Source organism: Hyperolius riggenbachi, chromosome 12, assembly GCF_040937935.1.
Source record: "Hyperolius riggenbachi isolate aHypRig1 chromosome 12, aHypRig1.pri, whole genome shotgun sequence".
Taxonomy (NCBI): domain Eukaryota; kingdom Metazoa; phylum Chordata; class Amphibia; order Anura; family Hyperoliidae; genus Hyperolius; species Hyperolius riggenbachi.
This window is the reverse complement of record NC_090657.1, coordinates 52,633,189-52,705,277: the sequence shown is the minus strand read 5'-3', so window position 1 is coordinate 52,705,277 and position 72,089 is coordinate 52,633,189. Positions and strand designations below refer to the sequence as shown.

The 72,089-nt window shown below is 47.2% G+C and overlaps 1 protein-coding gene across 2 annotated transcripts; it reads right to left on the bottom strand.

Moving 5' to 3' along the window:
* Window positions 1-25,468: 25,468 nt before the first annotated feature.
* Window positions 25,469-71,271, bottom strand: XYLT2 (xylosyltransferase 2). Of its 2 annotated transcripts, none has more exons than XM_068263978.1 (11): window positions 70,977-71,271; window positions 62,682-63,096; window positions 59,686-59,861; window positions 58,050-58,252; window positions 56,716-56,796; window positions 51,568-51,784; window positions 47,339-47,515; window positions 44,791-45,053; window positions 34,022-34,202; window positions 32,049-32,382; window positions 25,469-26,776 (listed from the first exon to the last, which is right to left on the bottom strand). In XM_068263978.1, exons 1-11 carry the CDS (start codon window positions 71,109-71,111, stop codon window positions 26,454-26,456), a joined length of 2,505 nt encoding a protein of 834 aa, XP_068120079.1. In that variant the 5' UTR covers window positions 71,112-71,271; the 3' UTR covers window positions 25,469-26,453. The 2 variants fall into 2 exon arrangements, with proteins under 2 accessions (XP_068120079.1, XP_068120080.1); XM_068263979.1 differs by having other exon boundaries at window positions 62,682-62,910.
* Window positions 71,272-72,089: the final 818 nt, after the last annotated feature.

Below are 72,089 nucleotides of genomic sequence, written 5' to 3'. Positions count from 1 at the left end.
TAGATAGGTGCTGCAGTATAGGTTAGATAGGTAGGTGCTGCAGTATAGGTTAGGTAGGTAACTGTTGCAGTATAGATTAGGTAGGTAAGTGACTGCAGTATAGCTTAGATAGGTAGGTCCCCGCAGTATAGGTTAGGTAGGTAGGTGCTGCAGTATAGATTAGGTAGGTAGGTGCTGCAGTATAGATTAGGTAGGTAAGTGACTGCAGTATAGCTTAGATAGGTAGGTTCCCGCAGTATAGGTTAGGTAGGTAGGTGCTGCAGTATAGGTTAGGTAGGTAGGTGCTGCAGTATAGATTAGGTAGGTAAGTGAGTGCAGTTTCGCTTAGATAGGTAAGTGACTGCAGTATAGCTTAGATAGGTAGGTTCCCACAGTATAGGTTAGGTAGGTAGGTGCTGCAGTATAGGTTAGGTAGGTAAGTGACTGCAGTATAGCTTAGATAAGTAGGTTCCCGCAGTATAGGGTAGGTAGGTAGGTAGGTAGGTAGGTGCTGCAGTATAGATTAGGTAGGTAAGTGACTGCAGTATAGCTTAGATAGGTAGGTTCCCGCAGTATAGGTTAGGTAGGTAGGTGCTGCAGTATAGGTTAGGTAGGTAGGTGCTGCAGTATAGATTAGGTAGGTAGGTGCTGCATTATAGGTTAGGTAGGTAAGTGACTGCAGTATAGCTTAGATAGGTGGATTCCCGCAGTATAGGTAGGTAGGTAGGTGCTGCACACCATGGGAATGAACAGGAAGTCAAGTGATCGCAGTACATGGCGCAGAGTCATCGGGGATCTTAAAGATTCAATCCGCTGTGAAGGTCAGTATCGCGGGCCTGCACTCACGTCACGAGATTGCGGAAACGACGCTCAAAAAATCGCTGGTCTGGAAAATCGCACGGTGATTACAGGCCTTAATTGTATGTTAATGGACAAGTTGCCTGACCAAATGTACTTAATTCGCATTACCAAGTTGTCAGGCTCAGCTGTGCATATGGATGTGTGCTTGGGTTTGCGCACCAGGTTGTGGTCTCATACTAGGCGACCTCACGGCTGCGCTTTCTGTCATGAGCAGAGTTGTGGCGGTGGGGCTAGATGTTGGGTCATCTCACCTTCTCTGGTAAGGTCCTCACTCTCCTATTGGGTGCACTGTGCCTCCTGCGTTGGATATGATGTTCACCAGCATTTTCGGTCTTGTCCTTATTACTTTGTGGTCCGCACTTCTTTTCATGCTATTGCATTCGGTTGCTGGGACTTGGCAGTATTTTTATGCAGCCGACTTATTACAGTTTTCTCACTACTGTATGGTTTCTTTTCATGCACTTTCATTATTCCCACCAGCCCTTCCTTCACTTGACCACCTCTGTGCACTCTACACTGTTCTGCAGGGGTTATATCTTCTGCAGTGTGATATTTGCACACGCACTTTGTCTTATTATGCATCACCAAGAGAATTTCTCTCATTTAGGATACATTAAGACTTTCTGTACACCTGTAACAAATTGTTAGTGCACCTGAGATGCAGGCTTATCTATAAAATATACATACCTGGGGCTTCCTCCAGCCCCCTCCAGGCTTATCGCTTCCATGCTGTCCTCCTCCGTCTCCTCGGTTGCCCACAACTGGCCCTGGAAAGTCGTTCAGTTGGGGCCGTTCAGCACAGTCCAGCCGAGAGCGGGCTCCTTTGTCTCCTTCCATTGTTGGGAATGTTCTGCGTCTGCACAGTAGTACTGCACGGCCGCAGAATAAGGAGATGGGGGCGTGGCCTGGCCGTGCATGCGCAGTTGGCCCGGACTGGAGGACTTTCCGGGGCCACTTGCGACAAATGAGGAGGTGGAGGAGGACGGTGTGGGATCAATAAGCCTGGAGGGGGCTGGAGCTCCAGGTATGTATATTTTATAGAGAAGTCCCCATCTCCGGTTTCCTTTAAAGTGAATGTTTACCGTTCAAAAAAAGGAAAAGTCAGATACTCACCTAAGGAGATGGAAGGCTCGGTCCTAATGAGCCTTCCCTCTCCCCTCCCGATGCCCGGTCCCGTGCAGGATCCCCCGTGGCAGTATTTGACCAGTTCGGTCAAATACTGCCACTTCCGCATGCCGAAGGGAGCTTTCGGAAGCCTTCGGGAGCACTCAGGCTCCCCATGACGCGGCCGCTCCATACTACGCATGCGCGAGCGCCCTCTATGACGCGCTCGCGCGTACGTAGTATGGAGCGGCCCGTCTTCGGAAGCCCGAGTGCTCCCGAAGACCTCCGAAGTCCCTGCGGCGGCGGACGCGAACGGGGGAGCCAGCGCAGCACCGAGGGCGCCGGGAGAGGAGAGGGAAGGCTCATTAGGACCGAGCCTTCCCTCTCCTTAGGTGAGTATCTGACTTTTCCTTTTTTTGAACGGTACCCATTGACTTTAAACTCTGATTTTTTTGTGATGACCCCACTGCATGCTATTCTAGTGATTTTAATTGTTTTTATGTGATTTATTCAATTAATACAATTTTGCATTGACAATATTTCTGTGGTCTGGTGCGGTATTTGGACCTCTCGCTCTCTTGGTTTAGTCTTGTTGTGCACCAAGAAGTACAGAAATAGCGGGGCAGTGATAGGATTGATTTCTATTCAGATCAGATGAGCACCGGTTTCTGCAGTGCATCAGCTGCTGCTCCTCAAATTACATTTTGAATGGAGACAGGTGCCCATTAATGATACAATCTTGATTGTACAATCGTACCACTTCTATGTAATATGAGGCACCACCTAAAGAAACAATTCACACAGTGTACCCTTCCACTACATACATTTGTAAATACTATACAATCAAGATTGTGACATCAGTGGGCACCTTATCATTCGCTTGTCTAATAAGGCCCCAATCGCCTGCGTGTGGCCACCTTATGAATAATGAAGTTGCTATTTATAGCAGCCATTCATTGCTCCCTTTTTCCTTCTCTTGGGTAATTTAGGTTACTACAAGTTATTAAACCTTTCCCCCTAAAATTCTAAATGGTCGTGTAGTTATTATTAGTAACAGATGACGCTATTAAAAGAAATGTAGCTAAAAAAATCTCACTTTGTCATAACTGTACTAGAACTTAAAGTGGAACTCCAGTGAAAAAATGTACACATTTACATTACACATTTACATGCTTACATTTTTACAATAATTATGTATAAATGATCTAGTCAGTGTTTGCTTATTGTAAAATCTTTCCTCTCCCTGATTTACATTCTGACATTTACCACATGGTGACATTTTTACTGCTGGCAGGTGATATCACTGGAAGGAGATGCTGCTTGCTTTTTTGGCAGTTGGACCCAGCTGTTATTTCCCACAATGCAACAATGCTCCCACAGTGTGATGTCAGTACCTCAGTACTGTGAGGCACTGACATCATACTGTGAGAGGGCTTTCACCACAATAACTGCCATACAGCGCTCCCTGGTGATCCGTTTTATATGAGAAATCTTTTCCTTTTCTCAAAGGGGGTATCAGCTACTGATTGGGATGAAGTTCAATTCTTGGTTACGTTTTTTCTTTAAAGTGTACCAGAGCTGTGAAAAAAATTTGATACTTACCCGCAGCTTCCTCCTGCAGCATAAACACGTCTGAGTCCCACAACATTCTCTCGCTGTCCGCTGCGATCAGTCCTCTTCTGCACATGTGCAGTAGACCCAGACTGACGCGACTGAGCCTATTACTGCGGCTGATCGTAGCAGACAGCGGGAGGACGTTGTGGGACTTGGACGTGTTTATGTTGCAGGAGGAAGCCGCGGTGAGTATCACATTTTTTTTTTTTTTACCCACAGCTCTGGTTTACTTTTAAAGTGACCCTGAGATGACTTATCTATAAAATATACATACCTGGGGCTTCCTCTAGCCCCCTCCAGGCATATCGCTCGCACTCCATCCTCCTCCACCTCCTCATTTATCCGCCATTGGTCCCGGAAAGTCCTCTGGTCCGTGGCTTGGCCGCTAGCTCTCCCTTGTGTCTCTCCAATTGATGGGAGCATGCAGCGCAGTACTACTGCACAGGCGCAGAGCGCTCCCAGCGATGGTAGTGAGACGAGGAGGGCGCTCAGCCGGACTGCACCTGCGCCGACTGGACGACTTACCGGGGTCAGTTGTGGGCAAGTGAGGAGGATGGTGTGGGAGCAATATGCCTGGAGGAGGCTGGAGGAAACCCCAGGTATGTATATTTTATATATGTCAGGTACACTTTAATAATCTGCATTTCCTGAATTACCTCAATAAATTTGATTCATAGCCTCCAAACAATTCCGGACCTGGTTGGAGAATGTGGAACATTGGACTTTAGTGTGCTACGTGTCTGTAGCACACATTCTAAGACCGAGGGGTAGATAAAGGATACCCGAAGTGACATGAGATAGACATGTCACATGTACAGTGTCTAGCACACAAATAACTAGGCTGTGTTCCTTTTTTTCTCTCTCTGCCTGAAAGAGTTAAATATCAGGTATGTAAGTGGCTGACTCAGTCCTGATTTAGACAGGAAGTGACTACAGTGTGACCCTCACTGATAAGAAATTCCAGCTATAAAACACTTTCCTAGCAGAAAATGGCTGCTGAGAGCAAGAAAGAGATAAAAAAGGGGAATTTCTTATCAGTGAAACAAAAATTTGCTTTCCTAAAACAGAAAGAATTTGCGATAATTCAGGTTGGAGTGAGCTCGAGATGTCTCCCAGAGCACCACTGCTGAATATATGCAAATTAACCATTGTACCCTTGGAAGCTAAACACACCTCCAGAACCACTGGATTGCAATGATGTGTCAGCTTGTTAAATTGTACAGAGCCATAATAATCCAACATGCATACAGACTGTTTCGGATTGTTTGATCCTCATCAGTGCATGGCATGGATTAATTTGGCTCTATGGAGTAGGGCTTGTAAACCGAGAGGTACAGACTAACCAGCAAGCTCATGGTGACCCAGAACTCATTGGAGTGTGTAAGGGACTACAATGGTCCTAAAAGCCCCCTTACTAAGATGTTAAGAAAAACAAAAATTTGCTTTCCTAAAACAGAAAGAAAGATAATTCAGGTTGGAGTGAGCTGTGTTAGGAAAGCAAATTTTTGTTTTTCTTAACATCTTAGTAAGGGGGCTTTTAGGACCATTGTAGTCCCTTACACACTCCAATGAGTTCTGGGTCACCATGAGCTTGCTGGTTAGTCTGTACCTCTTATCAGTGAGGGTCACACTGTAGTCACTTCCTGTCTGAGTCAGGACTGAGTCAGCCACTTACATACCTGATATTTAACGCTTTCAGGCAGAGAAAGAAAAAAGGAACACAGCCTGGTTATTTGTGTGCTAGGGACTGTACATACACATGTCTATCTCATCATGTCACTTCAGGTATCCTGTAAGATGGGTTCAGAGGCTACATCTGCTAGTCAAGCACAATTTATCACAGCAAATGTTGAAATTTAGTAAATAAGTCTTATATGCAGAAAAGTATTTCAGGACTCTCCAAGCAAAAACATCACTCACAGTAAGTTGCGATTGAATAAGTTACATTCAGTAATACTTTTAGGGCCCGTTTCCACTCTCGCGGAAACGGCCGCGAATCCGCAGAGTTTCCCCGCAGGCAAATCGCGCGGGAAAACTCTGCCATAGGGGACAACGGCGCCGCCGGCCGAATCGCTTGCAGTAGCGATTCGGCCGGAAACCCCCACAGAATTCGCGGCAGAGGCTGCGATTCCCATAGCCGTGCATGGCACGGCTGATGGGAATCGCCTGCGATCCCGCCCACCCGCTCAGTGCCGGCGTGCGTCTACGAGACGCACGCCGCACTAGTGGAAACGAGCCCTAAATCATTGTATTTATGTAATACTCTGGTTATTAGTATTGGTTTTGCTTGTTGGGTGCTGAAAAGGATTTCTGTAGATAAAGTGAAAAGCAAATGTGGAGAGAGTTTATGAATCGGGCAGTGTGTGACAAGTGGTACAAATAGTCCCCGGAAAATGAACAAGATAAGAGCGGATTCAGGTAAAAGAGAACCTGTAACTAAAAAAAAAAAAGTTCCCCTGGGGGGTACTCATCTCGGGAGGGGGGATGTCTCAGGGTCCCAATGAGGCTTCCCCCTCCCCTGTAGCTGCAGGCAATCCAGCGCTGGCTCCCTGAAGTGTCCCAGAATCCTCCCTCGAAAAGCCTGATATGCGCTGATTTATTTATTTCTTCTGGCTCCAGCGGGGGCGCTGTTGCGGCTCTCCGCACGGAAATAGGCGAAAATAGCCGATCTCCGTCAGGTCCGCTCTACTGCGCAGGAGACTTGCGCCTGCGCAGTAGAGCGGCCCCCGACAGCAATCGCTATTTCCACCTATCGCCGAGGCGGAGAGCTGATACTGCGCCTATGCTGGAGCCAGGTAGGTAAATATTTACATCCCCGCCGTTCCTGAAGCTTTTTCGCCGCCGGCGTGGGACTGAGGATGACAGGGGAAGCCTCGATAGGATCAGGAGGCTTCCCCCACACGAGGTGAGTACCCCCGAGGGGAGGTTTTTAAAGTTACAGGTTTTCTTTAAGAATGAAACTACAGTCCCCTAAGTCGGAACACTTTTCCATCTCTGTCTCCTGTGCCTCTAGTGTCCCCCTCTGTGTCTCATTGTGCTTCCCTTAATCCTTCTTGTTTGTACCTTGTGCCACCTTGTGTCTCCCTTGGGCCCCCACTATGCCTCTTGTGCTGTTCAAGCTGCAACATCTCACGACAGCCACGGCGGCGCCTCCTGATTGCGTCATTACGCGATGCAAGAGATGCCGATAGGGGAAACCGTGAATGGAGGAGACGTCGCTGATTCATGCAGGCTGCCGACAGGAATCGATGACATATTGCGGGTTCCACTATGGCTTCTCTAAGTTCCCGACTTCCTGACGTCATTGCCGGGGATTGGCAGGCGTTCATATTGGCGGGGCGTTTGTAAGTCGAGGACTACCTGCACTTAAGATAATGACACCTGTGCCCAGGGGGTTTGTGCATACAGTTCAGGTAGGTGGTGGAATACATTTTGATACTTATACTTTTTTGATGGAAAAAAAAAAAACAGTGCCTTACAAAATGATGTGGGTAGCAGTCAATAATACAGTCAGGACCATAAATATCAGGAGGACATCAACTCTAACATTTTGGGCTCTATAGACAACCACAATGGATTTGAAATGAAACTAACCTGATGAGCTTTAACTGCTGGGGATACTTGAAATCTACGCCCTGGCAGGGATAAGTGCTATTTACCTGCGGCTTGTCAATCCATCAACGGCTCTCCCCGCCTCAGCTAGCTTCATCCAATAGGAAGCTAAGCCACGACCCAGCAAGTAGTTCCTGTGCCCAGGTCTGCTTTGTGGGTTAGGGTTAAGAGATTAAAGTGGATCCTCTCGGTAATTGGCAGCCAAAACCATCTTAGCGGTATGGACGAGCTCAGCTCATCCATCACCGCCGATGGCTGCCGCTCAGGCCCTGCTGGGCCGATTTTGCTCAAATAAAGAGCAGCACACGCAGCCGGCACTTTGCCAGCCGCGTGTGCTGCCCGATCGCCGCCGCTTTGCGGCGATCCGCCGCGAGCAGCGGCGAAAGAGGGTCCCCCCAGCCGCCTGAGCCATGCGCAGCCGGAACAAATAGTTCCGGCCAGCGCTAAGGGCTGGATCGGAGGCGGCTGACGTCAGGACGTCGGCTGACGTCCATGACGTCACTCCGCTCGTCGCCATGGCGACAGGAGAAGCCAAACACGGAAGGCTGCTCATTGCGGCCTTCCGTGTTACTTCTGGCTGCCGGAGGCGATCGGAAGAACGCCTCCGGAGCGCCATCTAGTGGGCTTTCATGCAGCCAACTTTCAGTTGGCTGCATGAAATAGTTTTTTTTTTATTTAAAAAAAACCCTCCCGCAGCCGCCCTGGCGATCTTAATAGAACGCCAGGGTGGTTAAAAGCTTGACAGAGAGGAGCAGCAGATACAATTTTCTGACAGATTTACTGTCACATCGACTATTTCCAACAGGTCTGATCTGATTTCTGATCGATTTTCCATTGAAGTGAACGGACAATTGATCGTAAATCAGAGCGGACATGTTGGAAATAGTCGATCGGACAGTAAATCTGTCAGAAAATTGTATCCTGTGTATCTAGTACTATAGATGGTCAATGAGATGCAAAGAATTCCTAACTGATGCTAATTTTATTCAAATTTATGAAGTTTGAAAATGGAACAAAGACATGCAATCACTGTCCATTTTAAAACCTGCATATATTGGCATTAAATAAGCAATAAAATCTGCTTCTGCCTGGAATAATGTGCATATTGTGTAGAACATATCACATTTTGTTACGTGCATAATTTATTGCAATGTCTGCAATGCTGACTTCCTGTCCTAATGTCAGATGCTGCTTGGCAGGATCGCTGGCTATTCGAAAACGCTGGCGAGCGTGCCTTAGTGGGTCCCAGGCCTAAAGGCCCACAGCCATGACGCATTTTTTAGTGATATCACAAAACATTGTTTAACAAAAAGTTAAATTCTGTATAATGATGCAAGCCACCTGTGGTGATTGTTCGTTTTTTAAACGACCCTCATGCCGGATTACTGAATGAGCAATAGTTCAGATCCCCAATGACTTTTGCTATTGTGTAAATGATCATATACACAATCGTTCATTTTTGTGTTCACAAAAAAAAACAATTGCAGATAATCGTTCATCAGCGGAGATACCCTGATCCATCTGGATGTGGGTACTTGGCTTAAAGCAAGTCTGGGAAAAAACAGATACTTACTGTACCTAAGGAGAGGGAAGGCTCTGGGTCTTATATCCCATTCCTCTCACGGTCCCCGCGTTCCAGCGATGTTTCCCCCATTCTAATCTCCTGCCACGGGAGGCTCCGTACTGCGCATGGGTGACAATTCGGAATTTTTGGTACTTTTCTCTGCTCAACAGGAAATGGATATACTGTATAGAAAAAAATCAAAGTCCAGAACTGCTGATCAATTTACAGGCGCATGACAAGTTTAGCCTTTTAACATGAGAGACAACGCACTGAGTTTTGATGACAGGTTTCCTGCGGAGAAACCACTGCCCTGGCTTGGAGAGGAGTGTTCTAGTAGTTTATGAGGCTGTGAGGCAGAGGACATATGAGCATCCCTGGGGCAACAAAGTCTTCCTAAACCTGCATGTTTGCCATGACCAGTTGGCCAGGTGTTGGTTTTCCATTCAGTGGCTGTGCTGCAGACAAATGAATGATGAGCTATTAGTGCCAGTTGAGATGATGCAGGGGAAAGTCACAGCAAACATCAGGGTAGGCTACAGAGTGAAATTATTATAACTTTGGTTTCCAGTTGAGCTGAAATAAACATACTGTATATACTCATACCTGATGATGAACCATAAGCTGTCTAGACACACTAGATGAAACGTGTGTGCTCCTGGCCTTCATGAATTCAACTCAACATAAGTTTATCCAAGGTAAAAAAAAAACAAAAACCTTACTGCAGATGCCTGCATGGAACTGTGTTAACTCACCTTTCAACAAACCTCACTGTGGTCCCATTACAAAAGTGAGGACTGCAACCACCTAATAGACCTAATGCTGGGAATACACGTTTCGTTTTTGCCTTCGTTTTGTTCAGTAAACGAATCGAGTGTTGAAAACGTATGTGAAAATAGTCATAATCTCATTATAGTTTCGATTAATAGACCCCAAAAACGAACGACTAGTGATCGAACATGTTTGATATTATCTCTCTTTATCCATCTAATCGAGCCATTGGTAGGCTTGATGGCTGTTCAGATCGATTATATGTTCGTTTATGTTAGTCCGTCCCTGTAAAAAGGGATTTTCGTTTCGTTTCTTTGCAGCCTTCGATTATTGGAAAAACGAAACCATCAGAATCGAAAAAAAAAACGAAACCGTGGGTGGTGATATTAACCGTACGTTCGATTATTTCGGGAACGAAAAGGACAAAAGGCACAATCGAAACGAAGGCTAAAAAGAAGGCAAAAACGAAACGTGTATTCACAGCATTAGAGACAATTTGAAATCCATGCTCAGGATGCCAGATTTCTCAAGCTCTCCAGTGTGAATTGGATTAAAGTTTGAGTGGTAATGAAGTAGTTGTTGGTGATGATTGATAAGTCTTGTGTTCTGAACATATTAAACTTATATGGTTTAGAAATAGCGTGGATTCCTGTGAGCTTGGCATGTGGTGCAGAGGGTTAGAATGCTAATGTTCATAGACTACTTTTGAAGATACAGGTTCAAATCCCAGTGCTGGCATCAATTGATTTACCATGTGTTGTGTAGAGTCAGAGATAACATTAAAAAAAAAAACACTTTAGAGCTGATATCCAGTTGGTGAGCTGGTGCAGAGTGTTAGCACTTGTGTGATGTTCTAGCAGTGTGCTTGAGACTCTGGTTCTAGACTGGAGCACTTGATTTTAATTTGTGAAATCTTTGTGCGCTTGAAATATGATGGACGAGCTACAATGGTCAGGAGAAGGAGATAGCTCAGTGGTATGAGTATCTGACAGCAGTACTGAGAAGTCAGAGTTCAATCCTGATGGACGTTGCTGGAGATTCTGGCTCTGATCTTGTTGTCTCTTATTAAGCTGTCAAGCTGTTCTACTTGTGAAATATAATGGACGAGCACATCTAATCAGGAGGAGATAGCTCAGAGGTAAGGGTCTCTGACAGTGGTGCTGAGAAACCTGAGTTCAATCCTGGTGGAGATTCATGCTTTAGTCTTGTTATCTCTTTGTCAAGCTGTTCTACTTGTGAAATACGATGGACGAGCACATATAGTCAGGAGAAGGAGATAGCTCAGAGGTAAGGGGCTCTGACAGTAGTGCTGAGAAACCTGAGTTCAATCCTGGTGGAGATTCATGCTTTAGTATTGTTATCTTTTTGTCAAGCTGTTCTACTTGTGAAATATGATGGACGAGCACTTTTATCCAGGAGAAGGAGATAGCTCAGAGGTAAGGGTCTCTGACAGCAGTGCTGAGAAACCTGAGTTCAATCCTGGACTCTGACAGCTCTGCTGAGACGCCTGAGATCAACCCCTCTGAGTGAAGACCTTGTGGCCCATGGACAAGCCACCACAGCTCCTGAGTCCCAGGTACGAGAGGGGTGCCTGTAACGTATGTCAATGACACCAGATAGCTTGGGGCCTCTTCCCCTTACCCCATGTCTATGTGGTCTTTCCATCTGACAATATTTGGAGTGGGCTGTCTTGCTCAGGACAGCCCACTTTCATACTTAGTAAAATTTCCCCCAACTTTTTTTTTTTTTTTTTTTTCCTCCCCCACCACCTCTCTCCTTCCTACCACACAGGAAGGAAGCCCATCTAATAATGTACATTATTTCCTCCAATTTAAACTTGCCCTGTAAGGGGATTGAACTCAGGTCTCCAGCACACCAGGAGCACACCAGGTCAGCCCTCCAACCACCTGAGCCACTTGCTCTGGTCATGAACACTTCTCTTCGTCCATCATACTTAACATCTACAAACACTGCAGTATTCCCCATAGAGCAATCTGTATGTTATCAATCATATTCAAATGACTGCCCCTTATGCACACATACCTTTGTCCTAATTCCAATTGAAATAATGTATCCATGGTTCTAAATGCAACACTCGCTCAACGCAAAATGAACTCAAATTTCCCACAGATCAATTCTAAGGTTTTCTCCTGAGCCATTTCCATAATGGAAAGTTACATCTGTCCATTGTACTGTTTAAAAGACCCAGCTCAGAAAAGACCACCAAATAAATGTAGGCAGCTTTGAACCCATGTGAAAACAAAGGCAGGCCAAGCTTTCAGCTCCAAGCTACTGTATCTTCTCAAGAAAGAAGCACTCATACATTTTGGGAATCGTGGTCTCTTCTGGAAAAGAAGAGCTCATATCATATGGGTATATTGCAGTAGGGCTGTCCATGTCTGCAGACTAGTAATATAAACTATATCTGAGGTGGACACAAAGGAGGCAGTGAATAAGAATCATAGATCGCTCCAGTACAAGCTCATAACGCCCCTGTTTCTACCTTCAGTGATGAACTTTCCATTTTTCTATGCTGCACCACTTTTGCTTTTTGCTGGTTTCTTTGCAATCTTAAATTTCTTTGACCTGAAAAAAAATGTTTTTCCTTTCTCATGCTCCTTATAATGTAAGTGAAAACAGGAGTAAAGCTATTTTCACCATCTTAACACAAAAAATAACCTTGACATATGACAGTGACGCAAGTATTCTGTTGACCGAGTACTTTATTGAAGCACCTTTAGCAGCAGTCACAGGCTGTGGTCTAATTGGAGATTCACACACCTGGATTTGGGTATTTTCTGCCAATCTTCTCTGTAAATCCTCTCAAGCCCTGGAAGGTTGGATGTATAGTACAGGCAGGCACTCGGCTGCAAGTATTTTAAGATCGGTCTAAAGGTTTTAGATTGTGCAAAGTCTGGACTCTTCCATATGTTCCTGTTCTGTACCTGGGGTCACCAGGTTGGAAGGAGAACCTCTGGTGCAGTTTGAGGTCCAGAACTTTCTAGAGCAGGCTTCCATTATCATAAAACTCCAATTATGGAAATAAAAATGAAATCAATCTCCCCCCCAGTGAAGAACATCAGCTCTGTGCAGCAAATTGCTCATAATGAAATATGGGATTTGATGGGGTCACATCTGAGCACTGCTGTGGCTGCACTCAGATGTGACTCTATGGGGGTGTAGTTGTCTGTCCAGCTTTTGTACCCAGCGCTCACCAAGCACCCGCCTGATACAGGAGAGCAGCTGTCCATCTGAGGCCGGTTTTACACCTGGACTGTGCGTTTGTGGTGCGATGCCCCAGCCCCGGTACAGAGTGCTTCGACAGAGACATATGCATAGCGCCGTACCCGTCCCCCCTCACCATGCCACTCCCCCAGTTACATACTTTCAGCTGGATAGGAAGAACGTCACTGGAATTCCCGGGTTTTCCCATTGTTCAGCGCATGTGCCCCAGACCGCAAACACGTTTAACCTCCTTATCCCGAGTCAGTCTCGGGGCAGAAATCCGCAGCTCAGAGCGGTAAGCCCGTGCCTGAGTGGGTTTTATGCAGGAGCTGCTGTAGATCTAAAAATTGCACGGCTTCCAGACCCTAGATCCGAAAATAATCATAACCAGGGAGGTTAATATTTCTACATCACCCATTGACTTACATTACTTCTGCCTCTGCGTCATTGCAGAAGTCAGGTGGTAACGTTGACTTTGCAACAGCTCGAAGGCGGATTGGGCACTTCCAATGCAACATGGTAAGTGTGCTAGACCCCACTGCCTTGCATTACCAAAATAATGAACGTAAAACAGGGTACCGCAGGGTTTGCAGGCCAGGAGAGCTAAACCAGAACTTTGCAGGGCCTAAACTAAATTGAGAACTAATGTAGAACAGCCACCTTTGTAGAGATAATCTCTATGCATTTCTTTTTTCCACCTACCTATCTTCTGGCATTAGCAGAAATAACTGTTCCAGGTGCAGCCTTCCCATTCTATTGAAAGGACAACTGAAGTGAGAGGGATGTGGATGCTGCCATATTTATTTCCTTTAACCTCCCTGCTGTTCTGATTCCCGCGGCCGCAGATTTTTTTTTGCATAATTTTTTTTCTCTATCATGTAGCTAGCCTAGCGCTAGCTACATGATGCCCCCCTCCCTGCGGCGTTCCTTCCACCCCTCCAATCGCTGCCCGCGCGCTTGCCCATAAGGAAATCCCATTCTGAACGGGATTTCCTTTAGGGCTTCCCCCGTTGCCATGGCGATGATCGCGATGACGTCATGACATCAGCGGGAGTCCCGATCGTCCCGATCCACCCCTCAGCGCTGCCTGGCTCTGATTGGCCAGGCTGCGCACAGGGTCTCGGCAGGGATGGGGGGGCCTCTAACGCAGTGGGAAGCGGCGAATCGGCGGCGATCGCATTATACACGCAGCTAGCAAAGTGCTAGCTGCGTGCAACCAAAAAAAAAATTATGTAAATCAGCCCACCAGGGCCTGAGAGATCCTCCGCGGCGGGTTACCACGAGCTCAGCTCGGGATAACCGGCAAGGAGGTTAAAGCAATACCAGTTGCCTGGCTATCCTGCTGATCCTCTGCCTCTATTATACAAAGGCCTACAAAGTTAGGTGACCACCTCGGTTCTTTAGCTACAATAAGGTCTGGTACACTTTCAGTTCTGATTGGCCAATAGCTGACCAATTTTACCACTCATGTAGTATAAAGGTCAATAGATATTGAATACTATGAGCATATCGTGTAGGTATTCTCTCATTCCTACATGGAGGTTGTGAATTTGGTTAATGATTGGCAATTATAATTGAAAGTGTGTACCAGGCTTTAAAGGGAACCTTAACAGAGTGATATGGATGTTTCCTGATAAACAATACCAGTTGCCTGGCAGTCCAGCTGATCTCTGTGACTGCAATAGTGGCTGAATCACACCCTGAAACAAGCATACAGCTAATCCAGTCTGACTTCAGTCAGAGCACCTGATCTGCATGCTTGTTCAGGCACTGTGGCTAAAAGTATTAGAGACAGAGGATCAGAAGGTGATTCAGGCAACTGGTATTATTTTAAAAGGAAAAATCCATATCCTTCTCAGTTTAGGTTCCCTTTAAGCCATCCAAAGAGTACAGAGTGCATCTCTCTCTCTCTCTCTATTAATTTAATGGTGGACAGTATCTTTTAAGCCCTGCCCCTGCACATATTTGGGCATCCCCACTATTTTATTTCCAAATGTAGAGTGTGTACAGTTGAAAAGCCAGATTTATCATTTAACCAATCAGAGACTGCTCTTGTTCCCTCTGCAGCAGGCGCAGACCCATTTTTCCCGGATGCCAGCATGGTACCTCTTCCGCTTTCCATACAGGCATGTACTCACTGACGTGACGTAACATGGCTGCGTCACAGGGATAGCAACACCGCTGCTGCCAGGAACCATGGAAACCGGTCGGGCAGATTGAAGGAGCCAGGACCAAGCACTGGAGAGTCAATATATAAGGCAAGGAAATTCAGCCCTTGAAAAATAGCACTACACCATGTATAACAAAAATACAAAGGTTTATTTTATATCAATAGCACTAATACACATATTAAAAACATTTAAAATATGCAGATAGCACCATACCTATTCATCATATAAGTTGATCATATGCAAGTATATCATACATGTATAGCCTCCATGGTAAAATAATAATCTATATATCCAATGACCATCAAGATGTTCAATTTAGAACTATCCTGGGTCTGAACCCGGGTTCATGTATCAGAGCTATATAGTGTTACCAGACCAAAAAAATTGTGAACATTTAGAGACACAAAGTGAAAAAATGAAGAAGGGTTATTAAACCAAGTGAAAAAACATAATAATAGCATTGAATATGACCCTATAGTGTAGGGAAACTGAGTGAGACCAGACGTGATATATAGGTGAATCACATAGAAACAATAGCTGAGATACTTAGCCAGGCCAGCATGGGAGGATATGGAGGATGGTGCTGAAAGAAACCCCCGGTGGACTGCCCCACCGGTATCGCGGCCGTCACGCCACTTTTTCAAAGAGCGGGGGGATCCCCCCGCTCTTTGAAAAAGTGGCGTGACGGCCGCGATACCGGTGGGGCAGTCCACCGGGGGTTTCTTTCAGCACCATCCTCCATATCCTCCCATGCTGGCCTGGCTAAGTATCTCAGCTATTGTTTCTATGTGATTCACCTATATATCACGTCTGGTCTCACTCAGTTTCCCTACACTATAGGGTCATATTCAATGCTATTATTATGTTTTTTCACTTGGTTTAATAACCCTTCATTTTTTCACTTTGTGTCTCTAAATGTTCACAATTTTTTTGGTCTGGTAACACTATATAGCTCTGATACATGAACCCGGGTTCAGACCCAGGATAGTTCTAAATTGAACATCTTGATGGTCATTGGATATATAGATTATTATTTTACCATGGAGGCTATACATGTATGATATACTTGCATATGATCAACTTATATGATGAATAGGTATGGTGCTATCTTCATATTTTAAATGTTTTTAATATGTGTATTAGTGCTATTGATATAAAATAAACCTTTGTATTTTTGTTATATACATGGTGTAGTGCTATTTTTCAAGGGCTGAATTTCCTTGCCTTGTTTATTGTTAGTATACAGCCCAAGCACACATCAATTGGGTATGAGTGCAGATAAGTGTCGGAGAGTCAATATATGTTCCTACGTTGATCCACAGTATGACCCACTCTGCAAATATCAGCCCATATCAGGGAGAAGTGGCAGATGGGTGGCCAAATGGGCATGTAGGGTGGAGAGAAATGAGCCTTCATGGCGCTGTGCCCAGAGGCTGGCCCACCTACCACCTCTGCCTGGCCCTGACAGCACCCATAGTTCAAAAGAATGTGGTCTGTTCCATCACCATCAGAGTGTACTTACTGACTACAGAACTGGCATGAAGCAAAAGAGCCTTATCCTCAGATCTCCTCAGCAACATACTAAAGGATATGTTGTCGCAAACGATGCCTAAATTTCATAGCATTCCCACATGTATTAGGCATTGAGAGCCATAGATTGTATACTGCAGGCCAATTCATGATCGATTTTAGCATGAAAGCTCTCAGAAATCGGCCTTGTGACGTCAAATTAGCCGCCTCGCCATCCCGTGTATGTGGATTGCAGATAAATTATACTGCACCAGGTGGGCACTTTTTACATTAAGGGGGACAGCCCCAGGGGTTTTGTTGCTTGTCCTGATATCACTCAGGGTTACCACCACGCACCTGATCACCCACAATGGCCCAACATCTTGCAGCAAATGTCAGAGCTACACATGCGACCGATTACGGCCCAAAATTGGTCGCATCGCCGATCAGGAATGCTCTTAGTGGCACAGAATTTAAGCCAATTTGATAATTATTGAGTCAGAAGGTCGATCAGCCCGCCAAGTTGATAGATGTATGACCAACAGGCACCACATCACAACTAGTCCCCACATGACACACCGCCAGGACATGACAGCGTATTACAAGCTTGCAAATCCTGATGGTGTGTCACATGATGCTGCTGTAGCCATGGAGATCCTACACTGGAGGCGGCGATTAGGAGCGTTAACCCTCTTATCGCCACTGTGCAGAGAGGGAGGAGAGGAATCCAGCCACCCAGCGGCAAGATTGTTAGTGAGCAAGTGTGGTTCCCCATGATGCATCACTCCCAAATATGCAAGTTATCTCTTTTTACCCCTGAAGCCAGGCTTACATCCAGAACTGCTGTTGTATAGCAAGCCTATAGCTTATAGATGTTACAGAGCCACATCACTCCTACACGCAGGCAGCCTGTTTCTGACTTTCTGGTCCTCGTAAGTGTATGATATGGGTTAATATGGCTTTATGGTATCCGGCTGGGACCAGTACAACAGAATACCCAGAGAGCTGTCATGGGAAACAATTGCTTCCTTAGGCTAGTTACACACTGGGACGTTGCGTTATAGTGGACGTTATGGTCGCATAACGTCCCCTAACGCAACGCCTGCCGGTGTTGGTAGAGGACGTTGAGTTTCCGCATTAGGGCAGTGAGAGTGGCGCCGATTGGCCGGCAGGACCACGTGATGCGGAGTGAAACACTCCGCATCACGTGGTACCGCCAGCCAATCAGCGGCCACCAGTGCAGTGCATATTGAGTAGCCATGTGCGCGGCTACGTAGCGGTCTCTCCCCGCCTCCTCTCCGCCCCAACACTGAGCATGTGCAAACAGTCTAACGCGGCTTAAGCCGCTGGAACGCTATAGTATGCTGCATGTTCTGAAGAACGTGCAACGTTACATGTAACGCAACGTGGGCAGTGTGAACAGCCCCATTGACTTTGTATTGCTGTGAGTTGGGGAGCGTTACAGGCTGCACTAACGTGCGCCTGTAACGTCCCTGTGTGGAAGCAGCCTTAAAGTGAACCAGAGACAAAAGCACCCTTGTGTATTTTACCATATATATCAGTGGGAACATTAGAGAAAACACCTACCCTGCTCTCGGTTTCCTCATTCACTGCTCAGCCTGCTTATGTTATCAGCCCTGATAAAATCCCTGACTGAGCATTCAGTCTGGCTTTGCTCAGGAATCATTATAGCAGAGTCTGTCTTCTCTGATGTCTTTTCAAGTCCAAGCCTGCCCCCTTCCGGCTCTGCTTTCCTGTTCTGTATATTTGCAGCATCACAGAGAGAGCTGTGATGAGATGGGAGGAGCTGCTAATGTAAGGGTATACAGAAATTTTTTTTTTTTTAATCAGTATTTGTTAGCCATAAGAGGTTTTTAGAAATGGCAATTTCATTTTGCACACAGCCCACTAAATAATATGCTTTTCTGATTAACTTTGTTTTGCGTGGAGTTTTAGTAAAAAAAACAAACAAAAAAACAGCACACCAGAGAGGCGAAAATACCAGGTATAGTATTTATTTTGTAAAATCTATCGGGGGATAGGTTATTTTTGTGCCAAAGCGTTAACTTCTGTTTTAAAGGAAACCAGAGCTTAATTAGGATGGCTTTTTGGGCTTTTCTAGCCCCTTATACTTTCCTAATGGTTCTGGGTCACCCTTAGCTCTCTGGGTATTTGGTGAAACATCTCCTGTGAGATGGGAAAATGTTAGAAATCAGGGCCTATGTGCGAGACAGTGCCAGTTAGCCTCCTCAGAGGAGGGTTTGGTAGGTGTAGTGACAAAGATGTAACAATAGGGGGTGGAGTTTCTACAGCAACAGGGGAGCCAACCACTTGCCTTTCCTCCTGATATAGGGGCCACCCTTCCAGATCAGGTGTTGTGACCACAGTTCTGGGTGGAGCAGACCTTTACCATGTGTTTAAAGGAGTTATCAAGGCTAATTTTAAGAAACTAAGTGCTACTTACCCAGGGCTTCCTCCAGCCCCAATCTCCCAGCATGTCCCTCGCCGCAGCTCTGCCATCAGCTGTTCGCCGGCACTTGCCTCCCGGTCCCCGGCGATGACGTCAGGTCGACCTCCAGGTACTGCGCCTGACCGGAGCGGTCCGCTGTAGTCCACGTGGCGGTGATTGACAGGCGCAGTACAGGCCGACCTCATCGACGGGGACCGGGAGGCAGCGGCGGCAAACGGCTGACGGCAGAGCTGCGGCAAGGGACATGGTGGGAGATTGGGGCTGGAGGAAGCCCCGGGTAAGTAGCACTTATTTTCTTAAAATTAAGAACACAAGCACTGGTCCGCACGACAGCCGGTGCCCCAGGTCTCTCTCAGAGTACATTTGAAATCGGCGCCGGTAGACTTGGGCGCAGGATACAGCGCTATATGGCTGATCCTGCTTCTGCACAAGTCCGGGCCGTGTTAATTACTATTCCCCCTCCAGGCCGCCATGGATGGTAGGGAATGATATAATTCGGCTTCCAGTGATTGCTGGAGGCCGAATTATTGTGATTTTTAAGCAACCTCGGCTCCGTCTTCTGATGGCGCTGACATTACTCACTGAGCGCCGCTATAGACTGATTCGTATTATAGTCTATGGCAGCGCTGGCTGCGCCCAAATCTAGCAGCGCCGAAAAGCACTGCTCCGCTCTCTCACTGGCTGAGGCCCCCAAACCACCATGCGATACCTAGAGGGAGGTGTGGGCAAGCCCTGGACCTCTCACCTCCAGGGAACTCACCCCCACCACCTCTAAACTGAATGCTAACTGCAATTCCTGCTAGATTTGGTACAGCAGGCAAAAGGGTGTATAACGGTACACCTGATTGGCTGACTGGCGTCTGCTGACCAGATAAAGGCAGGAGATTGCTCCAGCTGGGAGTTAGCAATTGTGTTTGTTGCAGTTAGCATTCAGCTTAGAGGCGGTGGGGGTGAGTTCCCTGGAGGTGAGTGGTCCAGGGCATGCCCACACTTCCCTCTAGGTATCGCATGGTGGTTTGGGGGCCCCAGCCAGTGAGAGAGACCTGGGGCTTCCGGCTGTCTTGCGGACCAGTGTTTGTGATTTTAAAATTTCTTTTTTGCAGCTTCCAGGATGCGGTTGACAGGTGAGTGGTTAGGGAGGGGATCGTGTGGGAGATGTCCCTGTAAAACGATGCAATCTATGATTGCATCCAACCGAAGCCTCCCACCTGAATACTAATTTATTGCAACAAACACAATTGCTAACTCCCAGCTAAAGCAATCTCCTGCCTTTATCTGGTCAGCCGACGCCAGTCAGCCAATCAGGTGTAGAGTTATACACCCTTTGCCTGCTGTACCAAATCTAGAAGGAATTGCATAAATTAGTATTCAGGTGGGAGACTTCAGTTGGATGCAATCATAGATTGCATCGTTTTACAGGGACATCTCCCACACGATCCCCTCCCTAACCACTCACCTGTCAACCGCATCCTGGAAGCTGCAAAAAATAAATTTAAAATCACAAACACTGGTCCGCAAGACAGCCGGAAGCCCCAGGTCTCTCACACTGGCTGGGGCCCCCAAACCACCATGCGACACCTAGAGGGAAGTGTGGGCATGCCCTGGACCACTCACCTCCAGGGAACTCACCCCCACCGCCTCTAAACTGAATGCCAACTGCAACAAACACAATTGCTAACTCCCAGCTAAAGCAGTTAGCATTCAGTTTAGAGGTGGGGGGGGGGGGGGGGGGGCGAGTTCCCTGGAGGTGAGAGGTCCAGGGCTTGCCCACACTTCCCTCTAGGTTTCTTAAAATTAGCCTGATAACTCCTTTAAAGTGGACCTGATCTCTTGCACAGGACACAAGGAAAACACACAAATGCACCCTGTATGTATTTAGAGAGAAGAGCCTGTCTAATTTCCCCTCATCTAAGTATTCACAAGTGTAATTTGAGCTCTCGGCTGCATCAGCACATAAATTCCTCAGTCTCAGCAGACAGAGCTAATATGTAAACACAGGATGTTAACCCTTTTTCTGCTTCCATGAAACCAAGTAGACAAAGCTTACAGAACTCCTACAATAAATTTGCAGTGTAAAAAAGAAATGTTTTTCTTTAAAAGGTTATTATGCTGTTGCTTATATTTTAGAGCAGAGATGAAGTTCTGAGTTCAGGTCCGCTTTATAGCAACCTGAGCACATCTATAAAACTATTTAAAATGAACCTCCCCTAAGGGAATTCCGTAACGGACGGTGGCTTTGTTGTGGGGCAGCTGTAACAACGTACCCACGGAGATGCTCAGTAACCCTTGTCTGCATCTTGCAGCTGTCATGGCTGCACCGGCTGCACTACAAAGTTGCCGCGAGTACAGCGCATTCCCAGCTGCTGGTGTATGCCGAGATGTGGTGTTCCTGGCCGTGCTGCATGCTGGGATATGAGCATGCCTGGTCCCCTTGTGCATGTCGGGAGATGTAGGTACACTGAAGACTACATCTCCTGGCCGGGAAATAGAATGACTACATCTCCAAGCATGCACTAGGGGGCCGGGCACTCTGCTCCTGACATACAGTAGGGTCCGGCAACACGCTCTGCTCACAGCAACTTTGAAGTGCAGCTGTGACAGCTGCAAGATGGATGCTTTCGAGGAGATGAGGGCTACGGGGCAGCCCTCGTAGGTAAAATAGAATCATTTGACCACCATAGGTTGTGTTGCTTTTATGGACCAGAGCAATTTTCACATTTCAGCACTCCTTCCATTCATACGCCAATCACTAAACTGAGAAGCATATGGATTTTTCCTCTTAAAATAATACCAGTTGCCTGACTCTCCTCTAATACTTTTAGCCACAGCCCCTCAACAAGCATGCAGATCAGGTGCTCTGACTCAAGTCAGACTGCATTAGCTGCATACTTGTTTCGGGTGTGTGATTCAGCCACTACTTTGGTCAATGAGATCAGCAGGACTGCCAAGCAACTGGTATTGTTTAAAAGGAAACATCCATATCCCTCTCAGTTAAGGTTCCCTTTAACCTCCCTGGCGGTAAGCTGCGCAGGGGGATTTCTCAGGCCCTGCTGGGCTGATTTTGATAATTTTTTTTTTGCAGTACGCAGCTAGCACTTTGCTAGCTGCGTGTGCCACCGATCTGCGCCAATTGCCCGCCGCTCCGTGCCGCCCCCCCCCCCAGACCCCATGTGGCACTGATTGGCCAGGCAGCGCTGAGGGGTAGATCGGGTTTCCCAATGACGTCACAAAGTCATGCTGCTCGTCGCCATGGCGACGGGGGAAGCCCTCCAGGAAATCCCGTTCTTTGAACGGGATTTCCTGATCGGAGATCGCCAGAGGCGATCGAAGAGGGCGGGGGGATGCCGCTGCACAGTGGCTATCATGTAGCGAGCCCTGGGCTCACTACATGTTTTAAAAAACAAAACAAAACAACTGCTCTGCTGCCCCCTGGTGGTTTTTAATAGACCGCCAGGGGCGTTAATCACTGCTTATCACACCTAAATCATCTATAGGCCTCTTGCACACTACATGCGATTCCATTTTTTTTTTTTAACACGATCCAATTTTTGATTCTGATTTAAAAAAACAAAAACAAAAAAAAAAACGGAATTGCATGTAGCGTGCAAGAGGGCTTCCATTTTTATTTATTTATTTTGCCCTAAACTGAGCTTTTTGTAGGCGATTTTTAACCCCTATAGTTTTAACCTTTTCGCAGCTAAATAAAGTAAAAAAACAAACAGTAAAAAAACAAACAAAACAAAAAAAACGGAATTTGTCTGCAGGGCCGATTTTTTTTCCTGCCACTGGGGAATATGAATGATCAATGATATGCAAATACTTCCAAGTGTATGCAAATTTTCATGCAAATATATGGAGTTTGAAACTGGACCAATTCATTTAAACCTGGGTGGAACATAATTGGTCCATTTTTAAGATGCATATAAATTTACATACATTTGTACTATAAACTGAAGCACAGTAAGACCCCCTTTATCCAGAAATCCATTAACCAGAAGTCTCCAGCAACCGGAAAATTCTGCCCTCGCAGGATGCATACATCTATCTACTTTTACACTTCTTTATACAGTAACTAGTAGACCCAGCCCGTTTAAAAACGGGCTCTAGGTCTACGGCTGCCGACGCCAGTGCGCATGCACGCACACAACCGCGCGTGCCCGCACCCACCCACCTTGCTCGCCCACTTCGCTCGCCCGTCCAGCTCCCTGGTCCCAGCTGTCCGTTAATCCTGGGACACAGGGACAAAACTGCTGGACGCAGCGACCGTTAGCTTTTATTAGGTAGGATAAAGCTCTGTTACATTACGTTAAGTCTGTACTTAGTCTTAATTTGTTTTTAATTACTGGATTTCAACATTAATACAGAGTTTGGGCTGGTGCACACCAGAGTGGTTCTGAAGAGTTTTTTAAAACGCTTGCAGGGGGAAAACCGCTTGGCTAATGGAAGTGAATGGGATGGTGCACACCAGAGCGGTTCGTTTTTTCCACAAACTCAAACTCCTATCCTGCAGCATTTTTTTAAATTCTGAGGCGTTTCTGCCTCAATGTTAAAGTATAGGAAAGTGGAAAACTGCTCTGAAAAACGCTAGATCAGAGCGGTTTTCCAGACGTTTTTCTTACAGAAACTGTTCAGTAGCAGCTTTTACTGTAACAATATTTGTAATCTGCTACACAAAAAACGTTACTCTCTAAACATGCTTGGAATCGCTCTGAAATCTGCTTCAAAAACCTCTATTGTTTTGCGGATCTGGTAGAGGTTTTTGGTGTGCGCTGGGACTTCTACAGCCTGGCAGGGTATGCAGAGCGGCGCAGGGAGCTTTTAGTTGCAGCATTGAGACTATCCACTGAGCCCCGATCACATGTAATAACCAGTGCTCGGAAGTCAGAAGAGGATGCCAGGAGTGCAGTCCCGTAGGAAAAGGCTAAAGCACACCTGACCCTAAGCAAAGCTGCCTAAGGTAAGCACAGATGTATGCTGGATCCATATACCTGTGTGTAGTCCGTTCCTCTCCTCATACCCCCTGGCACCCGTGATCAAGCTTTTGAAAAATGGACTTTAGCTTACAGTCACATTTAGGACAGGAAGAGGCAGGCTTGATGCAATGTACCCTCCCATTCCCTCTTCCCAGCCCCATTCACTCCCCTTAGAGACTCTGAAGTCTCGTTTTTTAAAGAGGATCTGTAACGTCAAAAAATCCCCTGGGGGGTACTCACCTCGGGTGGGGGAAGCCTCCGGATCCTAATGAGGCTTCCCACGCCGTCCTCAGTCCCTCAGGGGTCTCACTGCAGCCCTCCAAGAATAATGACGTCAATATTTGCCTTCCTGGCTCCTGCGCAGGCGCTCTGACGGCTGTCGGCTCCGAACTACACGGAAATACCTGATCGCCGTCGGGTCTGCTCTACTGCGCAGGCGCAAGTTTCCGGCGCCTGCGCAGTAGAGCGGACCCGACTGAGATCGGGTATTTCCGTGTAGTTCGGAGCCGAGAGCTGCAACAGCGCCCCCACTGGAGCCTGCAAAGGTAAATATTGAACTGACAGTCGGGTCTGTCGCCGGCTGTTCGGAGGGCTGCAGCGAGACCCCCGTGGGACAGAGGATGGCGTGGGAAGCCTCATTAGGATCAGGAGGCTTCCCCCACCCGAGGTGAGTACCCCCCAGGGGATCTTTTTGACGTTACAGAGTCTCTTTAACTGCTTTTCTCATATAATCCTCTTCAGCATGAATGCCCCACTTGAATCGCCACATCCCCGCTGCAGATGGGTGATTTATTAGTGTGAAATAGCCCTGCAAAGCTCCCGGGATCGCAGGGCTTTACTTCCTTGAAGAGGCAGAGTTTTATGCTGTAGCTCTGCCACCTCCACAATCAATCTCTGCGGATCGCCGCCTCTTAGTCTTTTTCACTGAGAGGGACGGGGAGGAGGCGGAGATTGATTGCAGAAAGGGGTGGAGATTCGTGGAGATTGATTGGTGAGAGGCAGAGCTAGAGCTCAAAGCTCTGCCTCTCTAGGGCAGCACAATCTGCAGCCTGCAAAGTCGTGGAACTTTGCAGGTCGTTTTCTCACTAATAAATCACCCAGGATTATAGGAGAAAAGCAGTTAAAAAACTACTTCAGAGTCTCTTTAAGAGGAGGAAATGGAAGGGTGTTAGGTGGAAACATCGCAGCAAGTTTGTCTCTTCCTGTCTGAAAATTTGACTTTATCCAAAAGCCAAAAATTTCAAGGCATTCTTTCAGGGACCAGGGGGAATGAGGAGAACAATGTCTACCGTGAACAGACCTCTGTGCTTACCTTGGGTAGCTTCACCTTGGGTCAGGTAGCCCAAAGCGTGGTTTTTTTTGTAGACTGGGGAAGGGAAAGGACCTGACAGCTTCCCACCAATTTCTGCCTCTCAATATCACAGGAAGTGGGGATTCTCTCAAAAAAGAGACACAGATAGCAACTAAACTTTTCCCACACTACTAAAAATGTAATTCCTGGAGTAAATTCCAGAGTTAATGACGCAACAGGAAGCCTCTCCAATAAAGGCGGGAGAGATGTAGAAAACAACAAGCAGTATTCGTACACACTACTCATTTCAGTGATGGTGAAGACCGATTGAGTGGTTATGTAACATACCATTTATTAAGACTTCTCACTCCATAAAAATGACATTAATAAAGTGCTTTGTGTCACAAAGAGTGATTATGGGCACACTAACCTGTGGCACCAACCCAACACAGTCTACACAGGTTGGCTGCACAGCACAGGCAACCTTTGGTAATTGTTAGAAACCACTATGTCCACCAGGGGTGTCCATCCAGAACAAATTGTCGCTTCATTAGTGGTGAGAGAGAGAGTACCGTCCATTAACGGAAAATCATTCCGGCGCTGATTCACCAAAGTCAGCACCTTCTTACCACAGTTACATTGTCCATTATGGCACATAACAGACTGTTGAGAGATAACCAAGACCAATCTTCTGGGCAGCCTTGGCTAAGGGGAAGACGTGGGACCAGAAGCCACTTATTAGTTAATTCCTTGATGTTCTGAAAACCAATCGGCACAGTTTGTCACATGGTGATCTTCCTCTTAGCTGAGGCCACCTTAAAGGAACGCTTGGTTACACCTGTCCACAATCTGACCATGCTGCTTGGGTCTCTGATCCACAGTTTAAGTCCAGAAAAAAACAGTTATCCATCTGAGGAACCAGCCCCTTCAGGAGTAGTAGTGTCCACCCATGTTTTGTATATTTGGTCATTCAGATCTGTTTCATAGCAGCAGATAATCCCCCAGCCAGGAAACGCTTTTGGCACATATGGGGCGGATGCTGGATCAGCTTGGCAAGCTCTGCAGAACATCATGATAATGGGAAACATTGAGGATTGACCACTTGGCTTTCGTTGGGTCCTCAAAGATTACTGCAGGTCCTCATTTGTGTAAACAGACCCAGACCACACCTGCTTGTCTACATCATTTCGTACCAAGTTCACAGCCCAAACTCTTCGCTGTATGCACAGAGCCATGACACAGGCAAAACAACGGAACTTCCCACGGCCGCAGTGATGCAACCCACAGTCTACAGTTCTGCCTGGAATCTCTGCTACCTTAACCGTCCATCAGTTCTGACAGCCCCCATCTCAGACTTTGGGTCTGGTGACAAGGAACTCCAGTGTGTGTCAGAGCAAAGGGGAAGAGACAGGCAGTATGTGGAAGGGGTCTTGGTGCAGATGCCCCCGATAGACCAGAAGCCGCTTAAACTATTGTCTGTCCAACTCTCCAGATCTTTTCCCAGCAGCTCAGTCTTCTGGTCGGCTTCATCTTCTGCTGCAAAGCGAGGTGGTAAACTCAGGATTCCACTCAGTGCCTGGAAGCTCTGCTCCATATACTGACCTCGAGATGGACCTGCGTGTAGCCACCGGTCACCTGGTGAGAAAAACAAAGAGAAAACATACTTTGTAACTTTCTTCTACTAAATCTTACACAAACATGAAGTTGACAAGTTCTACAGACAAGCATGCTGATCATCACCTGATCACTTATGACTGGATGGGGCAATGATCAGCTCTGTCCAGGCATCGCTCATCGCCATATGAAGACATGTACAGGCATGAGAGTGATAGTGAGAGTTATAGTCACCTGTCTGAAGGTGTTCTCCATATCTATTGCAGTATGTGACATCACAAGTCAGCATTACTCTGCCTCGATATGGCAGACCTCCCATAAATACCTGTACTAAATGCAGAGTAAAAGCAGAGCCAAGCGACGCAAAATTGTCCTCAAAAATCCAAAGTAAAGACGACCTTTGGACAACAGAGTATCTCAGTCTCGTGCCTGTATGCGCCTCCAACATGTGCCATCATATGATGAGTGGTGGTATTCTTCAAAAGGGTAAACGGAGTTAACAGTATGTGGGCCTGAAGTAAAAGAAACCTAGACCTCTTCTAGGTCTCATAAGTTTGCACAAAGCAGGAAGTCATTTTTATTTCTTTCCCGCAGAGTTGTGAGGCTTTCCCAATTTTGGTAAAGTACTTATTCCCATCAAATGCAGCAAAGTAGCATTCAGGCATGGGCTCATGAGTCCGTAAGGACTCAAATTCGCGATTTAAATGAGGCTTAATTGACTCAGGTGTGCGGCTGGGAGAGAGGGGGTAACTTACCCATAAGTCCGCTGTCTTCTATGCGTTTCAAACAACTTGAAGGAGGAAGTGCGCGTAGTGAGTCTTGCAACGCGTCCAATAGGACACATGCAAAGTTTGTGCCGCACACCTGAGGTAATTAAGCCTCATTTAAATCACGAATTCGAGTGCTTACGGACTTGTGAGCCCATCACTAGTAGTATTAGGGTGCCTGTGTTAAAGGGACTCCGAGCTCAAAATAAAAACAAAATCAGTACTCACCTGGGGCTTTCTGCAGCCCAGTGTAGGTCGGGAGGTCCCTCCATCTGGCTCTTCTCCCAGGCCTTTGCTAAGAAATGGCTCCCTGGCAGCTCCCGGCAACACTGGGCCCAAGTGTCGGGCTCTTCTTCCTGAAACGTCACGTCTGTCGTCACCATGCCAGCCGCCTCGCGTCATCACGGTAGCCGGCGTGACAGTACTGCGCATGCGCCGTACTGTCACGCCGGCTGCTGTGATGAAAACATACGTGACGTTTCAGGAGGAGGAGCCCGACACTCGGGCCCAGTGTCGCCGGGAGCAATTTCTGAGCGAAGGCCTGGGAGAAGAGCCAGATGGACGCCGTGGGACCTCCCGACTTACACTGGGCTGCAGAAAGCAGTGCTGGGCGTAATGGAAAAAGCTACGCTTACGGATCATTACGAGTAATTTTACGCTATTACGCATTACGGAATCACGCTTACGGCGTAGACATTCAATTTCGGTACATGTCTAATTACGCATAGCCCTTACGCAATTACGCGTAAGAATACCGTAATTCAGGTTGTTACGCGTAAAATCCTACTAGCAATTAATGCGTAAGGTCATGCTGCCAAGCGGAAAAGTTGACGCATGGATCAATGTTAGGTAGCCGCCGACTTTAAGGGTTAATAGCAAAGCCCCCTTAATTGCTTAGAGCCTCAAATTTGGAGAATATATTAAGGAGATCAGAAGGAATAAGAGGAAAAAAATGTTTTTCAAAAAGACCTTATAGTTTTTGAGAAAATTGATGTTAAAGTTTCAAAGGAAAAATATATACATTTAAAAACCCGCCGACTTTAACGGTTAATAGCAAAGCCTGCTTAAAATTTAGGAACACCAAATTCACAGGGTATATTAAGGGGATCAGTGGGAATAAGAGGAAAATTTTTTTTTTCAAAAAGACTTTATAGTTTTTGAGAAAATCGATTTTTAAGTTTCAAGGGCAAAAATGTCTTTTAAATGCGGAAAATGTCAGTTTTTTTTGCACAGGTAACAATAGTGTTTTATTTTCATAGATTCCCCCAAGTGGGAAGAGTTTTACTTACTTCGTTCTGAGTGTGGGAAATATTAAAAAAAAACGACGTGGGGTCCCCCCCCTCCCAGACCCAGTTTTTTTTGCACAGGTGACTTAGCGTCCTGAACGGAACACAGAGCTCTGAGCTATATAGCTCAGAGCTCTCTAAAGCATCTTTGTATTTGGGCTCCAAGGAGCCCCATTGGTCCTTAGCAGACCAATGGGGTTCCTTTAAATCAGAAGGAACCCCATTGGTCTGCTAAGGACCAATGGGGCTCCTTGGAGCCCAAATACAAAGATGCTTTAGAGAGCTCTGTCGGGTGCAGGACGCTAAGTCCCCGCCGGCTCTCGCTGCTCTCCCCGCCTCTCCCACATGTCACCTATATACATGCTGGCACCCATGGGTGCCAGCATGTATATGGGTGACAGGTGTGGGCGGAGTGGACGGCGGGAGCCGGCGGGGACTTAGCGTTAGTGTATGCGGCGGCCGGCGGGTGAGCGGCGAGTGACGTCGGGTGCGGTGGAGTTACAAAGTAACAAAGTTGTTACATTGTAACAACTTTGTTACATTGTAACTGATTAGTATATTTCAGAGGATATTGCGTGGGAACTGGCTTTTAAAGGGACAGGTAAGTATTAATGGTTAATTAAGAATATTAAAGGACTTTTTTCGTGGTTATGTTTTTTGTTCAATTAAAATACTTTTTCTATGTGTTTGTGTGTTTATTTACTTTTAACTCTTAAAGGAAATGGGTAAGGGGTACAAGTACCTCTATACTCATTTCTCCTGGGAGGGGGGGTGGGCATCTGGGGGACCCCTTTTTAAAGGGGACTCCCAGATGCCACCATGAACCCCCCCCCCAGGAAATCGCGGCCTCCACCTCCACCGCCCATCGGAGGTGGAGAAGAGCCCCTTGTCCTTGGATTGGACAAGGGCTCGGAGGGGGAGGGGAAAGCTTGGCTGCCCCTCCCCTTCCGAGACCCCCCAATCCATGGACCATGCGGGCTGGTATAGTCAGGGTGCGGAGCCCCACGCGGCCGGTGCTCCGCATTCTGGCTATCCCAGTCTGCATGGGGGACAAGGGGTTAAAGAGGTCTGGGAGGGGGGACCCCACGTCGTTTTTTTTTAATATTTCCCACACTCAGAACGAAGTAAGTAAAACTCTTCCCACTTGGGGGGAATCTATGAAAATAAAACACTATTGTTACCTGTGCAAAAAAAACTGACATTTTCCGCATTTAAAAGACATTTTTGCCCTTGAAACTTAAAAATCGATTTTCTCAAAAACTATAAGGTCTTTTTGAAAAAAAAATTTTTCCTCTTATTCCTTCTGATCTCCTTAAGATATTCTCCAAATTTGAGGCTCTAAGCACTTAAGGGGGCTTTGCTATTAACCCTTAAAGTCGGCGGCTTTTTTATATTATACGGGAGCATAATATTACGCGATTACGGCAGACTGTGTCATTTCAATGGGAGTTTACTGTCTTATGCGTAATTTGTTACGCGTAATAACGTAACCTACGGTCTACGCGTAATTAATTACGCGTAATACCGTAACCTTACACGTAACGCTTACGGTGCATTTGTAGTGAATTACGATGCGTAATTACGCTAATGCGTAATTTCGGCCCAGCACTGGCAGAAAGCTCCAGGTGAGTACCGATTTCGTTTTTATTTTGAGCTCAGAGTCTCTTTAAGGAAAAGTGCCTTTTGCAAATATACAGTACAATGCCTTTATAGTAACGCCTAGGGACCAGGAAAAGTAGTTTACTACATCAGAATTGGTCATACAGACAGTTGCTAGGACTTGAGGACTGGGTTTACTATAGCCAGAGGTTTACCATATCAATCAGTTTCATAGAACACAATTCTACTGCAAGGCTAAGCATTCTTTTATTGATATTTGAATGATGTCACAAGGTCACGTGGCCCCATCTGTCTCCCTCACCCTTGCCCCAGAAGCTTACAGTTATGTTCCCGCAGAATGAGTCCAGGCTACTGAAGCCCATTCAGATGTGCTAATGCGCAGGCACAAGCCACCTGCACAGATGGGCTTTGTGGGTTCCCAGCGCTGGAATGGTGAGGAGGAGGAGGAGGAGGAGGAGGAGGAGGAGGAGGAGGAGGAGGAGGAGGAGGAGGAGGAGGAGGAGGAGGAGGAAGAGGAGGAAAGCCTCTAGCTTATTGATTTGCATTTCAGGTTTCATCCCTAATAAACAATACACTTTAAAAACGATTCATTCCATTTAAAACAAAAAAAAAACAAAAAAATCCAACTCTACTATTCAATACATTTTTCACTTTTGTTTCATAACCATCACAAGCGATCATTTGTGACTTGAGGCCTGGAACCCACAAGAGCAATTTTAGGGAGAGCTTTAATCGCAAGCGATATCCCTAAGGACTGGTTCACACTTGGTGATTCTTCAGCGATCAGAAAAGCGCTGCTACTAATGTATCCCTATGGATACCTTTACACTGCAGCGGTTGCGATTTCAATCAATCTCAAATGCGCTGCATGCAGCGTTTCAGGAGCGATTGCGTTGTGATTTTCATTCTATTGAACGGGACTCACAAGCACAAATTACGCTTGAACCACAAGATTTTGTTTAAAATCGCGATCGCGGCTAGCGGCGCTCCAAGCGTCGAGTGTGAACTAGCCCTTAAATGCTCTGCCAATGTAAATAAATGTAAAAAATTCCACAGTAGCGATTAACAAAATCATACAGCATATTGTGAGCGTTTGTACTTCAATGTAAAGTATATAAGCGCTGGCAAATCGCTCATGAATCGCTACACATAGCAAATTGAGTGCCATTTGAAATTAATGCAAACTGCTACACAATCGCTCCTGAAAACCGCTCATGAAATCGCTTACAAACCGCTAATTAAAAACGCTAGCGATTTGTAGTGGGTTCCAGGCTTCACAGTTGGCTATCGAGTAGATGCAATCATTCTGTTGTACATGTGCAACATTCTATATGGCTAGACTAGTGCAGTGCTCTGCATTCATCAGTAGCAATGTTCAATGAGATCTAAAGAATTCTGAGTTGAAGCAGGATTATGCAAATTATATATGTAAATTTATGCATGTTGAAAATGGACCAGTCAAACACCACCATTTAATTAGGTTGGTAATTTTCAAGCTGCATACACTTACATACAGAATTTGTATAATCCTGCATCAACTCTGAATTATTTGCATCTCATTAACCGTCCATAGCCATCAGATTGGATGTCTCCTGGCACACAGCGGGCATCTACTCTCACCTTTCTGCAGCGGTTCCTTGTTCCTATAGGTCAGAGGCATCACAAGGAATTTCACCTCCGCCAGCAGCTCCCAGAAGTGCAGCAAGCGGACGGTCCAGACGCCGGGGCGCAGCGGGCGTGACAGCGGAGGCTTGTATTGTGTGAAATCCGTGTCAGAGTCCACAGCGATGTCATAGGAAGCTGCTATGATGTACGTTGGATCAATCCAGACCACAGTCACTGTGGTATTCAGTCCGTGAGTCCATTTCTGAACCGCCACGGGCTCATCCATAGGACCGATCAGCCCTCCGAAATTACGAAAGATCCTCTCCTTGGGGTCCCATTCAGTGCCCACCTAGAAAACAGTCACAGCTATGAGAGCTTTGCAGTCACCATCATAAGGAAATCTTTTACTAAAACTCATGACCATTTCTTTCTCGGAGCATCTATGTAAACCTGCATACTTTCATAAGTCATATATATTAGCTGCAGCCTAATGCTACGTACACACATGCGACAACGATCGTTCGTTGTCAATGACGAACGATCTTTTAATTGACGAAAGAACGACCGAAGTAAAGTTAGTTGTAAAAAGTGTGTAACGATCACATCGTTAGAACGAACGTTACACCACGTAAAAGCACTTAATGCGCCTGCGCATAAAATTGTAAAGTTCCTTGGAGAAAAAGAGAAATGCGCATGTCCAGCCTGGTACGAACGATCGTTTCCAACGATGTACCACTTTTGCTAACGATCGTCGGTGGTAAAAATCCGCCAAGACAGAACTTTGTTTTGTAGCGATTTGCCTCGTTCGTCGTTTGCCTTAATAGTCGTTGGTTCGTTTTTTGTAACGATCGTCGTTGGTAAAGATCGGGGAACGATCGTTACAAACGACTATAGTCGCATGTGTGTACGCACCTTTAGGGTCCTTTTACACTTAATCAGTTGGTACGCGTTTTTTTCCCCTCAATAGCAGTGCATTGTGAAAGAGATTTCAGTTAAAATGTGTATAGTGTGAACTCAGCCATCTGAAAACATGGGCATTACTTTGAAAATCAGTTGTCCGTTCAGAGAACAGAAAGGAGCAAGATCAGAAAGGAAAACTCTCAAACCCCTGCCCAGCCCACAGCAGCCAGGACAAGGGGAGCAGACAATACAAAACAACTTGTGAAGAATTCTTGCTGTAAGAAAGTCCACTCAGCATCATGGAACAGAATGGACAAATGATATGTGCTGACACTGCAGAGCGACCTGTTGGGCTCCGTTGTGACATGACGCCAATGCAATACTCCCAACAGCCCACTAGCTTGGCTTTCGCTTTGCTCCAGAGTGCCGTTCAATGCCAGATGTGCAGGGGTGGGCTTTACAGTCCAGAAGGACTCAAATTCAGAATTTCAAATGAAGTTTAATGACTTCAGGTGTGACCACAGGCAGCGGGGTGTTAACTTACCCAGAAGTCTTTGGGCACGTCTGCGGTCCATTACGCATCTTAGGTGTAATGAAAGCCGTGTTCCATGACTCACTACCGCACTTCCTCCTTCCAGCTTGAAATAGGAAGCGCGATAGTGAGTCATGGAACACCTATGACGAGTAATGGAATGCAGATGTCCCCTAAGACTTCTGGGTAAGTTAACCCTCTGCTGCCTGTGGTCACACCTGAAGTCATTAAACTTCATTTGAAATTCCGAAATCGAGTCCTTTTGGACTCTAAAGCCCACCCCTGCACCGGATCACCTGTTCAATGCCAGATGTGTTCATTAGTACCGGATCACCTGTTCAATGCCAGATGTGTTTGGTAGTACTGGATCACCTGTTCAATGCCAGATGTGCTCTGCAATAACGGATCACCCGTTCAATGCCAGATGTGCTCGGTAGTACTGGGTCACCCGTTCAATGCCAGATGTCTTATATAGTCTTACAGGATATACAGTATAAGACTGTAAGACATATGTCTGACCACAAATGGCTTCTGATAGGAGGAAGGGAACATTCACCTCTACGCTTTGGATACGATTGGCCGCTCCAGTCTGGTCGACTATTTTCAGAGTTCCTCGAGGCATCATCCAGATCTCCAGCGTGTCCCTAGCGTGGACCTTCTGTGTCACCAAGTAACCCTGGAAGTGGTCATCATAGAAATAGAGCTCAACCCCAGATGGAAAGCCGTCCGCTGTGTACCTGCCCAAAACAGAACCAGATATTCTAAGAATTCTGCAAGGCATACATTCCAAAAAGGCCGCCAGGAAATCTCGGCACTGGTTATAGATTTACCTAACCTACCTTTCACACTAACCCACCCCCTACCCCACACTTATAACTAACCCTCCCCTACCATTAACCCTTCCCCATGCTCAACATTAACCCTCCCCTCTACCTACTCTAGCACTAACCCCCCCATACACACACCTAAAACTAACCCTACCCCACACCTAATAACCCTACTCTTTGCCTACCACAAATTCTCTCCCTACCTCACACCTCCACACCTAACCATCCCCTTCCCAAAAATAATTTTGTCACACAGCTCACCCTGAAAGTTATATCTGATAATGTGCTTTATCATCATACCAGCAGCTTCTTCAAGTCAGGTTTTACTTTTTAAAAAAAAAACAGAGGTGAGAGGGATATGAAGGCTGAGATGTTTATTTCCTTTCAAATATTGCACATTGCCTGGCTGTCCTGCTGATCCTCTGCCTCTAATACTTTAAGCCAGTGGTCCTCAAACTAAGGCCCACGGGCCAAATGTGGCCCCCTGAGGCTTTTTCTCCGCCCCCCCCCCCCCTCACAAACAAAATGTATTATAGATGCGGTCAGCTACATCTTTAAATATTGGTGGTCTGCATATAGAATGAAGCCAGAAAGCATTAATTCGCTGGTTTCCAATCAAATTTTATATCTGGTGACACTGTTGTCCAATTTTAATGCAGGTTGTTACCTGGGCATGCTTCACTGTCTGGCCCGCAAAGACTTCTACATCATTTCATGTATACTCTGGGGCCCCCCAGCAGTCTGAAGTATGTTGATCCGGCCCTTGACCCAAAATGTTTGGGGACCCCTGCTTTAAGCCATAGACCCTGAACAAGCATGCAGCAGATCAGGCGTTTCCAGAAAGCTCAGAAGGCCTGCCAGGCAACTAGTATTGTTTAAAAGGAAATAAATATGGCAGCTTCTACAGGTCTTACACCTTGGGTTCCTTTCACGGTCACTTTATATATACCATCATCAGTAGCTCAATTAATAATGTCCAGATTAATTCACTTTAAATGCAGGGTGAAAATAATCTAGTCTCTTCCTTAGAACTCTGCTTCCTGCATGAATGAATATACAATTTTGCATAAGTGTAGAACTACTGTATATACTCGTGTATAAGCCTAGTTTTTCAGCACAAAAAAAATATGCTGAAAAGTTACCCCCTCGGCTTATATGCGGGTCAGTTGAGCATAACGGATGGTGGAGCAGGTTTTGTTACTGGCAGAGGAGTGTAAGGATCCTGCACTAGTGATCCTGCTCTTGCCAGCTGGCTCCCTGCTGTGTTCTATGCATAAAAGAAACAGATAGCGTGCATCTTCCGTCTTAAGCATACACATTTATTGCCAGTGTTCAACATTAAAATGGATTCTGTGCATAGCATATTCCATGATTGCATATAAGTCCTACAAATAATTAAAGATGTGATACCTTGTGATTCCAGGTGTAGGCCTGTCAGCATAGGAGGTGGGAGTGAGGGACAAATGTGGGCCTAGCGACGGCCGTTTCGCGTCCCCCTGGACGCTTGGTCACGCCATGTTCCACTACCTGCTGTGTTCGTGCCCCCCCCCCCATCCCCTGGAACAGAGTGCAAAGTGCACTGCTTAAGACTACCTGTTTCCCCTGGTTTCTTAATGGGTGTGTGCAAGCAGGGGGCTTATATGCAAGTCAATCACTTTTTCCTGGTTTCTGTGGGTACCTCGGCTTATATGCGAGTATATACGGTACTTTAAAAATTGTTATAGCATTTATACTTAAAGGATACCTTAGCGCAAAAAACAAACAAAAAAAAACCAGGGGGAGCAGGCATGTGTAGTGTGCTCACCTCATGCCCACCACTCCACCATTCTCTTCCGTCCTCCAAACGTACTCCCTGCTCAAGATGGTCAAGGCAGACTGCACAGGCCCTGCCCAGCGTTGCGCGTTCACAGCCGGGAACGCTTTGTACGGGCACACACTATGTCACAACTAGGTAGGCGTACCATCAATGATGCACGTTGCCGGGCAGCGTCTGTATAGTCAACTGCGACCATCCCGACCAGGAAGTAAGTTTGGGGGACCAGTAGGGCTACTCAAAAGCCCGTATTCAGATGTTATCCGAATAGGTTTATTCGGACTTCGTCCTGCTAATGAATGAATCGGCCCACCAGGGCCTGAGGAATCCTTCGTGGCGGCTTACCCCGAGCTCAGCTTGGGATAACCGGCAAGGAGGTTAAGCTGAGGGAAGGCTTTGGATAGTCCAGAGGCTTCCCCCCCACCGACCCAGTGCTGAGAGCCTCTGAATATATTTGCCGCATCCGTGTATGAGCATAGCCGCACTGTGCGGTCACAATGTCTGCTTGCGCCATAGCACAGAGCCGCCAGCGCATGCCCTTTTTATCAGTGAATGTGCAGCTCTGTACTACCTCACAGGCGTGGGCCGTCATTGCACCTACATAGTGCAGCCACACTGTTACACGGACATGAGCGCAGCCGCGGAGAAGAAGAGGGTCCTGGCAAGCCTCAGTGGGTGGAGAAGGGTGGATGAAGCCTTCAATCTAGTGAAGGTCAGTAGTTTTGCATTTTTTATTCTCACAGGTTTGTTTTAAAGTACGAGACTATGGTAGTTGCTGCAGAAGATGAGAGTGCTATATAAAATGCACAATAATAATATAAGACAATAATCACAAAAATGAGCAGCCTGTATGTAGCTTTTATAAATCAACAGTTCAAAGGAGATATTCAGTTGGTGAGTCCATTTATAGCTGTAGAACAACTGGAGATGACAGATTGTGGACCAGAGACTTTTTTCACTTCCTGATCACTGTGATTGGCTCTCAGTGATCAGGCAGTCCGGAGCCAATGAAAACAGCTACTGACCGATGCACAGAACTCTGCTGTCTTTAGATCTATGTAGGCGGGGACTATCGCGTCTCGTGCTCGGGAGCCGCCAGCGTTAACACTCTGCCGCATCAGGCTTAAACAGCCACAAGTGCAGTGTAGTTTTAACTATCAGCGGTCCTAAAGCAGTTAAAGAGAAACCGTGACCAAGAATTAAACTTCACTCCAATCAGTAGCCGATACCCCCTTTTACATGAGAAATCTTTTCCTTTTCCAAAACGGATCATCAGGGGGCGCTGTATGGCTGATATTGTGGTGAAACCCCTCCCACAGGAAACTGTGAGGAACATGATCCTGGCAGTTTCCTGTCTGTGAACCCCTTTGCATTGTGGAAAATAACAGCTGTTTTACTGTGTACAGCTGTTTCCAACTGCCAAGAAAGCAAGCAGCATCTCCTTCCACTGACATAACCTGCCAGCAGTAAAATTGTCACCATGTGATAAATGTGAGAATGTAAATCAGAGAGAGGAAATATTTTACAATGGGCAAACACTGATTAAATAGTTTATACATAATTATTGTAAAAATTAAGCACTTTTTTTATTACATTATTTTCACTGGAGTTCCTCTTTAAAAGGAACATTATTCTGGCAGAGGTCAGCATCTACTGCAGCTGGTCTACTATCAGTATAAGCATAAAAAAAAAAAAAAAAAGTGTTTGCTACCTGATAATGTTGATTCCAGTAATTTCCCAGGGCCACATGGAGACATGCCCCTCCCACATGCAAGCATTAGCACCTCCCCTATAAGAAAACATACCATTAGTGAACGTCCAGTGCAAAACAAAAATAAAAGTGCTCAGTGCAAAACAAAACAAGTACCGAACAGGCATTGAACCATTATGGGAAAAAAGTTGCATCATGTGAACTGCATAGCGACCAATATCCGTGAAGAAGAGTGTAAACGTAGCCCTGGAAGATTACTGGAAACTTTGTTACTAGGTAACTAACTCGTTTCCCACAGTAATCTTCCAGGGCCACGTAGTGACAATAGCCAAAATATATTAGCTGAGGGCGGGATAACAGTCTGTAATCTCCATGGAGGCCTGATCTTGCATTAATAATGCAGTTATACCTGATGAAGATGTTAAATCTGGACCAAGTTGTGGCTTTACAGAATCTGTTCAGTTGTGGCACCAGTCACAGTTACAGAGTTGGGCTAAAAAAAAAAAAAAACAGAAGTTCAAACAGAAAGTATGGTACAACGCTAGCCTACACCCTCAGTTGATCCAGAGGAAGGTGAAAACCCCTTACAAGGCTTGGACCAATTAGCCCTAAAAAGGAAAAAAAATCCTTACCAACTCTAGATGGCAATCAAAATCCCTGGATCAACACCGCTGGGAATTACCTAGGAATAAAAGCCCTGGAAATTCTAACAATTTAGCAATCATGGATTTCAATTCCTTACAACCTTTATTTTACCGGAAAACAATGCGACTCGACTTTGGGTTCAAAATTTGAATTGGCCTATAAGAGCATTCTACTGTATCTTCCATATCCTGAAAGTAAAGCTAGCTGTACAGTTGAGTTTTGTGAAACCTTTAAATTAAATTCTTAAATCGAATCAAGGTTGAATCGAATACACATTGGGTTCTTTGACTGATGAAAAGCGATCGATATCGGGCTAAGATTCGAAATTCAGAGTCAGTTGATTATCATCCAGCAACTCGTTTGCCTCTTTGACAAACCTTGAAATTGGATTGTTAGAGCTCTAAGAGAGAAATAAGGCCTATATACTGCAACCAGTCTTTAAGAAATCTGATCACTGATGGGCAGGAAGAGCATGATAAGCAGCAAACAGGTCTGCCACCTCCCATGATAAGCAGCAAACAGGTCTGCCACCTCAACCTTTGGGGTACTTCCCCCCCCCCCCATCTCTGAACCATCTACAAATAGAAACGAGTATATTAATTACTCTAGAAGAGAATGCTAGGCTGCTAAGCCTGTCTACCACAGAATCCAGATTGCTAGTGAAATACAACTGATATTGGGGTGCTAGACCTGTTCCCTGAGCGAGCGATGCCTTGTACACAAATCGCAAGGTCACTGCCGGGAATCTTAAAGAACAAGCGACACCCATGCTAACCTAGAAATAAAAAACACATATATAAAGTAGATAAATACTACTTCTACTTACATAACAGATGTATTGTGCTATCCACGCTATGATTCCTGTAAATTTTATAAAGGAAAAAGCAGAAAACCCTATTCTAGGCAGTGGCCATCTTGCCAAGCTAATGCTGACATCATATCCTCCCTGACTCTTGTTTCCCCCCCTCCCTTCTGTTGCTCATTGTGTATTCATTAGCTGCCCTCCTCCCAGAGTTTTCAGACACTCCCACTGAGGTGTATACTAGGAACTGCACTGTCTATTTTTTTTATTTACACATGCAATCACTGAGTCACCTCAGCCTTGCTTGTAAACAAGTAATCAGAGGGTGTTTCTGACAAGCAGCTAGGCAGGGAAGTAAATGGAAGAGGAGGAATACATTATAGATAAGAACTCCCAGCATTCAACTCTTTGGCACTGTTTGGCACTAGGGCCAGTGCTACCTAAAGTATGTGATAACTACAAGCCATAACAGCAGAAAAAGTTTTGCAAGTTTTGAATGCAGGATTAGCATCTTTATAACTTAATACACTCAGACCAGTTGCTGTTGAAATTAGATTTTTATGGTGACAATGCGTTTGCAGCTCCCAATCCTCTCCAGTGCGTCGAGAGATCCAGATTGGCAGCTGAGCAGTGGCTGACAGCACGGTTCAGACTACCACAAAAGGGTTACGTTTTCCACAAGGGAGATCAACGGACATGTCAACGGATCCAATGTTATCTAGAAAACACATTCACACTTGTCCAATTTTAACTAATCCTCTCTATTGCAAGATGCACAATGAGCCCTGCACAACTTTTTGGGACGTCGCAGGAACTTCACAGACAGAAACACAGAAATCCTATTGAGATGGACTACATTAGTTCTCACTAGTGATTTACAGCAAAATAGACTTGTTAGGAAAAAACATGGGGTGGAAGGTGGGAGAGGAAATTCAGCTACTTCCACTCTATTTACACTATATGCACATTATTTTGGTACAAGATGAAAGAAGCCATGAAGAAGCGTCACGTGACGCGAAACGCGTAGGTGGGAGGAGCCAGCCACTGCATGACACGTTCACACGTGTCCCCGCTGCCTTGCACCACAACCGCTGACCGGACTAAGCCAGCCATTACACCTACTTCCCCTCTATTTACACATTATTTTGGTACAGGAGGAAAGAAGCCATGAAGAAGCGTCACGTGACACGAAACGCGTAGGTGGGAGGAGCTAACCACTGCATGACACGCTCACACGTGTCCCCGCTGCCTTGCACCACAACCGCTGACTGGACTAAGCCAGCCATCTGCCACTAGTACAGACAGGAGGTGCGACTATCGCCGGCCCCAGACGCCATACAAACACCCAAATGGCGGTATGAGCAAAACACTTGCTTATAGGGCAAAACTTTGCTGAAGCTGAGTGTGGACTGATTGGTTGAAAGCTCAGAATGGACCAATGAAAATGTACCCGGCAACTTAGGACACGCTGTGTGACATGGTGACTACAAGAGCGGCAGAATAACGCAAGTATACTTTAATATTCACAGTACATCGATTGGAGGAATATGATAAATGACGCATTGCCTCTTACATCAGTGGTTGAATAACTGTGATTAATCTAGCCGGCCAACGGTCATTTGCTGCAGCGCTGTATTTCAATAACGGGACTATCCCTAATAGAGGGAAGCAGCTGATGTGTGCATGTGTGGTGTACTGTATGTGAGACAGTCAGGCAGACTGGGCTTGGGTGCATGAAGTGCTATGATCAACATGATTGACTCCATGCATACAAGCCTAGATAGTATATATTCATATACGGGCAATGTGGGTTGGTTCCTATTTTTAACTATTGACTTACCAGTATTTCTGCGCAGTAAAAGGTTTTTATTTCTATCTGTGTATTGGTTCCGTTGAGGAGCTCTTGTATGTTGAGCTAATTGTGCAATAAAGTTTGTGAATACTTGGACCAGGGTAAAACGGTGTTTATGGCCAATTTTTGTGTTCGGAAGGTCTGTACAGGAGGAAAGTATACTGTCCAATAAAACTTACCTTCTTTTTATTTTGAGTGATTTTTCTACGTCGTCGGAAAGTATACAACACATTGTCAAATATACTTTCCTCTGTTTAATTTTGTGGGTGGTGACATGGTAGATAGCATTGTTACCTTTCAGCACTTGGTCCCAGGTACAAATCCCAGCCAGAGCACTATCTGCATGGAGTTTGTATGTTCTCCCCGTGCCCGCGTGGGTTTCCTCCGGGCACTGGTTTACACCCATATCCCAAAAACATACAGATAAGTTAATAGGCTTTCCCCTAAATTGGCCCTAGACTACAATGAGACCATATGGCCATAGTAGGGATTAGATTGTAAGCTCCTCAGAGGGACAGTTAGTGACAGGGCTATACACATACCAAAATAACAGAAAAATGTAAACCTATATCCGGTACTAAAGCTGGGTTGCTGTAAAATCTCTTCCATAGCCACGTGTAATAAAAAGGGCAGCAAAGGCAGGTGATCTACTGCTATTAGCTAGCCGCCGTAGAGATAACCAGGGGATTTTGCTTGCGAACGAGCCTCCTATCGCACCCGACCCTTCCGGCTAGCAGCAGCTCTCCACTTTCCTGATAGTGCTATCCCACAGAGCTCCTCAGCAGTAGATGTCGGCCTCCCGGGCAGGGCATAGGGAAATCGGCGGCAGCGTGTGCATCAGCCCAAACAGTGAAAGGGCTCCAGAGGTGTCTGTTAAAACGGACACCAGAATGTAGCAGCACGGAGGTGGAAAGCAGATACTACATTGGATCCACTGTGACCATTCATGTGGCAGCGGTGTCGTGATATCCCGGCCTTAGACCCATATGCGTCTCTCGCCCGCTTTAGCCTATTACATTAAAGTGAACCTCCAGACTAAAAATTGACTCAGCAGCACTGAAAAGGCTTAGTGTTTCTTTAACTGTTTCACAGCATCAGAACTTTTTTTTTTTTCTTATACAAGCCTCATTTTTAGCTGCACAGAAAAAAACTGCCCGGGCATTTTTCCCCTAATGCTGTGCTAAGCATGATGGGATTTCTGATGTTGTTGTTCTCGTTCTGCTGTTTTGGTGCATTTTTTTTTTTTTTTTTACATTTTGAATTTGACATTTGAAGCCTAGCGTGTGCAGCTGGGAGGGGTGATCAGGACACAGGACAGTTGGAACTGTGTCTCCTGCTCCCTGTCACCTCCTTTCAACCAAAAAGATGGCTGCCCCCATGACGAAGATGGCAGCCCCCATGAATCACAAACATTTGCCTGTTCTTTTAAAACGGGGTGGGAAAGAGATTATATTACCTATCTATTCTAATTAACATAACTAATGTAACTTAATGACAGTATGTTTGTTTAGGCTGAAGTTCCCTTTTAAACACAAAATATATTCCTGTGAATAAATTACCAGATAAGCCCCCAAAAGATACCACTGACAGCAGCAGCAGTGACCCATACCATGAAGGTTGCTGGTGTAGCCAGACTCTGGCTAATGGAAAGACTTTCCCGTGCCAACATCGCCTGCTTCTCAAAGTTTCCCTGGACAGCAGCAGAACGGTGTCAAACGGGTTTGGTCTCAGCCTAAATGATTGGTGGTCACATTGTCAGAAGTGGGTGGTGCTGCAAGTACAGATGGCATAAAGCCACACACAAGCAAGCTCCTGGGAGATGCCAAGAAGAGCAGACGTTCAAATCAAGGCCGCCTCCCACACACCAGCATGTTCGGCTGACCCGTGCAGCTTGACACTGCAGTGCTCGTCTGCCAACACACACAAGGGATCGGTAAACCCTTCCTTAAGGCCATCAGTGAAGAAGGTGGTTCTTTTTCACCCCTCTCTTACGGCTTGTTCACACTATAAGCAGTTTCTATTTTTTTTTTAAAGAGCTGGCGATTTTTGAAATCGCTCTAAAAGCGCTTGTGCGATGATTTCCTATGAGAGTGTTCATACTAGAGTGCTCCGCTTTCTACTTAATCGCAAACGCTGCTCCTGTACCATTTACTGAGCGTTTGTGTTCAATAGAAAGTATAGAGAAATCGTAAAGCGATTGAAATAAGTGATTTAAATATGGATTTCCCAAGCTTTTTTATGAATAAACACATTGTATATGTATTAATTTCTCGGTCAAAGAGTTCACTTCCTGACTGATGTCAGGAAGTGTAATAAAAAAAAAATCATGGCTCCACAAAAGCACTTAGAAAAGCTCTTTTAAAATCACTAACCAAATCGCTCAATGCTTGCGTTTTGTAATGTCAACAAGACCTTAAAGTGTACCTGTCATGTAATGTGAACAAGGCCTTAAAGTGTACCTGTCATGGGAGATAAAGTTCTAATCTACTTACCTGGGGCATCTTCAAGCCCCGTGAAGCTTTAAAGGTCCCTCAACTTCCTCACATTTTGCTCTGTTGATCAACTGATCCCCTCCAAAAGTTTAGCGACTTACCAGTAGGGAACTACTGCACATGCGCGGTCCTGGCTGCTTGGTCCACCCTGGTGCTCCAGTGGTCAGAAGCGTTCTGCACAAGCGAGGAGGGGCACAACCTGTGCCATGCTTGCGCAGAAGCCCGACCAATGGAACGCAAAGGGAGGGAACCGAGGGACTTGTAAGTTTTCGTGGGTCAGAATGAAGCCCCATGTAAGCAAGTTAGAACTTTTCTCCCATGACAGGTACACTTTAAGCCACACAGGGCAGGAAGGAGGGACAGCCGGCTGAACATCCAGAGACCAGACTGAAGTGCTTCAGCTCTAGCCACCCTTCCACCCTTTGCCCTTCCAGCAGAAGGGGCATCGCCATGGTGACATACTGCCCTGCAGGGATTCTAGAAGCAATAGCCCTGAGCACCAAGGGGAGAGCAGGATTATCCACCAGGTAAACTAGGCAGGTGCTTGGGGCCTAGTGGGTGTCAAGGGGCCCAACTGCCACCTTTGAACTCTCTCCACTTCAGCTTACCTAAAAAAGACCACAAGGGAACCCCAAATCTTCTACCTTGCCTAGGGCCCCATTACACCTTAATCCATCTCTGACCAAAGGTAGACTAACCTAAAGGCGGAGCGTCCTGCATCTGGGAGGGGCATGTCTCCCAACAGTAGATTACTAGGAAAGAAACCACTTACCTTACATGCTGGTAGTTGTGAAACGCCCATTTCTGAAGAGTGGTGTAAAATATATCTTGCACTATTGATCAGGGTCTTATTTTTTGGTTATTGTAGTAGATACACTGACAGTTTTGCATATATAATAAAGAAAGCAGAAGAAAAAAAAATAACCCTTTCCTTTCAGCTTGAACTACAGTATTTGAAGCATTATCTCACTGGCATTCACATGGGCAGCCTTCCCGCCCTGTACCAAGCGGAATGGACAGCAATAGTGCAGAGCCCACAGGAAATGATTATCGTATTTGAAGCATTATCTCACTGGCATTCACATGGGCAGCCTTCCCGCCCTGTACCAAGCGGAATGGACAGCAATAGTGCAGAGCCCACAGGAAATGATTATCGTCTGAACCCTTAGCTCCTCCTCCTCACCTGCAGGAAGCCTTCTTGTTGAGTTGCTCGGGGCTGTTCAGCTCCTGCAGCGCTAAGCGTGTAAAGGCGGTGTACGCAGTCATGGTGACATCAGTCAGACCTCGCATGCCCTCCACACTGTGGTACACATTCTCCCAGTAGCCCTTGAGACCCGGAGTCCCCAGAGAGGGGTCGCCAAATAGATGGGCGTCCAAGATATCCAGCACTTCCTGGTTCACCAAGGACTCGAACTTCCGGGCAAAGAATGTCGGTCTTGAGAGTTGCTGAAAGGGGAAAATAAGGAAGATGAGAATCTGGGAGTGGGGTGGGGTGGGGCAACATTTTTTAACTAGATGAAGGCAAATGTATCTGAAGGGGGAAGAAAAGAAAAAAAAACTGAAAACTTACCTTATAAGTGGGAAGCCTCTGGATAGTCCAGAGCTTTTCCCATCCTCCTCACCCCACCAATCTAGCAATGGGACCCTCTGAACATATTCAGCAAGGGCTTGTCAAGCAGATTATCGCAGCCATGCTCCCGTCAGTGTATGAGTGAAGGTAGCCCTGTAGTACTGCAGATGCACAGAGCGGTCGTGCAAAACAGGGTCCCAGGCAGCAGTGGAGGGGTGGAGGAGGATAGGAGAAGCTTCTGGATCAACACACACATTTGCTTTAAAGAGAGCCTGAAGAGTGCTAAAAATTAGGTTTTTACTTTAAAAACCTCTGTAACATAATTGCCCCTATTAAAACACCGCTTCTCTGCGGCTGAAAAAGCAATCAATCACCCCAAACTCCCTGGGGCACATCGCAGGGTTCCATCCGCATAGAGGCAGAGCTTTGTGCTGCAGCTCTGCCTCCACACCTGTCCATCAGCGCGGATCGCCGCCCCGCTCAGTCTTCTTTCACTGAGAGGGGCGGGGAGAGGCGGCGATCAGCGCTGATTGACGCACATGGAGGCAGAGCTACAGCCCAAAGCTCTGCCTCCTTAGGGCAGCAAAATCCACGACCAAGAAAGTCGTGGATTTTGCCAGGGGAGTTAGGGGTGATTTATTCCTTATTCAGCCGTGGGGATGCAGCGTTTTAATAGGGGCAATGATATTAAAGAGGTTTTTAAAGTAAAAACCTCATTTTTAGGAGACTTCTCTTTAAAGAGAACCTGAAGTGAGAAGTATATGGAGGCTGCCATATTTATTTTTAAACAATACAAGTTACCTAGCAGCCCACCCCTCCCTTTCCTCCAATATCTAGCACTAACCGACCCCACTGAGCAATGCCGAACCATAAAGTGGACCTGAACTTTTGCTCAGGACACAAGGAAAACATAACAGAAATGAAATCTGTATGTATTTAAAGAGATTAGCCTGTGTAATTCCCCCTCATTTGCATCTAGTCTCCCCCCCTGTGTCACATGACTGCCTATGGCAGATAAGTCCATTTGAAAGCCCAGGCTGTATACAATATGTCTGCTTCCATGAATCAGGAAGTAGAAACTGCAGATTTATTTTAGGATTTGTATCAGCTGTAACAAACAAATGTTTTTTGTTTAAGGGCTCATTTCCACTATCGCGAATTCGCATGCGTTTTTCGCATGAAAATTCGCATAGCAATACAAGTGAATGAGACTGTTTCCACTTGTCAGGATTCCTTTGCGTTTTTCTGTGCAGAAAAAATTCGCATGGCAGAGCCATCAGAATTCGCATACCGCATACCGCTATGCGAATCGCGTACAATGTATTTAATAGGAAATTCGCATGAGGTTTGGGCATGTGAATTTTCATGCGAATTCGCATAGAAACAATGGAAAAGCACACCAGCACTGCCATGGTTAAATTCGCATGCGAATTCGCATGAAAATTCGTATAGACCCGCATGCGAAATTCGCATCCGCATGCGAATTTTTACCGCGGCGATTCGCACCGCACAAGTGGAAATGCAGCCTAAGGGCCGGTTCACATTACAAACGCGGATGGCCACGCATGCGGAACGCAAGCCATTCGCGTTTGTATGCGTTGCGGGGCTGATCCCATCACTGAAAAGTGAATGGGACAGCAGCGCGTTTTTGCTAAAATCTGCGTGCAGCATGCGTTCCCGGACCGCACAGGTCCGGAACGCATGCAGTGTGAACATCAGACAGTGCACTCTATGCACTGTCTGATGTCGTGCGTGTCGGGCCACCCGCACGCGTTTCCAAAACGCGGCTGGAAACGCGTGCAGTGTGAACGGGCCCTAAAGGTTATTATGCTGTTGTGTATCTTTTAGAGCAGAGAGGAGTTCTGAGTTCAGTTCCACTTTAAAAGATCTCCACCAATGCCTAACCTTAACTGTACCTCAACCCCCCCCCCCCAACCCTGCCGATATATGCCTAGTCTTCACCACCAAAAAACGTTGGGTGGCGCGGAAGTTCAGGGACAGCCATAGGATCTCATACAAATTGCAGCTATAAGGGAGAATTTGGGCACTATGGTGGCACCCAAACTTCTGTGGCACCCACATTTTCCGGCTCCTTTTCGCCCCTCCGGTTATGGCTAAAATTCATATCTGGTGAGAGAACTGCACAGTCCGGTCTGAATACCTGCAAGCGGACGATGTCTTGTGGTTTGAAGTCGTTCGGGGAGCAGCCGCACCAGTCCACAATGTGCTTATACTGACAGCGGCACCCCAGCTTCCTGTTCCAGTTTGTCACTCGCAGGTTGTTGTCTACCAGAGTGTTGCAATCCTGACTGTTCTCCAGCACCGTGTGAAAGAAGGACTGAAAGAAAGGCAAGCCATTCAAAGTGAGGAGAGGTCAGCAAAGTATGAGGAACAACCATGACTAGGGATGGGCCAATGAGACCCAAGAATTCTCAGATGATGCCAATTTATGCAGCTTAAGGCGCGTACACACCATGGATCTGTCAAAACCAGCCTTATGAGCCTGTCGACAGACTGTACACACAGAGAAACTGTCGCTAGAACGGCCACCCTACGGGCGGGTCTGACGACCCGTCTTTTGTGGGAATACGGCGTGTGTATGCGACTTTAGAAATGGACCAATCAATTTCAATTACGGATGCATTTGATTCCAATCTGCACAGGTGTGCATCAAATTAGCATAAAATTTGTTCCAACTCTGAATTATTAGCAGCTCAATGACCATCCCTAAGATATGGCTTGACACTGGAAAAAAACAAAAAAAAAAACAAACATGACAACATGGACAAGAGACAAGAACGTCTAGACCAGCACTGGGCAAAGTACGGCCCGCGGGCAGGCGCTGCTCCTCCGGCCCGCAGACAGGCCACCAGATAACCCTACCTCCCTGCAGAGTTGCAAGCAGGCACCGGGGGGTTTGAAACTCCCCTCACTCACCAATGTCCAGCGTCGCATCTCATATGGCGTGATGTCCTGTTGCCATGGAGATGTGACACAGGACATCAGTGAGCGAGGTGAGTTTCAAACACCCCTCCCCCCTTGGTGACCGCTGGCAACTCTGCGGGGAGGGAAAGAGTGGTTAGAATTTAAGGAATGTAGGCTGCACAATGCGGCCTGGGCCACGTAAACTTTGCCCAGGCCTGGCCTAGACAATCGGTACTACATAACCAAAGCATGATAAGTCTAGACAAACTGAACAATACAAAGGGAAAGTGCAGACAAATACAAGAACACAAACAAAGCAATAAAAAGAAAGTTAACAAGACACTGAGAAGTGTGGACAAACAAAACACAGGTGTGGATCAATGAAAGGGCATAATAAACAAACAAGAGAAGACAAACAAGAGAATGGAAAGTGCAAACAAGCATGCGATGAACAACATAACAGACAGTGTAAACATAACAGACACTAGATTAGATAAGCATACAAACAGGGCAAAGCATCAATGGAACACAACTGACACAGGAGACCATACACAAGACAAGGGGAAGTGCAGATAAACATCATCCTAGGTTGCCATACACCTGACGATTATGGGCAGATTCGACAAAGAGACAAATTTGTCTTTAATCGAATCTGATCAGAGATACATTTGTCTCTTGTCGATTCTGCACATACATTACAGGCCAATTCCCGTCCGATTCCAGCATTAAATCTTCAGGGAATCGGCTGAGCCCGCCACTGCCCCTGAATGTATAACTGTGCCCCCGCGTGTGTGCATAGGTTACCTGTTCTGTTGTAGTCGCAGCGCGGTGTCCCGTAACCTCCGGGCGTCTATCTGTATAAGCTACTGGCGCCTAGCATCCGACGTCCTAGCCAGCTAGGCTAGCCGCCCGGAGGTTACGGGACATCGCGCGGAGGCTGCAATAGGACAGGTAACGTATAAATGCACACGGAGGCACATTTATAAATTGCGGCGGGTGTTTCATCGCCTCGTTGCTAAATCGCCGCCATACCGCTACACACCCGACAAGCAAATTTGGCCTGACATCTTGCAGCATGCGCGATAGACAAAGCAACCAATTTCTGTCCCGAAATTGGTCGCTTTGTCGCTCGGGCATGCACTTGGCGGCAAGGATTTTAATCCATTTCGATTATAATAATCGAATTGGATGGTCGATTGGCCGCCAAGTCGCCTGATGCATGGCCACCTTAAGGCCCCATTCACACTGGGGATAGCAAAACCAAAACGCAAGCAAAATCACTAGCGATTTGCTTATGATTTTTCACTGTACAGGAAAGCGATTCTGGAGCGATTTCATTTTGTGATGCTTTAACAATGAAATGCAATAGCTCCAAAATCGCTACAAAAATGCTGCATGCACCATGTTTAAGATTTCAGCTAATCACTGGGGATCGCTACAGTGTGAACACTACCATTGATTTGCATTGCCATAGAGCAGTGATCTGCAAACTTAACTGGGCAGCACGGTGGCGTAGTGGTTAGCTCTCTCGCCTTGCAGCGTTGGGTCCCTGGTTCGAATCCCAGCCCGGGCACTATCTGCAAAGAGTTTGTATGTTCTCTTCGTGTCTGCGTGGGTTTCCTCCGGGCACTCCGGTTTCCTCCCACATCCCAAAAACATACGGGTAAATAAATTGGCTCCCCCTAAAAAAATTGGCCCTAGACTACAATACATACACTACATAATATAGACATATGGCAATGGTAGGGATTAGATTGTGAGCTTCTTTGAGGGACAGTTAGTGACAAGATATATATTAGATTATATATATATACACACTGTGCAGCGCTGCGTAATATGTCGGCGCTATATAAATACTAAATAATAATAATAATTAACTACAAGTGAATGTGGCTGTCAAACTCCTGCAATGCACTGTGGGACTTGTAGTTCCTTAGCAGCTGGAGAGCCAAGTTTGCAGATCACCGCCATAGAGTTTTTTTTCAAGCGCTAGCGATTTACAGACAAGCTGAAATCACTAGTAAAACACTCCAGTGTTACACACAAGCTTTGAATCTATCACCCAAAACAATAGTAGAGATTGGGGTGGCCAGAACAATTGCTGTACAGAAACACGGCTCATCCCCCAGCTGAACAGCCTGTTATGGGGAAGGGGAGCAGGTTGGTACCCCACTGCAGTAAGGGCCAGTTCATACAGAACGTCTTGTTTCGCCGTAGCCAAACGTTTTTCTGCAACCCAGCAGAGAAACGTTTAGCAATGCTTCCCATTGGCTCATCACATATTCAGCCGCTAATGCTAGGTACACATGATGCAAAATTTCTGACAGATTTACTGTCAGATCGATTCTTTTCAACATGTCCGGTCTGATTTCCGATCGATTTCTAGAACGATTTTCGATTCACTTTATGAAAAATCATAAAAAAATAAATAAAAAAAAAAAATCAGAAATCAGATCGGCCATGTTGGAAATAATAGATCTGACAGTAAATCTGTCAGAAATTGCATCTTGTGTACCTAACATAAGGAGATACGGAAACGCAAACACAACCTTCGTTAGAAGCTATACGCAGCGCCTCTGTGAATTTGATCCATTGTGGCGTGCGTTTGCGGAATCGATGGTAAACGCATTGAGAGAACCACTAACATTCATCTCAATGCAGGACATTGAGGATATAAACGACCCAAAAGGTAATAAAGGTTCTTGCAAGATTAATAAAAGGTCAGATGTTGGTTATCCAACACAAAGGATCATTAATGGCTGCATCTACGGCGGTCATGATAATGGGTTTCAAGTGGTAAAGAAAGTGGTAACAGTAGACAAGCATTAAAGAAAATCTGTAACAAAAAAAAAAGTCCCCTGGGGGGGTTGGGGGGGGTACTCGGGAGGGGGAAGCCACCGGATCCTATTGAGGCTCCCCCCGTCCTCCTCGGTCCCACGGTGGCGGCGAAAATCCTCCCGGAGCGGCGGCGATGTAAATATTTACCTTTCGGCTGCAGCGCAGGCGCAGTATCCGCTCTTCCCACGGAGATAGGCAGAAATAGCCGATCTCAGTCAGGCCGCTCTACTGCGCAGGCACAAGTCTCCTGCGCAGTAGAACGGACCCGGCGGAGATCGGCTATTTCCGCCTATCTTCGTCAGAACAACCGAAACAGCTCCCCCACTATAGCCTGGAAAGGTAAAGATTGAACAGGCTGTCGGATTTGTCGCGCCGGCTTTGAAAGGCTGCAACGAGACCCCCGTGGGACAGAGTACGGGGGAAGCCTCATTAGGATCCTGAGGCTTCCTGAGGCAGACAAACATTCAAAAAACAATGGAAAGTACAGACAAACTCATCCACAAGACATAGGTAGTGCAGACAAACACACATTCACAAGGCAATGGGAACTGCAGACAAATATGTAAGGAATAAAGGCAGAGAATGGAGGGAGCAGACAGGCATGATTCCATGGGGCAGATCTCTCACCTCAGCAGGCAGCAGTGTGTACTTGTAGAAGCGCCTCAGCTCAGACACCAGCACATCCTGCGTGTAGGTCACATATTTGACAAACTTGTTGGTGAGAGCGAACCAATCAGAGCCGCCGTCTACCACAATGCCCTCCGGTATCTGCCTCTCGCCCAGACGCCACATGCGGGATTCACATTCATGGAAGAGACGGTCCAGGCCCTGTTTCTTTATGAACCTGGAAACAAATGACACACATTATGGCAGAAACACGGCCACCGATCCTGCTTGTCTCCTAAAATGCCATCTTCCTGCCTGTGATGCCAATACAGTGGCTCTAACACTCTCCCTGCACCAATCAGGAGAGTCACGTCTGCACACATGCTCCAAAGCAATGATTTATCAAAGGAAATCTTAAAGGGATACTGTAGGGGGGTCGGGGGAAAATGAGCTGAACTTACCCGGGGCTTCTAACTGTCCCCTGCAGACATCCTGCGCCTGCGCAGCCACTCACCGATGCTCTGGCCCCGCCTCCGGTTCACTTCTGGAATTTCTGACTTTAAAGTCAGAAAACCACTGCGCCTGCGTTGCCGTGTCCTTGCTTACCCTGATGTCACCAGGAGTGTACTGCGCAGACACAGACCATACTGGGCCTGCGCTGTGCGCTCTTGATGACATCAGCGGGATCGAGGACACGGCAACGCAGGCGCAGTGGTTTTCTGACTTTAAAGTCAGAAATTCCAGGAGGGGACCGGAGGCGGGGCCAGAGCATCGGTGAGTGGCTGCGCAGGCACAGGATGTCTGCGGGCGACCATTAGAAGCCTCGGGTAAGTTCAGCTCATTTTCCCCCGACCCCCCTACAGTATCCCTTTAAAGCGGACCAGAACTCAACTTCCTCTCCTCCAAAAGATAAGCAACAGAAAAGCATTTCCTTGTTACAGCTTATAGAACTCCTGCTGAGATTCTGCAATAGTATCCTGGGACAGCTGACAGCTCAAATTAAACTAGCTCATTACTTGCTGAGAAGGGAAAAACAGACACAGTGTTCTCTATAAACACATACAGGGTGGATTTTTTGTTTTCCTTGTCTGGTTGGTAAGAGTTCGGGTCCACTTGAAAATATATAGATAGATAAAAACAGCACAATGATTTATACTTACCTGGGGCTTCCTCCAGCCACTTGTAGTCCGTTGGCTCCCTTGGTGTCCGTTCGGCGCCATCCGTTCTCTTGCTGTCAGCCCTGGCAGTCACTGACTACTGCCCTGCCTCCGGGGGGGGGGGGGGGGGGGGGGGGGAGGAGTTTAAAGGGGCACTATTGCTAATCTTCTTATTTTAAGTCTCTTTAACATAAATATCTGTTAGTAAAGCAATGTTACTGAAGAGTATGAACACTGATCAAAAGGTATTTCCTCACTGCTAATACCCACTGACAGCCAGGTAGTCACGACGGCAGATTTACCTTTCTGACGCCGACTGGGCTGATACATTATGTAGTAGGGGGCTCCTGTAACTGCTGCTTGAGCTGCCGTTGGTTTTCTTCTATCTGGTCAGCTCAGCTAGGATCTTTCAAACTTCTAACTGCACTATCGTGCAGTTACTGTGCTCAGCGCAGCCGCGTACAGCGCAGGACAGCGCCGTATGGCTGTATGTTTATGCGCTGCCCGGAAAGGACCCCTTATGGGAAGCTGGCAAAAGCCGAAGTCTGGTTACCAGGGCGAAGGACAACAATAGGTGTCCATGTCTTTGCCAGCTTCCCATAAGGGGTCCTTTCCGGTCAGCGCATAAACATACAGCCATATGGCGCTGTCCTGCGCTGTACGCGGCTGCACTGAGCACAGTAACTGCACGATAGTGCAGTTAGAAGTTTGAAAGATCCTAGCTGAGCTGACCAGATAGAAGAAAACCAACGGCAGCTCAAGCAGCAGTTACAGGAGCCCCCTACTACATAATGGATTAGCCCAGTCGGCGTCAGTAAGGTAAATCTGCCGTCGTGACTACCTGGCTTTCAGTGGGTATTAGCAGTGAGGAAATACCTTTTGATCAGTGTTCATACTCCTCAGTAACATTGCTTTACTAACAGATATTTATATTAAAGAGACTTAAAATAAGAAGATCATCAATAGTGCCCCTTTAACTTACCTGAAGCTTCTACCGGCCCCCTGCAGACGTCCTGTGCCCACGTCGGTACAAGCAGATTCTTTGTTCCCCTGCAGTGAGCTAGTTTTGTTTCTGGCCAGTCTGTGGCTACTGTGCCTGCACGGCCCTGGACACACGCGTCCCCAATCATGCTCCCGTCGCTGTCCTGTGCATGTTCAGTATGGCGTGATAGAGGACGCATGCGGCCAGGGCTGCGCAGGCACAGTGGCCCACCGACAGGCCAGTTCCCGGAGACGAAACTGGCTGCCTGGGGGGGACCAGAGGATCGGTTTGTCTCGTCTGCAGGGGTCTGGTAGAAGCCCCAAGTGAAACTTTTTCCCCCCTCAGTTAAGGTTCCCTTAAAGGTTTGTAACTGTGCAGGCGTAGAAGGCGCCAGCTATGGAAGCACAATTCAGGAATCGCACAGTCGCGCTTGTGCAGTAGTCTGCGGCAGGCAGCAGTGGACTGGACAGACACTGAGGGAGCCAACGGACTACAGGAAGCTGGAGGAAGCCCCAGGTCAGTATAAATCTGTGTGCGGTTTTTATCTCAGGTACACTAAGTGACCTGAAGGAGTTCAGTTTAACTTACCTGGAGCTAACAGAATACACAGAATAGTTCACATCACTAACTGTCCCTCAGACAAGCTCATAATCTCACGTTCCTTCAACAGCTATAGTCTATTATCCCAACCATAGTCTGAGAATAATTTTACGGACAGGCAATTTACTTGCTAGCAGGTTTTTGGAAATGTGTGAGGAGACCAGAGTGCCCAAAGTAAACCCACGCAGCAATCACGAGGGAAACATATATAAGGAGGCTGATGCCCAGACAGCCTCTTCACACCACTCGAGGGCAGTGGGCTAATAACAACCCCCTTGTAAATGAAATGACTACATAAGAGAACACTGAAAGCCATTCCTGAGACCAGAGGTACACCACGCTCAACCCATTCTAATTGTACCACCGCTGATTCAGCAGGAGACAGCAATGGAAAAGCTGTGGAGACAATAATGCTTCCATGACCCCATTAGCAGCTGTCAGGTTAATTCCCATCATTCATCACTCCACTGATAAACCACAGTAATTACAGAGGACAGACGGCTTCTTGTAAGAGGCATCTAATCCTCTGCTCCCTTCATGTATTCCAGTCACTACAGACAACACAAAGCTGCAAGTCAACAAGCCACATGACGGAAAAGCCGCCTCTCTCCACCACATGGAGAGCTCTTGTTCATGAAGTCCAAACTGGTACCTTCTAATAGAAGATTAATATCCCCTGATCCGGCCACTCTGAAAAACAAATTGTCTGCCTGTGCCGTCCCCCACCCCCCAACCTGTGAGCACATCACCCAACCTATGCATCCTATCTACATATGACACATGTGTACCTGTAGGGAAAAAGTGCCCCAAATGGATACTCACCTCAATAGAGGGAATCCTCTGGAATCCTCCTGCACCGCTCCTGCTGCTTCTCCTCACATGAGCAGTAGCATGGACCCAATCAGGTTCAGCTTTTTCTGCCAAAGCCCTGGCAGGTCCGTGCTACTGCACAGGTGCAGTGCAAATGCGAGCTTTGGGGATCTCAGCGATGGAACGGCCTGGTGGTAAATGAGAACCTTCTGGGGATCCAGAAGCTTTCCTCTCGTCTAAATTTTTTTTGTTACAGACACTTACAGGTAAGGGACCCGAGCACGACAAATCACACATATAAAACGAAGCTCACCTTAACCACTTGCCGACCGCACGCTTATACCGTGCGTCGGCAAAGTGGCAGCTGCAGGACCAGCGACGCAGTACTGCGTCGCCAGCTGCAGGCTGATTAATCAGGAAGCAGCAGCTCGCGCGAGCGGCTGCTTCCTGTCAAATCACGGCGGGGGGCTCCGTGAATAGCCTGCGGGCCGCCGATGGCGGCTCGCAGGCTAAATGTAAACACAAGCGGAAATAATCCGCTTTGTTTACATTGTACGGCGTAAGGCAGATCGGCGATCCCCGGCCAATCAGCGGCCGGGGATCGCTGCCATGTGACAGGGGACGTCTCGTCACTGGCTGCACAGGACGGATAGCGTCCTGTGCAGCCTCGATCGCCGGGGGGGGGGGGGGGAGCAGGTAGGAGAGGGAGGGGGGAATTTCGCCGCGGAGGGGGGCTTTGAGGTGCCCCCCGCCGCAACACCCAGGCAGGCAGGAGAGATCAGACCCCCCCTGCACATCATCCCCATAGGGGGGAAAAAAGGGGGGCAATCTGATCTCTCTGCCTGCAACCTATGCAATTTCAGGTTTAAGATTGGCACACCTTACCGTGTGTAGTCTGGGTGCTCAGTCTCGATGCGAAGACAACATCAATCCAATTTCATTGATACAAGGTCGACTGGCACACCATGTCAATTCTCCAAGCAAGTTTATTCGCACAGCATGACAATTGTTTCGGGGCCGCAGAGGGTCCCCTTCATCAGATAAAGTGCAGACATATAATCAGTGCAGAGTACAAACAGCTATATATATCTGCCTGCAACCTGATCTGTGCTGGGGGCTGCACAGCCCACCCAGCACAGATCACTCAAAACAGCGCTGGTCCTTAAGGGGGGGTAAAGGGTGGGTCATCAAGTGGTTAAAGGAAGGTTCTCAAATAATGTGGGCTTTTGGTGTGGGCAGCGTACATTTACTTACCTATGTGGGGGCTGCTCCATAGCTCCCCGTCTATATGGGTGCGTCCATCTTCTCTGTCCTTGTGCTACCAGAGGTTGAAATATCTGTAGCGATGCCGTGCACCCCCTGGCCACCGTAGAGCATACTGGGAAATGTAGTCCATTTATGTGATTATCTCTCTTCTCCAAGGGGTGCACGGCATTGTTGTGTCACACGCAAAGTGTACCTAACGGCAATCAATTGTGCTTAATTTCGCTAGTTTGACCCCCTAGCACTCTCAAGAACGGCGATATGGCCCTTGGCCTAAAGTTTCGACACCCCTACATTCAGCGGATTTCTTTCACATGCTCATCTAAAAGAAATGAAGCTCTGGGCATTTCCCGTTACCTGGCATTGTCCCGGCCGTGAGATTTGAGGAAGTTCTTCTCTCGGTATTTCGTTAGGAACTGAACAAGTTCCTCATTGGTCCTGTACACAGAAGATAAACACAGGTCACATGACACGGCTTACAGCCAGAGTTTAACCACAACCACTTGTTACAACACAGCTTACCTTGACAGCACTGACGGTATATAAACAACACACAATTAAACATGTTATCCTTCTCACTTGCCTGGTGCCTTTATCCTTTTTTTACAGCCATTACAATCAATGTATGTTGAAATGTCGTGTACTTACACATAAGGGTGGTTAAAAGGTTTACAAATGAGGCTTTGATCAATAGTTAAATATATCTGTAACATACATTTTGACTTTGTATAATTATACTTGCATGCCGCTGCCATGATTTACACTAAAGTCACACATCAAAGTGTCCTACTCAGCGCGTACTGAAGTGCTAGTAAGAGCTGCACAGAGATGATAAGCAGCGCAAAGGCAAAAATGTATAAGCGAGGAGGACAGGAACTGAACAGAAACAGATTTTTAAGCTTTTTGCCAAAGACCCATGGGTAGTGTGATGGCTTTATTACAGTTACGTGACTAAAGTGTTGAACAACCAAAACACCAGAATAAAAAACAAAAAGTTTCACAGCTGCAATATTAAAAATAATAATCCTGCTAACAGGTCCTATAGCTATAATACCTTTGTATCAACTGGAAAACATCAAAAAAAAAAAAAAAAAAAAAAAAAAAGCAGCAAAGCAAAAAAACAAAAACAAAAGAAAAATTACCACTCTTTCCTGCCCCTTCCTTCTCTGCAGTTACCTGGATAATGTGTGATATTACGGAGTTACACCCCTTCAGCAGAGAGAGGTGCCTGAGCTGGCAACAGGTTTTGGGTTAGTCCCTCTCTCCATAGGGGATTCTCAGCATGGCCTTTATTCTTTATAAAGACACTCCCTGAAAAAGATTTATACAAAGATGCTGGCCAGCCTTCCTGCTCACAGTACACTTTTTTTTGGCAGTTGGACGGAGCAACTGCCATTCACGAAGTGCATTTTGAAAATAAAGAAACCCCTGTGAACCCCCCATGAGGAGATGGGCTTGTCCAAAACCTGTCGATTCTGTCAGATTTCTACTAACTACTGTAAGTGACAGCAACATAGGAGAAAAGTAATTTATGGCTCATTTTACTCTGGAAGAAACGTACTTCTTAATTGAATAAGTTGACATATTTTGGATTTTAAGATTTTTGGGACAGAGGTCCTTTAAGGATGGTTGCCGGCATTTATTAGAATTCTCAGAGGACTCCGTCTGCTAATGATATTCTTCCCACTCACCTGGTTGGGTAGTCAGTGGCACTTAGGTTGATGAAGAAGTCCCAGGACCAATCAGACATCTCCAGGAGGTCCTGCATGCTGCGCAGATACATGGTCAGTAAACTGGCGCCACCCCAGATGGTGATCATGCGCCAGGGGGTAACACGTATGTTGGTGTAGTGCTTGGCCAACTGGACGACTTCACTGTGCAGGTAGTTAGATCGCTGCCAAAAAGCAAACATAGTAAAGAAAGGCCCCGTGCTAAGATTACTGACCTACTGAACTGACTGTGTATCAATTCTGCAAAGGTCGCTTTCTAATTTAACATGATTAACCCTTAAAGAAGTCATCAGGCAACCCCCCCCCCCCCCCCACTCTACTTACCCGGGGCTTTCTCCAGGCCCTTGCAGCAGACATGTCCCACGCCACAGCACCGCTCTCAGCTGCCGGCCCGGGGTCCCTGCCGGTGCAGAGGGTGACCTCAAGGTCGTCCCTACTGCGCAAGCGTCACTGTCCATGAAGGCCACGTTGTCTGCGGTGTACTGCGCAGGCACAGAACTACTGCTCCTGCACAGTACGCTCAGGACCTGATTAACAGCGGCACTCGCGCAGGGGCACTAGAGGAGGTAGGCCTCTGCACTGGTGGGGACCCCGTGCCGGCGACTGGGAGTGGAGCTGTGGCTGGGGACATGTCGGGTGCAAGGGACTGGGGGAAGCCCCGGGCAATTGTCAATTCAGATCCTATTTCTGATTGAGAACCTAATAGGATCAGACAAAAAAATAAAAATAAAAAATACAGTCTACTGATTGCCAGTGACTAGTCCCAAACTCAATATCATCCTCTTTCTCGATGGGAAGAAGATCGGACATGCAGGAAAATATCTATTGTGTATGTATACTTCACCTGTCTGTGTACGCCATTGGCTCCAAGCGTATACATGCGCACATATGTGACTACACATTTAACATTAGGAAGGATGGATGGGGGGATGGGGGGGCACAAGACCGATTTCGAGAGATTTCATGCTGAAATCAGGAATCAGCCTGCGGTGTATAGGCAGGTAACAGATCTCTCTTCGCTCAGAGAGAGTTCTGTCTTTCGGTTGATCTGCTCCCCCATCTGATGTATGCAGGGCTGTGGAGTCGGAGGTTTCATGAACTGAGGAGTCGAATGATTTTTGTACCGACACCACAGCCCTGGATGTATGGGCAACTTAAAGTGGACCTGAACTCTTGCACAGCACGCGAGGAAAACATAAGAGAAATGCACCCTGTATGTAATTAAAGAGTTTAGCCTGTGTAATTCCCTCTCATTTGTGTCTACTCACTAGTTGTAATTTAAATCCCCCCCCCCCCCCCCCGTGTCACATGACTGCCTATGGCAGATAAGCCCATTTGAAAGCCCAGGCTGTAAACAATATGTCTGCTTCCATGAATCAGGAAGTAGGAACAGTGCAGATATATTTTAGGATTTGTATCAGCCGTAACAAATACATGTTTTATTTTGTTTAAAGGTTATTATGGTGTTGTGTATCTTTTAGAGCATAGAGGGGTTCTGAGTTCAGGTCCACTTTAAGGATTATTCACCATGTATAGGTGTTTATAGTGGCCAGGGATCTGTAATACCGATATCGTCCTCTCGCTGTGAGCCTCATACCTGGTCCACGTGGATGTAGTAGAAGTGGTCTTTGTGGTAAATGGCTCTGATTAGACGCTTCAGTTGTCGCACCGCTCTCCCATGTACCACAAGCATGTAAACGATACGAATTGGCTTCTCAGGAGGCGGAGCTCCAACATCTGACTCCTCCCACTGCAAGCCAGAAGTGATTTTACCTGAGGGTAAAAACAGACCACCTGATGAGACTTTTAATTATTCCTAATTGTGCCTATGTAAAGAGTATTTCACTGTCAAAAAGTAAAGCACATCTGAAGTGAGAGGGATATGGAGGCTGCCAGATTTAGTTCCTTTTAAAAAAAATACCATTTGCCTGGCAGCCCTGATCATTCCTTTGGCTGAAACAAGCATGTGGCTAATTTTTTTATGTTATCCTACCAATTCGGGGAGTTTTGGGAACAGGCATACAGGCCATGTGTTAGCAAAAAGACACTTAGGCATTATTTACATCTGTTAATGTGGGCTATTAACCTCCCTGGCGTTCAATTCCCCCAGGATTTCTGTGCAAAAAGGGATCCAATTAATTTTCATAACTTTTTTTCCTGCAATTTGCCAAAAAGTGCCAAGCAAGGGACTAGTATTCAGTGCTGGAGAGTATTAATGTGTATGCATGTCAATACTGTTCACAGCACGTTTTGTATTGACGTGTATAACCGTCAATGCGGCTAGGGAGGTTAAAGCGGTGTGGCTGTTGGTGGAGCATAGGTGTATAAAACCTAAAACAAATATAATGGAAGTGCAAAAAGCCATTGGTTTTACAGGTAAAGTTTTGTAAGCATAAAAAGCGTTGCTTTAAGTGAACCTCCAGACTAAAAATCAACTCAGCAGCACTGAAAAGGCCTGGTGTTTCTTTAACTGTTTCACAGCATCAGAACTTTGTTTCTCTTATACAAGCCTCATTTTTAGCTGCACAGAAGAAAACTGCCGGGGCAGTTTTCCCCTTATGCTGTGCAAAGCATGATGGGATTTCTGATGTTGTTGTTCTCGTTCTGCTGTTTTGGTGCAATTTTTTTTTTACATTTTGAATTTGACATTTGAAGCCTAGTGTGTGCAGCTGGGAGGGGTTATCAGGACACAGGACAGTTGGAACTGTGTCTCATGCTCCCGGTCACCTCCTTTCAACCAAAAATATGGCTGCCCCCATGACAAAGATGGCAGCCCCCATGAATCACAAACATTTGCCTGTTCTTTTAAAACGGGGTGGGTAAGAGATTATATTACCTATCTATTCTAATTAACATAACTAATGTAACTTAATAACAGTATGCTTGTTTAGGCTGAATTTCCCCCTTTAGGCCGATTTGTAAGTGTGAATGGGCCTAATGTTTAGGGCCTTTTCACGCTTAGAAATCGGCAAACGTTAGCGACTAGCACTAGCGTTTTGCGCGGGTGATTTTTTTCGCGACTTAACGTGGAAAAAAACACTGGACACTTCTGCGATTTCAGAGCAATCGCGGTCAGCGCTTTAACCTCCTTGCCGGTTATCCCGAGCTCAGCTCGGGGTAACCTGCGCAGGAGGATATCTCAGGCCCCGCTGGGCCGATTTGCATAATTTTTTTTTCCCTACACGCAGCTAGCACTTTGCTAGCTGCGTGTAGGTCGCGATCGCCGCCGTTCGCCGCCGATTCGCCCCCCCCCCCCCGCCCCAGACCCCTGCGCAGCCTGGCCAATCAGTGCCAGGCAGCGCTAAGGGGCGGATCGGAGTTCCCTCTGACGTCACGACGTCTATGACGTCGGTGACGTCATCCCGCCCGGGGAAGCCCTGCAGGAAATCCCGTTCTCAACGGGATTCCCTGCATACTCTGATCGCCGAAGGCGATCGGAGTGGGTGGGGGGATGCCGCCGCTTAGCGGCTATCATGTAGCGAGCCCTGGGCTCGCTACATGATTTAAAAAAAATAAAAATAAAAAAAAAGTGCGGCGCTGCCTCCTTGCCGGATTTTTTAGACCGGCAAGGAGGTTAATAGCACTATACTGCGATCGCTCCAGAATCGCCTCAAAACTGCTGCAGGTAGCGTGTTTGCAACTGGTGCTAATCGCAAAAAGCCAGCTACCGGCACCAATCGCAGAGGGGGAAAAAAACCCTCTCCATAGGGTAGAATAGCACTAGCGTCTTTAAAAAACGCTAGCGCTTTGGCAATTAGCGGGAATCGCCCTGTAATCGCCCTAGTGTGAATAGGCCCTTTCTGCTGTAATAAAAATGCTACATACACACTCTAATGACAGCCAATCGGAACACTCCATCTGGGAATGATTTTGTACAGACACACCTACTCTATAGAGGGGGGAGACCATCAAAAAGGTGGCGCCACAATAGGACAACAGAGTGGATAGGTAGCGATACGACATGGTGGGTCACTAACTTCATCATCAGTTGGGAAACACCTGTAGGGAATGATGAACCTTTTCCAATCAGATAGGATAGTGTTGATGGTGCCAATCGACAAACGATTGATTTATCGATCGTTTGATCGATCCATTTTTCAGATCGATTCCATTAGAAGTGATCGGATTGGTTATCTTTTTCATCCCGTTTATGGGCCTGATTAATTCTTTCCGATCGCAATTATCAGATTGGAAGGTGAATCATTCGCTAAAATTGTATCACTACTGGGCAACTTTACTCTACCCAACAATCTTTCCACATGCATTTCCTTCAAGTGTGCACAATGACTCACTAACATTGGACCAAAGCAGGAAGTAGAAGTCATGACAGCAAATGAAAGCCACCAGGTGCCAATGAATTAAACCAACTACTGTTAGTTTATTAGCTGATGCCAACGTGATCAGCAGCTATGGGCTTTCCTTTGCTTGCACAGGATTCACTTCCTGAGTGATTGAAGAAAGCAAATGCTACATAAATATTAGTTTCACCCCTGCCCCCCCCCCCCCCCCCCCACAACCAAACATTTGTAATACAGTATGATTTATTTACATTACTGCTCTGTGTACAAGGTCTCAGTGCCCCAGATTACGTACCTGTAGTTTGGCAGGAACGTGGCAGGCTCTTGGGCATAAGCTGTCCCATCTGATGCAGACAGACAACATTGGCAATCTCCTGTTGACACTTCTGGGAGCTGGCTCTAGACAGAGCGGACAGAGCATCCTTCCCTTTGATGTCGCACTTTGGGGTGAAACCGCGATCTGTGGGGTGAGGGCCTTCTACACTTCCCGTGTCACCATCCCTGCTCAGGTTGTGCCACGTTTCCTGCGGGACATGGATACGTGTGCTCAGCTTGGGTCTTGCATTAGCCTCTCTCGCCAATCTGGCTACCTCATTGCCTGATCTCCCTGACTTCCCTTTGGACCTCCAAGACCTGCGCCCTGCTGAATTGTCAGGGTCCTTGGAGTGTTCTGCTTTATCTGGGCCTCTATTCCTCCTCTGTTGGGTATTCTGTAACACAAAAATCAAGGTGGAATAATGATGGGGTTAGCAGTGGTGAAGAGGAGGACAACTCTAGCTTGAGAACTTTTGAAAGGTCTAGAGATGCCTACTCGTTGGGTGGTAAGGATGGACAAAAACAAAATGGAGATCCAACTATCTAAAAATGTGCTAGTATGATATGCCATGTATGATTCTGAAACAATGGTCAAAAATCCATGAAGCCAGGTATTCAATAAGGCTAAGACAGGTTTGGACAAATCCCAGGAACCAGGGTTCCTTAAAGCAGTAGGATTAGCCATACTATGCCAGGGGAAAAAAAACACATATATAAGTAAATACTTGATCTACTTACATAACACATGTATTGTACTTTCCACATTTTGATTTGAGTGAATGTTATATAGTAAATTACGAGAATTCTGTTCCTGGTGGGAACCATGTGTTTTGCACACAGTTTAGACTAAATCCTGATGTCATTTCTGCCCTTTACTTTTTTTTCTTTTCTACTCCAATCGCTGAGTCACCTCAGCCTTGCTTGTAAACACAAGTGAGCAGGGGATCGTGTTTCAGATAAGCAGCTAGGCAGGGAAATAAATGGAAGAGGAGGAATATATTTTAGATAAAAAGAACCCCCAGCATGCAACTGTTTGGCACTGACTCCTAAAGGGCCAGTGCTCCTTAACCCCCCTGGCGGAATAAAAAATTCCGCCAGGAGGGAGCGCAGCAGGGTTTTTTTTATATCATGTAGCAAGCCCAGGGCTCGCTACATGATAGCCGCTGCTCAGCGGCATCCCCCCACTTCGGCGATGTCTGATCAGGAAACCCCCCACTTCGGCGATCTCCGATCAGGAAATCCCGTTCAAAGAACGGGATTTCCTGGAGGGCTTCCCCCGTCGCCATGGCGACGGGGCGGGATGACGTCACCGACGTCGGGATGTCATTGGGAGTCCCGAACCACCCCTCAGCGCGGCCTGGCACTGATTGGCCAGGCAGCGCACGGGGTCTGGGGGGGCGCGACGGATAGCGGCGATCGAGCACGGGGCGGCGGCGATCTGTGTGCTGACCCAGCAGGGCCGGAGAAAACCTCCTGCGCGGCTTTACCGCCAAGGAGGTTAAGTATGTGATTACTCCAAATCGTAACAGCAGAAAACCCTTTTGAAAGTTTGGAATGCAGGATTAGCATCTTTATCACTTAATACACTTAGATTAGTTGTTGTGGAAATTTGATTTTTATGGTGACAATCCCGCTTTAAACATTACAACTGGTGGTTTATTTTGAGTTTGTCTTACTGAGAATGGAGCTGGCTCCTAGATTGGACAGACTGGCTTCTAAATTCTGCATACATTGACCCAGCCCTGGGTTAAATTGACCAGTTTAAAAATAACTAAAACCCTCATTTCTCATCAAGATATGTAATTTTTTTTTAAAGCAGATTTTCTTTTTAAAGAGACACTTCAGCCAGAAAAAAAAAATGAGTTTTACTCACCTGGGGCTTCTACCAGCCCCCTGCAGCAGTCCTGTGCCCTCGCAGCCACTCACCAATCCTCTGGTCCCCCGCTGCCAGCTAGTTTCGTTTTTGTCGACAGGCCCGTCAGGAATGGCCAAGCTTAGCTTTTCCCGCATTCCCGACTGTAATTAGCGCTATTGCGGACCGCACTGCGTACAAAAATACGCGTTGCCGTATTACGAACGCATAGATATGCGGTATAACGCGTATTTTTGTACGTGTTGCAGCCCGCAATAGCGCTAATTACATTCGAGGAATGCGGAAAAAGCTACGTGTGGCCAGTCCTGACGGGCCTGTTGGCAAAAATGAAACTAGCTGGCAGCGGGGGACCAGAGGATTAGTGAGTGGCTGCGAGGGCACAGGACTGCTGCAGGGGGCTGGTAGAAGCCCCAGGTGAGTAAAACTCATTTTTTTTTCTGACTTAAGGTTCACTTTAAGGCTGTCTGGATCAGGAAAGTTGGACACCACTGGCCAAATGATACCGTCTACAGCTCAATTATATCATCCTACCACCAAGTAGATATTCATGATTACTACTCTAAAGACAGTTGGGTTCCAAACTTGCTACCTCCTTGTGGTGGGACCTGGGTAACATTAAGTAAGGGAATGCCTGTTGGGATGAAGTATGGTGGGGACTTCGTAGACCCCGGGCTGCCATAAAGACCTGACACGAACCCCAAACACATGGTTGAAGTGAAGACTGTGTGGAGTTGCTGGACTTCCATCAGAAGAAGCCTCCTCGGGTGGTGATTCAAGGAATGCTGGCTAGAGATAGCACTGAGGTAACTCGGGGGTTGATCAGAAACTAGCACTGCTGCCTTACGGTAGAAGTCGAATTCCAAAGGTGAAGGGAAAGAATCCCGTCCAACAGAAAATCAGTGTGTCTGGAAGCTTTAGGTGGGCACTGTGGTTCCTTCCTGTTCCTGCATCCCTCAAACAATGATAATTTTACTGATTTTACCCTCAACTAGCCTTACACAACGATAGGGACATGTAACTATAACTATAGTAAGGATTTGATGGCAAGGTCTCCTAGAGGGACAATCAACAACATGACTATGTAGCAGCTCTACAGAAAATGTCAACACTATAAATATACATAATAAAGATAATAGTATTGCTAACAGCGCTAGCTCTGCTAATGACTCTCTGTAGGCCAAAGGGTATAATTAACGTGAAGAGAAATGGATTTTCCTTGATGCCCTGTCTGCATGCTTAGGCTACAGTCGGCCAATTCACAATAATAAAACGGCCTTCGGTCAAGAATTTCTCTGTAGTTTTCTTGTGGCCTCCAGGCAGTCAACATACAGAGAGCTGTCTGCCATGGCCCAAAAAGTTTTGATCAGACAGTGGTTGCTGTACGGCAACCTTAAAGCAGGCCCCTGAGGAAAATAGCATTGACTGTCACATTACATCCCCACAACACAACTTATACAGTACAAAAAAAAAACCGCTTGACCTAATTATGCAATAAGGAAACTTAAATCCAATGATCGCTCTGTGAGAACTTGGGGTACTCAAAAGGAAAAGGCAGTATGTTGCATGATTGTCCTAAAGCACCCCCCCCCCCCCCCCGCAGTCTTGACGATTTCAAAAGGACAACATGTCTGAGACCACCACAGTACCCAAGGCAAAAGGAAGGTCTGGGGAACAGGAAACCCCTAAGACTGCAGTGATGACCACGACTGGAATGTTTTCCTAGGACAAATTAAGGACAACATGTTTCGTGGGACCTACCGGCTTCCTCAGGTCAATCAAAAATGATATGGTAAACAGCAACGGCAGTCAGGTCCAATTGCCTCAAACAACCCCTATGGGGTTTACAAATGCTGCCATTCATCTGTATTTTAATTGCACCCAAAAAGCACTCATGGACGGCAGGTGGAAGACTGAAAAGCCCAACAAGTGCCCAGTTCAGCCCCCCAAGAGAAACCTTAGCAAATAGCAATAGCAGATATATAAAGTAATAACAATGCCAACAGCAGAGGGAGCCCAGTTAAGATACCAGAAGCAGCAGGATTGTATGTAATCAACTGAAAGGAGCCTACATTCACTGAATGCACAATAATGGTCACAACACAGAACATGATAGTGATGGTTATGATCACAGCAGAAGCACACACGATATAATGTACAATTATACATCTAACAAACAGCATAACAATATTACACAGAGCAGAACAGTGATAGAACGGTATTCACTGGCATTCCAGTCCAGCAGACCTCAGCACCCTGTATCAGGGACTACTGCTGTGCAGCCATGCTGGAATCTGTAGTTCTCCCAAACAGTGCTGCCATGCTGAAACATGTAGTCCTTCCTCTATTCAATCAGTAATACCATGCTGAGAACTATAGTCTTCCTTCCCTCCAGTCTGCAATGCCCTTAAGCCCAACACAGAGATGCCATGTTGAGGTCCCCAACTACTCCCAAGTCAGTGATGCCATGCTGGGATCTGTACTCTCCCCCACACATTCAGTGATGCCATGCTGGGACCTGTAGCCTCCCCGCCCATTCAGTCATGCCATGCTGGGACCTATAGTCTCCCAGCTCATTCAGTGATGCCATGCTGGGATCTGTACTCTCCCCCACACATTCAGTGATGCCATACTGGGACCTGTAGCCTCCCCGCCCATTCAGTGATGCCATGCTGGGACCTATAGTCTCCCAGCTCATTCAGTGATGCCATGCTGGGATCTGTACTCTCCCCCACACATTCAGTGATGCCATACTGGGACCTGTAGCCTCCCCGCCCATTCAGTGATGCCATGCTGGGATCTGTACTCTCCCCCACACATTCAGTGATGCCATGCTGGGATCTGTACTCTCCCCCACACATTCAGTGATGCCATGCTGGGACCTGTAGCCTCCCCGCCCATTCAGTCATGCCATGCTGGGACCTGTAGTCTCCCAGCTCATTCAGTGATGCCATACTGGGACCTGTAGTCTCCCCCTGAGTCAGTGATGCCATGCTGGGATCTGTACTCTCCCCCACACATTCAGTGATGCCATGCTGGGACCTGTAGCCTCCCCGCCCATTCAGTGATGCCATGCTGGGACCTGTAGTCTCCCGGCTCATTCAGTGATGCCATACTGGGACATGTAGTCTCCCCCTCAGTGATGCCATGCTGGGACCTGTAGTCTCCCCTCATTTAGTCATGCCATGCTGGGACCTGTAGTCTCCCCCTGCAGTCAGTCATGCCATGCTGGGACCTGTAGTCTCCCCCTCAGTCATGCCATGCTGGGACCTGTAGTCTCCCCCTCAGTCATGTCATGCTGGGTGCCTGGGACCTGTAGTCTCCCCCTGCAGTCACTCATGCCATGCTGGGACCTGTAGTTTCCCCCTGCAGTCACTCATGCCATGCTGGGACCTGTAGTCTCCCCCTGCAGTCACTCATGCCATGCTGGGACCTGTAGTCTCCCCCTGCAGTCAGTCATGCCATGCTGGGACCTGTAGTCTCCCCCTCAGTGATGCCATGCTGGGACCTGTAGTCTCCCTCTGCAGTCAGTCATGCCATGCTGGGACCTGTAGTCTCCCCCTGCAGTCACTCATGCCATGCTGGGACCTGTAGTCTCCCCCTGAAGTCACTCATGCCATGCTGAGACCTGTAGTCTCCCTCTGCAGTCAGTCATGCCATGCTGGGACCTGTAGTTTCCCCCTGCAGTCAGTCATGCCATGCTGGGACCTGTAGTCTCCCCTCTGCAGTCAGTCATGCCATGCTGGGACCTGTAATCTCCCCCTCAGTGATGCCATGCTGGGACCTGTAGTTTCCCCCTGCAGTCAGTGATGCCATGCTGGGACCTGTAGTCTCCCCCTGCAGTCACTCATGCCATGCTGGGACCTGTAGTCTCCCCCTGCAGTCACTCATGCCATGCTGGGACCTGTAGTCTCCCCCTGCAGTCACTCATGCCATGCTGGGACCTGTAGTTTCCCCCTGCAGTCAGTCATGCCATGCTGGGACCCGTAGTCTCCCTCTGCAGTCAGTCATGCCATGCTGGGACCTGTAGTCTCCCCCTCAGTGGTGCCATGCTGGGACCTGTAGTCTCCCTCTGCAGTCAGTCATGCCATGCTGGACCTGTAGTCTCCTCCTGCAGTCACTCATGCCATGCTGGGACCTGTAGTTTCCCCCTGCAGTCACTCATGCCATGCTGGGACCTGTAGTTTCCCCCTGCAGTCATGCCATGCTGGGACCTGTAGTCTCCCCCTGCAGTCATGCCATGCTGGGACCTGTAGTCTACCCCTGCAGTCATGCCATGCTGGGACCTGTAGTCTCCCCCCTCAGTGATGCCATGCTGGGACCTGTAGTCTCCCCCCTCAGTGATGCCATGCTGGGACCTGTAGTCTCCCCCCTCAGTCATGCCATGCTGGGACCTGTAGTCATCCCTTCTCATTCAGTCACGGCATGCTGGGACCTGTAGTCTCCCCCTCAGTGATGGCATGCTGGGACCTGTAGTCTCCCCCTCAGTGATGCCATGCTGGGACCTGTAGTCTCCCCCTGCAGTCAGCCATGCCATGCTGGGACCTGTAATCTCCCCCTGCAGTCAGCCATGCCATGCTGGGACCTGTAGTCTCCCCCTCTTATTCAGTCATGTCATACTGGGACCTGTAGTCTCCCCCTGCAGTCAGTCATGCCATGCTGGAACCTGTAGTCTCCCCCTGTAGTCAGTCATTCCATGCTGGGACCTGTAGTCACCCCCTGCAGTCAGTCATGCCATGCTGGGACCTGTAGTCTCCCCCTGCAGTCACTCATGCCATGCTGAGACCTGTAGTTTCCCCATGCAGTCACTCATGCCATGCTGAGACCTGTAGTCTCCCCCTGCAGTCATTCATGCCATGCTGAGACCTGTAGTCTCCCCTGCAGTCACTCATGCCATGCTGAGACCTGTAGTCTCCCCCTGCAGTCACTCATGCCATGCTGAGACCTGTAGTCTCCCCCTGCAGTCACTCATGCCATGCTGAGACCTGTAGTCTCCCCCTGCAGTCACTCATGCCATGCTGAGACCTGTAGTCTCCCCCTGCAGTCACTCATGCCATGCTGAGACCTGTAGTCTCCCCCTGCAGTCACTCATGCCATGCTGAGACCTGTAGTCTCCCTCTGCAGTCAGTCATGCCATGCTGAGACCTGTAGTCTCCCCCTGCAGTCAGTCATGCCATGCTGGGACCTGTAGTCTCCCCCTGCAGTCAGTCATGCCATGCTGGGACCTGTGGTCTCCCCCTTCAGTCAGTCATGCCATGCTGGGACCTGTGGTCTCCCCCTTCAGTCAGTCATGCCATGCTGGGACCTGTAGTTTCCCCCTGCAGTCAGTCATGCCATGCTGGGACCTGTAGTTTCCCCCTGCAGTCAGTCATGCCATGCTGGGACCTGTAGTCTCCCCCTGCAGTCAGTCATGCCATGCTGGGACCTGTAGTCTCCCCCTGCAGTCAGTCATGCCATGCTGGGACCTGTAGTCTCCCCCTGCAGTCAGTCATGCCATGCTGGGACCTGTAGTCTCCCCCTGCAGTCAGTCATGCCATGCTGGGACCTGTAGTTTCCCCCTGCAGTCAGTCATGCCATGCTGGGACCTGTAGTTTCCCCCTGCAGTCAGTCATGCCATTCTGGGACCTGTAGTCTCCCCCTGCAGTCAGTCATGCCATTCTGGGACCTGTAGTCTCCCCCTGCAGTCAGTCATGCCATGTTGGACCTGTAGTCTCCCCCTGCAGTCAGTCATGCCATGCTGGGACCTGTAGTGTCCCCCTGCAGTCAGTCATGCCATGTTGGACCTGTAGTCTCCCCCTGCAGTCAATCATGCCATGCTGGGACCTGTAGTCTCCCCCTGCAGTCAGTCATGCCATGCTGGACCTGTAGTCTCTCCCTGCAGTCAGTCATGCCATGCTGGGACCTGTAGTCTCCCCCTCAGTGGTGCCATGCTGGGACCTGTAGTTTCCCCCTGCAGTCAGTCATGCCATGCTGGACCTGTAGTCTCCCCTCTGCAGTCAGTCATGCCATGCTGGGACCTGTAGTCTCCCCCTGCAGTCAATCATGCCATGCTGGGACCTGTAGTCTCCCCCTGCAGTCAGTCATGCCATGCTGAACCTGTAGTCTCTCCCTGCAGTCAGTCATGCCATGCTGGGACCTGTAGTCTCCCCCTCAGTGGTGCCATGCTGGACCTGTAGTCTCCCCCCTGCAGTCAGTCATGCCATGCTGGACCTGTAGTCTCCCCTCTGCAGTCAGTCATGCCATGCTGGGACCTGTAGTCTCCCCCTGCAGTCAGTCATGTCATGCTGGGACCTGTAGTCTCCCCCTGCAGTCACTCATGCCATGCTGGGACCTGTAGTCTCCCCCTGCAGTCACTCATGCCATGTTGGAGCCGGTAGGCCCTAAGTCAGGGTTAGAAGCTCTCACCAGGTCAGGTTCTTCCTCCTCCAGGGCGCTGAAGCTCCACACCACCAGGCCCTGCACAAGCAGCAGCGCCAGCGCGGCGGCCGCCAGATACTTATAGCGGCGCCCGAGTTTCATCACCCGGGCACTGGACGCCATCGTGCTTCCCGCCCGCACTGATCTCGTCACTGGCCGCAGCGTGTCAGGAGCCCGTCTGCACTGCACACCCTCCACAGCATTACTGCGCCTTTCCCCTACAGCCCGGCCGCTTCTCTATGTGCCCAAAACAAACATGGCCGCCGCGATCCGCAGGAATCCAGTGACGTCATCGGCAGCGCACAAACGACTAGCAAATGTGGGCGTCCCTGGTTGCCTGGCAACTGTAGGACGTGACCAGGCCCACATTCCGTGCTCAGGCATGGAGGGAGGGTCTGCATAGTAAATACCATTGTAAAAGTAACAAAATTAGTGATGGAGATGAGATAGGGAGAAAATTCCCTTTATTTCCAAATCTCCTGTGAGGGAAGAAATGTGTATCTTATTAGGAAAGCCCGTCTAATCTCTCCCTCTAATCCTGGAGACGTTTTATTTGATAGTGGAGTAATAGTATTGAATAGTAAAAAAAATAGGCTGAAGTTGGCCATACATCAGGCGTCTTGGCGGCCAATCGACCATCCAATTGGATTATTATGGATGAAAATCTGTGTCGCCAAGTGCATGCTCGACCGACAACATACCTCCCAACGTTTTGAGATGAGAAAAGGGGACACTTAAGCCACGCCCCTGCCACACCCCCACCACGCCTCTAGTCACGCGTACCATAAAAATTTCATAAGAAAATATGTTGTTTTATAATTCAAACCACACTGGTCCTTTATATCCTGGTTCATTTTCCTTCATAATAACATTTTAAAATTAGTAATATATCAATTTAAAGGATGGGAATAAAGTTTAGAGTCAATCAAACACATTTTTAGTATAGAAATGTATATATTTATATAAAAAGAGGGACAAAGTCCTCAAAGAGGGACAAATGAGGGTGATACAGGGACAGAGGGACAGGGCTCCCAAAAAGGGACTGTCCCTCCGAAAAAGGGACAGTTGGGAGCTATGCGACAATGCGACCAATTTCAGGAC

Coding starts and splice junctions, on each gene's coding strand:
- XYLT2 (XM_068263978.1), bottom strand. CDS start 71,111: ATGGCGTCCAGTGCCCGGGTGATGAAACTCGGGCGCCGCTATAAGTAT. Junction 56,797..58,049: donor GCCACTGACTACCCAACCAG/GTGAGTGGGAAG, acceptor TTCTGTGTACAG/GACCAATGAGGAACTTGTTC. Junction 47,516..51,567: donor ACACACTGCTGCCTGCTGAG/GTGAGAGATCTG, acceptor CCTTTCTTTCAG/TCCTTCTTTCACACGGTGCT.